The sequence below is a fragment of the Ixodes scapularis genome, unplaced genomic scaffold (assembly GCF_016920785.2).
Source record: "Ixodes scapularis isolate PalLabHiFi unplaced genomic scaffold, ASM1692078v2 PGA_scaffold10__122_contigs__length_95168666, whole genome shotgun sequence".
Taxonomy (NCBI): Eukaryota; Metazoa; Arthropoda; class Arachnida; order Ixodida; family Ixodidae; genus Ixodes; species Ixodes scapularis.
Window position 1 is genome coordinate 5740173 of NW_024609836.1, and position 72089 is coordinate 5812261.

Here is a 72089-nt window from a genome sequence, read left to right on the forward strand (position 1 = left end):
CTGATATCGGACGACTCGTGGCAGACGAACAAGCAAGTTTCTTCTTAGCGAATGGTAAGTGTCCAGCGTCAAGCACAACACATGGCTACCGACGTTGTCGAAGTTTCGAACACTTACCGCTTTCGACAAAAGTCCTGGCACCTGGGCTAAGTTTCTGGAAAGACTCGAAGTCTTCCTCGAGTCCAGCGCCATCATAAACAGTAATTGAAAACGATTCACTATCCAGTCGGTGGGTGGTGAAACGTATCCACACCTGCGGAGTCATGGGCGATGCGTACTCTAAGTGGCTGGAAGTTTACACGATGCCTGCCACGACGTCCAAACACGTCATTGACGTTCTACGGTCTCTTTTACCTACTTTTGCCCTACCGAAAATACTTTTCTCTGATGACGCGCCATATCTTGCTTCAAACAAAATAAACAAGTTTTTGAAGAAAAAAAAACCGGCATCAGGAATCACATTAGTGCATCGTACCATCCTGCAACTAAGGGGCAAGCAGAACAGATGGTGTGCGAAAAAAAAGCCCTTTTGAAGCTTACGGAAGAAGCAGTTCAGTGAAGAATCGCCAGGTTGTTGTTCCAGCAGCACGCGACGGTCTCATCTTACACGGTAAAAACACCCACCGAAGCAATATTCGGCGGACGAAGAGCCACACCCCTCGATCTCATGATACTATGGCTTACGAACGAAGATCGAGAGATTTTCAGATCGGGAGTAATTGCAGTTTATTCGGTCGAACAACTCGTCTACGTAAGGAATTTCAGCGCAACTTGGGCCTTTCATGTAAAACTTCAGTAGAAAAGGCTCAATGTTGGTTGACCAGAAGGTGTCATCTCTCTGAATACGTTGGACATCAATGCCCTTGAGTGTGAAGAAAACTAAATCACAAAACTCTCTTTGTGTATTGTGTAAATGTCCTTGTATTTGATAGTAGAAGCTATGGCGGTGATTTGGACCTTTCACACCAGGCTCCTTTTTCTTATTTTTCGCCTCATACTCCTCTGCGGTTTAAGTATCCTTCAAGAATCTTTTGGAACGGGGACACTTTACGTCAGCGAGGCCATTTGTTCCAACTAGTCAATCAGGGAATGCTGCTAGGAAACCGCCCCTCCTATTAACGAATAAGCCGCACTTCTGCACAGTCCAGTTTTCCTGTTCCACGTACAGTTGTAAAGCAGCATCCTCATTGATTCTACCATATTCTGTTGCGGGGGAAGAGAGTCTTTGGGTTTACGATACTTGAAACAAGTCTGGCACTGTACGTTGTGGTTCGACACCCACTACTGTCGTCGTCCTTATAGAGCCTCATCATTTAATCATTACCTCGTCACCTCATACTGCTCTTCATCAACAGTAAGTACAATAGGCTACCGCCATATTAAAATTAACGAATTGAAAAATTGAGTCGTTCAGTCCTTCAACAAGTTCATTATTTATATAATATTATTACGTTACATTACCTCGAGACAATCGACGTCCACCGTCGATCTTCAAATACTTATACCTGTATATAAATTAGACGCACAAGGGGGGGGGGGGGGGGTTGGTGGCCGAGTGCATGGTCTAGCGCACACCAGCTCGGAGCACTTGCACCGAAAGCTCGCGCTGCAGAAGCCACCCCGCCCCTGCCCGTTTCGGTCTGGAAGAGCATCGTACCGGCGTGCTGTCGTTTATCACTACTGCGTGGTGCACGTCAAAGACCCCAGGTTTGCGGTTGTACCGCACTGGCTAAATTGCTCATCTACAGCTGAGAGTCAGACGCCCACTAAGGCGGACTAACTTCCGGCTGCATAAACATACACACAACGATTCGCAATTAGACGCATAATAACAAAGAGCACAGCGTGCCAACTCTTTTCTTTAGATGCCTTTTTTTAAACCAGCGCAAGCTCGCGCGTTCTCTCTTTTGAGACGGTTAGAACGGTAGCACATAAAACCCGCGTTTCTCCCACCCGGCCGCTTCCTCCTCTCATTATGCGTAGTAGGTTATAACTAAATAAGCTATAATAATGGTGTATTATTCATATTTACTTTCAGTTTAAGTCAGGGAAAAGGAGTTTCGCGGGAACTAGAGCAAATAAATCAGCTGCGCTTAGAGTATCGGCACTCTCTTCCCCGACAGTGTTGTGAACGCCGCCATTCTGGTGCTGGTGCAAAGCAGGCGCAACTGCCGATCGTAATGATTCAAAAGTGCGACATCCTCAGCATTAGCTCATGTTATGTTGCATTTCTTTGTCGCACACTGTTTAAAGTGGAGGACGGAAAAGCGTTTGTTGTGATTTCAGATAAAGCTTCAAATAACTGGCAACCATGATTTTAAGCCACAATAAGGCCAAGTGTCACTACTCTGAAGCGTAGCTTATTTAATGACAGTACTCATGCTCTTGTTCAAGAAGCTTGTAATACCTGGAGGGGCCATGACGTAAGCCCCATGGATTCCACAAGCCACTACCTTTTGACACCTACCTCTTCCCCATTGTTCCCGCTTGTGTCAGTAAATTAGCTACGGTTCAGAGTAACGACACTTGGCCATATTGTGGCTTAATATCATGGTTGCCAGTTACCTGAAGCTTTATCTAAAATCACTGGAAACGCTTTTCCGTCCCCCACAAATGTTTAAACAACCCGCGACAGAGCATTGCAATATTGCATCAGCTTCTTAGCACCGTATCTAATGCTGGGGAAGTCGTACTTTTGGATCATGACGATCGGCAGTTGCGTTTGCTCTGAACAAGACCCGAAATGGCGGCGCCGAAACAATTTTGGGGAACGGAGATCCGATACTTTAAAGCTCATTTAGTGACTCTAGGCATGAAGTGAACTCGGGTGTATAATTTTCCTCCTCGCCTTTATTGTTTATTGATTTTAATCATATCGAATAATGAACAGATTATATCACGCTACACTTGTGTAATTATTTGTCTTAGATTTATTAACGTGACTTAGTACTTAAACCATTCATATATCGATAGTAAATCTTCCAATATATTTTTTTAAATGTGAAGGTAAAAAGACACGGAGATTGATGATGATACAGACGCCAACGCCGCCCTGGGAAATTTTTTGAACACTAGAAATCAGCAGTTTGTCTGCCACCCGCCAGGTAGCGCAACAAAACACCCAAACAGTTTTTAATTGTTTTTAAAATTAGCTAAGCTCTACACCTATTAAGAAACCAAAGCAAGACCATTGTGAAAATTTAATACATCGCAATGTATATCTATTCCAAACAATAAATGTTATTAGATGCCAATAAATCTGTTTGATGTCCAAAAAGATATGCGTCAAAAACAGGTAAGTTTGAAGGGCTGCTGGAGCGTTATGACTTTGAAAATAAAAAGAGCCATCGTACACCTCTTGGGCAACCATTGTAGCTCTAAATGTTTTAAAAGATTTTATCATAGTTTAATTATTTCCTCAGCGGCATTTGAAGTACCATGACTCAAAGCACAAAAAAGTGCTACGTTTGATATAAAATATATCAACAAAAAAAATTACAAAACATTAAATTTTTTCTGCATATTACCAATTATAATCACTACATCTGTAGCTAATTTCATTGCCCTAGCGCTTGTCATTAAAAACATATTTGTGCTGAAAAATGTTAATTTTAGGGCGATATTTGGAGGGATTAAAAAAACAACGTAGTGCAAATACCAAAAAAGTGTATCCTTACATTCTGCTCCAACATCATCTTAACAAAACTGCTATATTGGAACCGTGCTATCTTTAATAGATTGTTCATAAAACATGAACTAGCGGAGCAAGTGAGGGTCCGCGCCATCATATTCGCAACGCTACAAACGCGCATGAACAGTAAAAACCAGCACATACATAATATCAAATGAAAAAAGATTGCATTGCCTTTTCGAATGACATCCATCCCACAAAACAGTATTTAAAAGGAGATGACTAATGACCTGCCAAAAGGTACCTAAACTGCTACATTCAGTGGGACCGTGGCCTTAACAAGCGTCCCCTGCAAAGTCATGGAACACGTCATCTACACTCAAATAATTAAATTCCTAGACTCTATCGACTTTTTCCACCCCTCCCAGCACGGGTTTCTTAAGGACTTCTCTTGCGAAACTCAGCTTGCACTCTTCATTCATGACTTGCATTTTAATCTTGACCATAACCTTCAAACTGACACGGTTGTTTTAGATTTTGCCAAAGCATTCGACAAAGTACCGCACCAGCGCCTCCTACTAAAAGTTTCCCAATTAAACCTACACACTGCTATTGTTCAATGGGTCAAGCAATTTTTGTCTAATCGGTCTCAGTTTGTCTTTGTTAACAACCACTCATCTAACCCTCTCCCAGTAACATCAGTCGTCCCACAGGGATCTGTCCTCGGCCCCCTCCTGTTCTTAATATACATGAATGACTTACCATCGCATCTGTCATGCCACAATCGTATGTTTGTGGATGACTGCGTTATTTATCGTACAATCACTAACACCTCTGACCAGACATGCCTGCAGAATGACCTTAACCATGTGCAAGAATGGTGCGACTGTTGGCAAAAAACCCTTAATCCCAGCAAATGTAAACTTGTATCATTCCATCGTCGCCCGTAAACCCTTTCTTTTTACCTATACAATTGCTAGCGTAACCGTCGAATCTGTACAATCATTTAAATACCTATGTGTAACACTGTCGAACGATTTATCTTGGCGCGGGCATACTACCAACGTATCAGCCGCGAACAGAGTCCTTGGATTTCTTAAACCTAATCTACGCCATGCGCCGAAGCACGTACGTTTACTTGCGTACAAATCACTTGTTAGATCAAAACTCGAATACGCATCTGCCATCTGGAACCCTCACCAAGCATATATTACTAATGAACTTGAATCTGTTCAAAATCGATCCACTAAGTTCATTCATTCTGCCTACTCATACGATATCAGCGTTTCCTCCTTAAAAGCAGACTCCGGCCTGACACCTCTCTCTCTTCGCCGTCGCAATTCCACCCTCTCCCTCTTTCACAAGTTTTACTACAGCTCGCTCAACCATGCACCTTACATTGTGCCCCCCTCACGCATATCTCCGCGCATTGGTCATCCACTTCAAGTAACACTCCCCCGTGCCCGCACTACTACTTTTTTAGCCTCCTTTTTTCTCAAGCAGCAGCAGACTGGAACGGCCTTCCCCACCACATCGCCGCCATCACATGTCCATCCGTATTCATGGAGACTGTCGTCAACAACCTTCCGACTTGAATGTCTGTTAAAAATACTTTTATATGTAACCCACCCCTTATGTAATATCCCTAACCGGGTCTTTAAGGTAATAAAATGAAATGAAATGAAAGTGACGTACAGGAAAGACTTTTTTTTTTTGTAGCTCTCTCTTTTCAGTTTTCTCGGGGGGCTTTTTTAGGGGCGAAGCTCCTTAGCGTCTAGCCTTGTCCGGCGCCCGTGCTCACATCGATTGCACTGCCTCCGGAATCAGCTCACTTAAAAAAGAAAAGAAAAAGAAAAAAAGTTCGAACTCAGGACCCCTTGCTAACAAGACAGACGTCTTAACCTCTACACTACACTCAAACGTTGCATGTAGCTGCTTTTTTTGTAGTTCGCATTTGTTTTGTATTAGAAGGCTGTTGCCCTGGATGACGTTTCGGGCGCGGTTCGATGTTCGTTGTTCATCCGCAATGTTGTCTGTAACAGCGACCAGGATCGTATGAAGGCCTTTAGACACTGCCCCTGAATGTGCTTTTTAAGTGGAACGTGCCGTGCATCAAGTGAGTCGTTGCGGATTTGGAGTTCGACATTGGACTACCAAAAAAGTTTGGTTACGGGGAGACGCAAAGAGGAGGCTCGACTTGTTCTCAGTAACTTAGTTTTAGCGATTAAAGGGACCATTTATTCTAACTGCGAGACTCCGGTGTTGAAAGCGGGTCTTCTACAGACTCTTAAGTTTCATTTTGGAGAAAAAACGTGTTAGTATTTGGAGGTGTTGCATTTGGATAATACTCATTTTTAGCGCGAAGGCAAATTACATGAATAGGACTTGTGAAATGTCAACAGATCATTTTTGACGAGATAGGTGAAGTAGAGTCAACACATTCGTTAACTCGCATTCGCACAACGCGCGAAGCTCTAACCATGTAATGTCTGAAAGTTCGTTGCACATTAAACAAGTTCGCCAGTTTCGTCCGAATTCCGTCAACACTTTCAGCCGTGCTGGACTGAGTCTCGCCGATCCCCAAGACAAGTAAAATATCATCCGTCCTCCTGGCGAACATTCCGTTATCCTTCGAGAACTAAATCATACTGAAGCGCCCTGTCTGAGGGGGACTAATGGATGCTTTTGCTAATGCACGCCTATCGGTTAGTCCCAGTTGAGCACAGTGAGTCCTCAGCTTTTGCGCGCAGTACCTAGCTTGAACCAGATGGTCCTTTCAGGGAGCAACTGGGAGTTCAGAGGACCAAATGCTGCCGTTAGTCCCTTGGGGCCAACTTTTTTCTTAGAGTGTACATTCAGTGCCGCTTCAAATTCGAACGGGCACCTGATTGTTCGAACTGTCGTGCGCTCTTTCAAACGCTTCTGCTTGTCGTCTGCTCTTTTAGACGACCCCAGCCCGTAGACCAAATTTTTGTCCGATACTTGCAATAAGAAGTAAGCACTAGCTCAGCTCTCTCCCATTGCAAGAAGTAAGTGCAGGCCTCAAAAGACATAAGTTTGAAGGTTGGTAAGCAGGCTCGATATCGACCAACACATTGTTTACAAACAAGCCCGCGTCTGCCCACCAGGCGAGGGCACTGCGCGCGCGCAGAAACCAGATTCGGCCTAGGGGAATCAGCTGCGCATGCCTAATGCCGACAGCAGCGCCACCGCAGCGGCGTGACGTCAGAGAGTTGAGTTGGTCTATAGCTAAAGGAGATGTTGAAGGTGGCCATCACCAACTTGTTATGCCTGATTCACTTGGTCCGATTCTGCTTGCGGTTTTCTGTATCGACGTCTACAATCTCAGCAACGGTTCACGCTTTTGCAGCCCGAGCCACGTCGCGACTAAAAATTTGCGAGCGAAATCTAATCATACAAATCAGGCTTTAGCGTGCAGTCGGTGGCGTCCACTCGGAATGAATCGCAGCAGGTCACATTATTCACGGGAACTTTTGCGGTGTAACGAGCCTCGGTAATTTTGCTAAGGCCGTTCAAGTAGTCAGGCATTGACGCGAAGACGTAGAGTCAACAATTCGAACGCGAAATAGGGCAGGAGGACTCACACCGACTCCGACAACATCGCATTTCAATGGTTTGTTTTTGGGGAACGGCGAGCCCACACTCCATCGCGCATGCGCGGCACCGGTGGCATCTGCTAGGGTGCTCTGGTTTGTTTGTAAATATGAGTTGGTGTATATGTATTTCAAGAGCAGTGTAGTATGACGATAAAATAGCCGCCTGTGCGTTAGTCTCGTCCACATCTGCATTTATTATGTGTTGTTAAATGTAATAACAAAAAGTATCAGTCCTGTACATATTCACAATGGAGTCACAGCGAGAGCTGAGATACATGATCGGACCCTACTACCCAGGCTGCACAAAACGTCGTGGAAACGTCGAGAAAAAGTCCCGGACGTCCGTGACGTCCCGCATGACTTCCATCACGTTTTTTCGATGTTGAGGTGACGTCCTTATATAACGTACCAGTAGAGTCCCATCAGCGACGTTGTGACGACGTTGTATTTCAACTCAAACGTCGTCAACGTTCGCACGACGTCGATGCACGACGTTCTCACAACGTCCAACGCTCACGTTTCTTTGACGTTGAACTGAAGTTCATAAATGACGTCCCATTATCGTCCTGTCCGTGACGTGCTAGCGACGTCACGTTTCAACTTTAACGTCGTCATCGTCGCCACGACGTCAAGACAGGACGATTTAGCAACGTCGAACACTGACGTGTCTTCAAAGTTAAAATAAAGTCCAGGGTGACGTTACATTATTGCCCCGTCAGTGACGTTTCAGCGACGTCGCGTTCACACCTAAATGTCGTAAACGTCATACAAGACGTGCTGGCAACGTCGACCACTCACGTTTTGTTCGATGTTTTTAGATTTTCCAGCTCAATCTCCAGCCGCAGAATCACTGTGGTCAAGGTGACAGTGCTCAAGAGCCGCAAACAAAACTGAATTTTTGAGAGGTTGAGAAGTTTAATTATTTATACATTAATTTGCGTAATTCGAAATGCTATTAATTGCACATCGATGAAGGTAGAGAGGGCATTTACAAAACTCAATGTACACGGAAGAAAAAAAATAATATGAAAGCATGTTGGGAACATTTCTTTTAGATGTGCTTGTTATAATTTTCGGTTTGTTTAAAATATTGTTACGGGTTTAATTTGCGAAGCCCACGGCGTCTAGAACGGATCGAATTGTACCATTGTTGCATTTCGCACTTGCGTTGTCGTCTTCCATGGGTCCTAGGCCCTGGCACGCGCCTCAGGGGCGCGGCTACACTGGCTACACTATCCCCTCTCCAGGTGATTTCAGGCCTGCATCCTTTCCTAGGAGCATCCATACTGCTCAGCGACCACCCGAGATTGTTTTAAGGTTCGTCACTTTCTCTTCGTATTTTGTAACCCATGCTCACCTACGCACAACCGAAAAATCCGGATCAACATCACAGTTCATCCATAACACCAACTTCCAGCGCCTCAGCGCTTTCGGTAGATCGGGGCGCAAAGTCTTGTGACGTGACTGTCAGTACAGATCTGGCTTTCGTTGCCACTGGTGACGTACGCAAACGAAAATCGCATGCCAGCACACACTATATCAGAGCACAACTTCACTGCACACTTGCGCATTTTTGGAGTAGACTCAAAGAAAAATAAAATGCCCGGCAATGACGAAATCCGGTAGATACTGTCAACGGTTTGTGGAAATTGACATTCATTACGCCAACCCATGAATGGCCCAGATGACGGTCCAAAAAGCGTTCAAGCCCAGTCCACACTTACGGGCCGAAAAAAAAAAAGAACACAAAAAAAGAAACAAAAAAAGAAACAAAAAACTATCCAGCACGGCCCGAGAGAGAGGGGGAAAGGTAGACAGAGGAGATGACAGTGGCACCTCCATAGAGCCCCATGCGATGCGTCGGGAAACTCGGCAAGAAGAGGGCGAGAGAGAAAAGTGGGGGAAGATAGCGACAGACCCTTTCCGGAATTTAGTCTGGCCACATTGATCACTATCATCATCATCTGAAAACGGCATATGTGCTATACTAACGGCGGCCTTCTGTTTACAGATGAAGGAAGAAGTTGAAGATGCTCCTAAGCAGATGATTCGATGCTTTTACATTCTCGACGTTAGCGCGACGTGAAGCAGGAATTGGACGCAAGAGCTGCGTGAGCGTTCATTCCTAACTCGGTCCCAGTCAATCTGTTAGTAGCACTCACTTGGCTTCAAAACGCCTTGATGTATAGGACTCCATCAAGGCGCCTATATGGGTTGGCGCTTCGTTCCGACTGGCTGCATTTGTTTTGCCATCGACGCTAAAAGAGATTGAAAAATAATTCTAGTGAAGTGCACATTTTCGTTTACCGTTGACCTTCAAGTGACGGTGCCCCATTAAATACTGCAGACCACAGGTTCATTGCCGCCATTAGTATAGTAAAAGATAAACTGCCATTTGAGACACCACATGGCACTGAATTCCGGAAAGGGTCCATTGACAAGCCTATGTTCCGGGTGCACGTATTTTCTCAGTCTTTCCCAAGATATTTCACTGAATGTTCTGTTCTTCGAATTGGCCTAGAGAGACCAGCTCTGGGACCCGGTCCAGCTTCTTTCGAAAGCCAGTCACTAGCACCGGCCGTCACGTCTACGGGTCTACGAAGCAGGCTGCTACGTTTCCGTGATTTTTTGTTTTGTTTTTGAGTCTGCATACAGTAGAAGTGCTGCGATTGGATGAGTCGTTCAAGTCGCCCCCATGAAGAAGTCGGTGATCGTCAAAAACGCCGTCGTATTCAGTCACGGCTCGAGGACCTTTTTCAAGGCCATAACGCTTCACACGTTGACTCGTACTCGGATCAAGGTGCCTGTGAGGATATGAATGACGCCCCCCAAGAAAACAAGTGGCAGTGCACATAACGGCGCGTCAAGTGCAGTCTCCGCTCAAGATGCTTCAGACGCCTCCGACGATCCCAATCAAGAACGCCCAGTGGATGGGATCCCCCTTCTAAAACCATTCCCGTGCACGCAGAGTACCAGCTACGCGCAATTGGACGTCTCAAGCACGCGCGTCATTGCTTTAATCAGAAGCTGAACGAGGTGAGCGGTGGAACATTCCACGCCCCGTGACATCGTCTCTTGTTCATTTATTTACGTGAATTTTTTTTTTTTTTTTTATGTCTTTGAGGCTGGCACATCCAGGGACGTCTTTTGGAAGCGCTCCGTATTGCATCTCGTGTCTGAACATGCTCAAATAAACAATTCGTACCAAACCTGTGTTTTTGTTACTTCCTTCGTACTTGCTTGATAGCAACTTGCCTTCGCAACAATATTAAAATTTTTTTTTTTTTTGGGGGGGGGGGGGGGGGGGGGGAGGGGGGACACAACGTTTTCCCACGACGGCTAGGGAACGTAATTTGGAAAGGTTTCTCGACGTTCTGTGAACGTCGTTGGTAGTCGGGATGTCGTAAACACACGTATCATAAACGTCGATGGAGGACGCAACGGCCCACTGAGACGTGCATGTGACGTGCAGCAAACGTCATTTGGAACGTCCCCTCGACCTTCTGTGCACCTTTTCTCGCGGATATTTAAAGGTTTCATCGACGTCGAAGGACGGTAACGTCCGGACCTTCGACGTTTTACGACGTCATGTTACAGACGTCTTCGACGTTCTTTCGACGTTTTCTTCAGGTTTATGTGCTGCTTGGGTATATTCGTGTGTATTCTGAACTCACTGAAACGTCATGCGAAAATCCGGATGATATTTTTATTATTCGCGTTTTTGCAACGTCCGCTTGTCGACTGCCTTACAAGTGGCAACTTCAGCGCACCCACGCGTCGTCCCCGTGCTCCAAATCTCTAATAATTGAATAAATTAGGGGTTTTCGGTGACGCACGGCAGGTTTGTAATTAGAGCTGTATGTTCAATGCTACTAATTTAAACGGTTACTAAATTGTAGGCCACTATAATCTTAGTTCAAATATTTCTTGCAATTTCGTTAAAATTAGAGCAATGACCAGGGAGGAAGAATTCAGAGAGAGGCTAGACCTATTGCCTAAAACTGGTGCTTATTACTTAGTGAGAGAAAGAGAGAGAAGTACTGACTTCATGGCATCTACTATTCATCATCTGAGTTTCGCAGCCTACATCTCCAGAAGCTATCTTATTTTTCCAATTGCCTTGATCCTCCCCTTGAAGGACACATGCACAGAAAAAAAACATTTTTTTAAACACTTCAGATGGAAAAAGGATGTGATACAAAGATTTTACAATGAAGAAAGAAAGTTTTTAGAGCTATATTCACGGCGCTATATGAATTTGTCTTTGGTGCCCGCGGGAGCCGCCGGTGGTCACGTGGTACGCCTGTGCGCCGCCGCGCTGCGTCGCCGCCGGCGCCGCAAAGTCACGCGGCCGCCGCAAGTTGAGCACTGTAGCCGCTTCAACGCATTTCTTTACGCCGCCGTCGCCGCCGCCGCACAAGTTTGTCTGCTTCGGGGCGCCGCCACTGTCATCTGACCGGCGCACAGGTCTATCACGTCTGCTCGCGCTTTTTCAGAGGTTTCCTTTAAGCTATAAAAGTTACTTATTAATCTTAGTTTTTGTTATACTTCAAACAAAGATGAATAAGTTACTTTTGAGGCCATAGGAAGCTTCCGAAAGAGCGCAAGCACCACGTGAAAAATATGAGCCGTCACGTGATAAATAAGGGCAACTTTTCCGCGGCTCCCGCGGCGCCAACTACAAATTCGTATAGCGCCGTGATTTCGTTCCTTCGTTGCAAAATCGTTTTACGATATCCCTTTTCCATCTAAGCTGTTTAAAAAAAAAATGTTTTTTTTTTCTTTTCTATGTGTTTTTTGAAGTTCAGCGTCCCTTCTCCAGTATTAGCAAATTTTCAAGATCTGTTTTTTTCTTGCCCATAGCGATTCGAACTCACTGCCCACGTACATTGTCCACCAAACTGTAAAAAAAAAAAAAAAAGAAAAAGAAAACAAAACAAAAAAAAAACATGAAATTTGTCAAATATTTTTGTGAAGTGCGTTCATTGTTATTTTATGAGTTTTGATTTTCTTTTTACTAGTCGTGTAATTCATTGCATATTCCCCTCTCCCCCCTATATAAAGTGCTCTCTTGAGTACCTCTGAGTTAATAAAACTGAAGTGAACTGAATTGAAATTGGAGTGGCGTTAGAGATCTAGAAGTAACGATAAAAAAGAAAGAGAAGGAAAAGTGGGGGTATAGGTCTAAGCTTAATGACTGGATTACACATCTCCGTCTCCCGCATATACACTAACCGAAGCGACTGCAAAATCCAGGACAACGAAACAGCCGTGGTTCATTTTCTGAATTGCGAACGCGTTTTTTTGGTGACCATGCAGCAGCAAAATGGATAGTTGGACTAGTTGGTTCATAGTTCTGAAATGTAAAGCCCAGAAAACAGAGAAACTTCGCAGCCAAGAAACACGTCCATTGGCTGGTGGAGAACAACTAATCTAAGAACATATGATACACAGATGCCGCGAGGGATGACGGGTCTGCCGCAGCAGCCTTTGTTGACCCTGCGAGAGAGAGGACCTGGTCAGAGAAGCTCCCAACGCAGACGTCGGTCCGCGTTGGGAGCATCAGAGATCCTAGCAAAAATATACCCAGTTAACAGAGCATGGATCTTCACAGGTTCTCAGACGGCACTGAAAGCTTGCAGGAGCTGCAGAACGAGAAGCAGACCGGTAAAGAAGAACAAGAATATTGCGGAGGAGCTCAGGAAGCTAGATTCCAACATAACGATCGAGTAGCTAACCGGACACAACGATATTCCGGAGAACGAGAGGGCTCTCCAGGCCGCAGCGGAGGCAGCTAGCAGCACTAGCTAAGCGCCAGGACAGTCTTCTCGAGCAGAAATGACGAGCAAAATGTCAACATACTTTGATGAAATGGACAAGGAATCCAAGGAAGGAAAGAAACTGTTCGGGAAGGGTCTTCTACTAACAGAGAAAGACCCGATACAACATGGGTAGACGAGATGGGAGACGGCTCGGTTATGACGAATCAGGTCTTGAACGGAACTAACTCGGGCGAAAAAAGCCTTTTACGGACTGAAGGACCACGAGGACCCAACGTGCAAGACATGCAAAGAGGGAACCGTGGTAACAACCAAACATATGCTCTGGAAACGCAAGGGCCGGGACGACTTTAGCGTGGAGGCATGGAACTCCATACCCAGCACGAAAAGGCCCCAGAGGTTGAAGACTGGACCCACTCCTAGGGACAGGCGTTATAGAGAAAATAAATTCTTAACTCTCTAATTCGCTACATCCGGGACTCAGGGGTCCATCACTTCATCTAGATTTACACATGGTCACTTACCTTTTCCCATCAATTCCTACAATGCTTTCCTCTTAACTCAGGGACACCAGCCCTAAGGCGAGTGAGCCTTTCAATAAATAAATGCATGTTTCCTCTCTCTCTTTCTCACTTAGTAATAAACGCCAGTTGTAAGCAACCCCTGTCTTCACGTTATTTCTTCTTTGTATCAAAATATTCTGGCGGGTTTGTTGGTTGTACGTACCGAATTAATTGTGGGAAAGTGTGTATAGGACAGACTGGACACTTCATAAATACTCGACTGAGAGAACATGCTCTGACTTTGAAGTCAACGCCCTCTGGACCTTTAGCAATGCATTTCTGAGATTGCTCCTGCCCACCTTTGCTCTCGGACACAAAAGTGATCAGACGTTTCCAAGACAAGAGGACCAGGGAAAATGTTAAAGCGAAGACCGTAGAAGCCAATGCGTCTCCGCACTATCTTTGACGTTGACAAAGAAAGAGTTCACTACTTGAACCATTATACAATACAATCTTCGGAATTTCGGTTGCACGAGAGTCCGTGTGGCGGAGCACCGGGTAGGTCCTCGCGCTCACGCCAGTGTAGCTTTGGCTATGGTGCTTATTGGTTGTAAAAGGGATTGTAGGCCGTACGAGGCCCTGATCGGTAGGGTGCCGACATCTCTGTCGGTCTTAGGGTGAAGACATCCATTCTTGTCCTGAATGTGTCAGCGGGTGACACTCTCCCGCTCTCGGTGCGTGACTCGGGCGGCAAAAATGACGTCTATGCATTTGCCAAAGCTACGTGCTCGAGCTGAGTGACACCAGATTGCGCGCACTTTAAAGGAATAAAAAACGATTGGGCCAAAAAATGGCTGAGATACCACCACTCAAGCAAAAGCGCGCGTGTATACGAAGGCACTCTACTATTCTGTGATGATGAGCGAACATGTATAATTTTTGTATTCGTCTTTTCGCCTTTTATGGTCTAGTCGTCATTTTCTAACCCTCCAAAAACTATTATCGCATATAGTTCAAATTCATTACCTTCGTTTAATTTTAGTTTTATATTTTCGTTTTAGTCTACTGTGTTTTAGCCTTATTATTCTAACAAGCTGCTTTCTTAGAACGCTCCGCCTAGAAATATAATTATTCCTTATTTTTTTACCACCAGCCACTTCCTTCACCATGTTCTTTCTCGTTGTATATAAAACCGTCAGTTGTGAGTTAGGGCCTGTCCTGTTCACTTCTTCGAGTGTCCTTGTCTTAGCGCCATTTGTAATTTAGTATCCTCCCTTGTTTTTGTGCTAAATTTAACTAGATGCATTCTCAACTAGACCACCAGATGATTTTATTACAATTTTTTGCATTCCCTGACGCCTTCCATGGCTGGCAGTTTGCTCCCGAAAAAAATTCTTCCTTTCCTTGAAACAACATATTTCTAGGGACGTTTGAAAGTCTTCGCTAAAACACCCGGTATAATAAGAAAAAGCTGGAATTAATCCTAGGAACAAGGCTCCGAATATGCCGCTAGAACTCCAAAAGTATCGGATGTTTGGCATTTTGTTATTTCTGGAATGAAATATAAAAAAAAGTGAAGTAATTCAGACAAAAAATGGGACGTGCAACAGTCATTTCTAAGAAATGTTACTGCGAGGGTTATCGTTTGTGGTTATTCCTTACAACCGACAGATCTTTGTACATTAATCCTTGATCGGCCTCATAATGTTTGTGAAGATGATAAAAACAACACGTTTAAGCTTTTGTATAGCTCGTCTGGCGCCATACCAAGCGTTGCAATACTCCGGACATGTATAAGCGAACAACTAAACTACATACACCGACACCTGTTTTCGATTTCAAGCGAAACGGCCTCATGCCCTACTTATGCAGGGTATCACCGAAGGACGGCGAACGTGCAAGCCTCATCCGTTTGTTCACATGTGGCTACCGAGCCTCCTGGAAACAAGCATCTGGTCTGATGTTGCATGACTTATTTTTTTGTAGAGTTACAACCCATGATCCCATCTAGCGTTCAGTTAATTTCAGACCCACTGGCAGTAACACAGCCATTAAGCATCTCTCGTCATTTCTGCCTTGAGCCTGTCACGATGGAAAACACCGAACCCACAAAAAAGACGCTGATGCCAGAGTTGTACACTAACACAACTACTGCGAAATGGTTTTCTGTATCAGCCGATATACTGCGCTCCGTTCAAGGGTCGTTTCCGAGAGGCCCCACCGAGGACCAGCAGTTCCTAGACGTGGGTTGCGGCCCCGGGAACATCACACGCGACGTGCTCCTGCCCCAGTGCCCACCTTGCCGAAGGCTCGTCGCCGTCGACTCGTCGGAAGACATGCTGAGGTATGCGAGGGAGCATTTTTACCACCCAAAGATCTGCTACGACACCCTCGACATTATGTCGGACGACCCATCTGACTTTGTGGGGCGGTACGGGCTCTTCGACCGCGTCTACGCGCTCCACCTCCTGAACTGGCTGAAGGACCAGGAGCAGGCGCTCAAGAACATCGCCAAGCTGATGAAGCCGGGAGGAGAGGCACTCCTTACTTTCAGCGCCAGCACCCCGCAGATGAGATTTCGTAAGAAGTTGGCCGGAATGCCGCACTGGAGCAAGTACGCAAAGGTAAGCTCTGATAAAAAAAAAATATAGGACTGTATCGGCTGTGGTGATTCACTCACGACTACTTCATATGTGAAACGTCAAAATACTATCGCACTTCGACGTTTGAACTATGAAGTCCGTATTCAGCTTATTAATGCGAAAGCGATTAATGCCCCATGGTGGAAGCCGGCGAAAAACGGCACCTGAATTCCCATTGGCTGAGCGTAACGGCACGTAAATTCCCATTGGCGGCGATTTGTCGTATGGCCCCATAACAACGACGTCATAGTTGCTAAGGAGACAGCCGAACTGCTGGCGGCGCGGCGGGAGAGGGGGGAGGATGGGTGCGCGGGTATGCGCTGGGGCCAACGTTACTAAAACACTCAGTTGGGAAACTCCCATAGAGACAGCTTTGAAAAAGTGGCCCCAATCTGTCTCCGAGCACCGAGCTAATGACGAACACAACGCCACCATTTCTCCCGCAGCGGCCTCTCGAAGAACTGCACGTGACTTCTATTTTGGCTTAAGAACAGATACAGCGGTAGAGGTGACAGGGGTGCCACCCCCGTCTCCCCGGCGGACGCGCCGCGGTCAACTATTGACGTTAAAATGCACCTAGGTCAGGACGTGCTACCTGAAAGGCCCGCTGAGGCATGGTTGTATGAAAACAATATTAATTGTTCCGCAAAACCTTGCGAACTAAAGATGCTATAAACATCACGCGCCCATCATTTGGTATTAAACTTGAATAAATTCCATACAAAAAGAGTCTTTTCCGTTTGTTTTTACGCAAAAACAGGCTTTCAAAAAGCTCAAGGGGACCATAATACAGACAAACGATAAAGAGTGGCGCTGTTGTCGCATTTAGCTCGGTCTCGGTGGACGCCAGCGGCCCAGGTTTCGACGGCGAGTTTCCCAACTGAGTGTTTTAGTAACGTTGGCTGGGGCCTTGCATTAGTCCTAAAGTTACGCCTAAAGTTACACTTTGAGGTCTTACGTCGTCAACCGGTGCGCGCAGCTGTTTGACGTGAGGAGGGACGCGAGTACGCGCTGACCTGACGTTAGGCCTAACGTTTCGCTTTGAGGTCTAACATCGTCAACCGGTGCCCGCAGCTTTGGCGGTGATGATGATGAGAGGGCACGTGATTGCAGCACGTGCCGCGCCGGGCTTAGCACTCTCGCCGCTTTTCACGCTGCGGTGCAGCAGTCACCAGCGAGCCAGGGATGCTTTTGCATTCGCAACTCATAAGGAGTGCTTAGGTTTCCTCAGATATTTTTTTTTTTTATCTTGGGATGAACATCAACAACTCCCTCAGCGCTTGGTCATAGGAGTACGGACCCACCTACCATCTAGGGCCTTAGCCAAACGCTGCTCTCTCTCTATCCCGGAGTTTCATTAGCCGGCTCTTAAGCTGAGTCTTCGTGGGCCGCCACTTCTGTTCAGCGATACCCTCTTCCGCCGGGGCGTCTTGCTGGAGAGGCATTGTGAACAAGGCCAGAGCACAGCATAAAACGTGAGGGCATCTTTCAGATGTATTTCCGAAAGCAGATCCATCAGATTCAATTAGGTGTGGTACTAACAAAGCGTAGCGGCGTCAGCCTGGCTGTTTTTACCGTTTTCCTACCTTTGCCAAGAAAAACAAAAGGCCCCCTTGTGGAATGGTTTAATTCACTTCGTTTATTGGTTTATTTATATGAATTTGTTAGGACACCGCCAGATATGTGGTAGTTGATTGAGACGCTTGTCAGCACGTTCGCGGTTATTATTGACGGCGATGTGGAGTGAGATGAGCAAGCGCCATCGAGGCGATTGACTCCGTTTAAGCGAAGTATAAACGACTGAGAGAGGGTATTCACTTGAGCAGAAACAATTAAAACCTTTCTGTTAACAATATCAATATATGTTTATTACAAAATTCCCAGTCGGAAAACGGCTAAGACTTTGTGCGAAATTCGGGGAGTATTTATTTATTTATATATTTGTGTACGGACTATATATCTATAGATCAGTTTTCCCGCTCAATTTAGCGGAAGCAATGACGTGAGATGACTTATGCACTATTTCAGTTTCCCCGCTAAATCTAGTGGGAAATCGTATGCCACGTGACTTACGTCACAGGACATACAAACCAAATAGTTGCCTCCGCAAAATGTAGCAAAAAAAATTTGACGTCACACGACCTCTACACCAGTTATGTCCCCGCTGGCAGAAAACTGACACTCACATGACCTATACACAAATATAGTTTCCCCGCTAACTTTAGCGAAAAATTGACGTCGCATGACCTGTACACCAATTCAGTTCCCCCGCTAAATTTAGTGGAAATATTCATGTCACCTGACCTATCTATGAACTAAACATAATAGACCGCGCAAAAATAGACAGAACAGACGAGGTCAGAAGAGGACGGAAGAGAAGCGCGTACTCGCTGAAATGTATTGCGTGAAGAAAAGGAAGATGAAGCAAGCTGACTGAGACGCCAGCACGTGGGCATACAATTCAGTCACACCCAAAAGACCGCAACAAAGCTACTTTTTTTTTGCTAAGTGCCACTTACGGCTGACTGACGCAGTTATCGCCTAAAGACATAAAGGTATAGGCCTCAAGCACCTCGCGTGTTTTGTTTTCTTTGTACCATCCAATAATTGAGTTTTTTTTTTAAACAATGGAGAACACGTACACCTCTTACAATGCACAGAAATGTGGTTTCCTACAGTTGAAGTTAAGGGGAGATTGTGCTCACGTAGCCTCCCATTAAGACACCGGCCAGTTTGTCCCAGATAGCGCCGTCCACAGGGAAGAGGGATACTGAACACAACAGCAGATGTACAAGGAACAAGAGGGCGCACATGTTTTTTGTTGCACGTATGACGAGGTATGTCATTCAATTTCGCCAGATTCCTAGGACAACTTTGTCACAATTGTTTAGGGGCTGAACGTGCTAGGGGCACGCTATACCTATTTGCAAATTCTTTTAGATTCTGTGAAATCTTGTGTAGATATGGTACAACCGCCGCCCGCTGTCTGTCAACATTCCGCTTATTTTGGCACACCCTTTTACTTTTTTTACCGATTTTTTAATTATTTCTGTTATGACTTGAATCGAGAACCCTGAAGTTTTAAGTCGCTCAATTTCGGCCAAGAAGCTGCCAGGTATTGCATGGTGACATGACTTTTTTTAGGGCTAAAGGGAGGCAGGAGATTGCCATGCCCCTCTTCACAACCTTGAAATGCGAGGCAAAAAGCACCGCTTGGTTCTGCGAGCTGGTTTCCAGATGGTTCACTTTGATGTCGGCAAGACATTGTGTCGTGGCCCTCAGTCACCTTGACCTCCAGCAACATGAGACTGCCATTTGCACGTGTGATCTGTCTGCACAGACATTCAGGCAAATCAAGATGTGTGTCACGGCCCACTGAAAGCCTTTGCAAGCAGGGGTCAAATCTTCAACAGTTGTCTATCAACTCCAAAAAGATCTGCTCAATGAGCATGGCTACGCGTACCTACTCACGGGTCGGCTGACTCAGGACTGCCTTGAGAACGTGTTTTTTGTCCTTTGCTGAAGAAACCTGTGCCAAGTGAATTAGAATTCAAGTGCGCTCTTCACATGATCTATGGTAGTCAGTTCGTCCACACGCCCAAAACGTCTAACTACACAGTAGATGTAGGGTGACCACCCGTTCCGCGACTCGCGGGACTGTCCGGCATTGAGGGCTCGTGTCCCGCGTTCCGCGTCCCGTGAGAAGTTTCCGAATCTTCAAAATGTCCCGCATTTCATACTGCCGTAAAATTCGCTCTATAACTCATGGTGCTTCCGAACAACGGGGCAGGGAAGCGCGGAGTTCACTGGTAACCGTGTGAGTCGCAGTGGTACGCCATTTTCTGTCCACAGATTGCGGGAAGCGACCGTCGTTCTTGCAGGAACCCAACCCGCATGCTCCGTTGTGCCCCTCCCTTTAGTGGCAAAATATTGTAAGAGAAAAGTACTCGTTTATTGTTATTATTTTCATATTGCTGTATCAACGCGAAAGGGTTGCTGTGGATATTTTTTTAAGAGAGTCACACAAGGCAAAACGAGAAAGAGCATAATATTAAAAATTTATGTAGGACCATGTTGATGAAAGTAAGCGTTGGCAGGAAACAATAATTCGAAAAGAATTTGCTGTTTCTTGAGTTCATTTGATGCATTGAGTTCTGCTGCAGTTGCTTTTTATGATTTAAACTTCGACACATTTAATAACATATTTGGCATAAAAAATATATCACTGGGAGTGAAAACTATTTTAGCTTAATTGCTGCAATACAATTGGCTGGTGTATAAACATCAGAGAATATTAAATATGTTAACAGGGCCTCGGTTTGTGGTGTGCGTGTTCATAAATTTTTTCTACCCCACTCGATCCCTCCCCCCTCCCTCAACCCCAGACCCCCCCCCCCCTCCCCCTTGCCCTGCGTGTCCCGCATTTCGCTAGCAGGAAGGTGATCACCCTAAGTAGATGACGGGGAATATCTTGCAGACCTGTTTTCAACAAGTGGAAGAGCTCCACTGCAAGAACCTGCACCTGCGGAGGAGGGCACCATGGACAAGTTCCTTGTCATGACGACAAAGTAGGAAGGGCACATTTTGGCATATGTAGGCAGATTTCTCGTCCGTGCGCTGATGAGAACTATGAACTGCAACACTTGCAAGGGAGAGCCCTCATGTCAGACTCCAACGGTGAATACAGTACCCTCATCAAACTGAAAGAGTATGTGCGAGGAAGTGAGAACTTTACCTACCCTAGCCTTGAAGTCATGCAGTTTTTCACTACATGTGAAGAGCAGTTCAAGGGCCTCACGTACACGACGGAAATCATGAGCCTTGCTTCACCATTCAAGACCATTGCGGCTGTTCTTAAGAAAAAGAGCTCACTCGTGTCCAAAGCGTGCTCCACACACAAAGGGAACGTGGAGAGTCTGCTTCTTGACAAGTACCTGAACTTCCGTCTGAAAATTCACCTAAAACAAGCTCGCCTCAAGAAAACCTGCAACTGGCCACTCTAGCAATACCTGCGCTGCAGTCAACCTGTTGTAAAGCTCACTGCTGAGCAGAGTATTTGCTGAAAGGCAACTCGGTTAACCCCATATGAGCTTATGTTACCAGATACATTGTAAATGATTAAAGATACGCTTTTTGTTTGAACATTGTCATGTTGGCAGATAAGACTCTGTAGCAGATGCAAGCTACTTAAAGGGACACTGACAGGGTATTTATGCTCGCCGAGGTTTTGATTTGTACGTGACATATGAGAGCTCAACTACCCAGAACAGAATTTGCGGCTCGAAATTCGGTTTCTTTCCGCCCGAAAACCGCCGATCAAGAATTGGCCGGTTCGAGTCTCGCTCACTCTCTTTTCCGCGGTCACGGGCCGTTTTCTAAGGTATCGATGCGGCCACCAAATTTAATCAAAGTCGTAGGTCATTGAAGGCACACACTCAATATTAAAAGTAGAAAAAAATATGAAACCAATTTTTTGTGGCTTCTAAAAAGCTGCAAATACGTTGATTGAAAAAAAAGTTCCACAGACAACCGGAAGCATTCTGTGCGTTCGTCTTTTCGCGTATCGTGGGACTCGCGGGGACGGCGGTGGCAGCACGGGCGTGGGACCTCTATTTCAGAACTGTCGTTCGCGGTACCGGCGAATTCTGTCTACCTTTAAAAGAGAAATTTGGGACTGATCAAAAGAGTTGGCATTCATTCCGTACGACACGCCCGACCACCAAGCCGATTTGCACGAAGACGTCGCCGAGCAGTCGCTCCTTTCTCGTGGCTGAAGACATCGCTCGCGCAAACGTCAATCACGACGTGTCTACTTCGAGTTGAATATGCACGCGTACGATATCTTTACAAGGTGCGAATGTCGCCAATGCGTGGTGCTTCCCGGCTTCGACCCGGGAGTGCTTTTGCTAACGGAAAATCGGCAGCAAACTTTCACACTTACAGTTTACCGGCTGAATTATTACTAAGAAAAAAGATCCCCCAGTGACGAGATGCCCCAGTAGCTGGGGAGAAAGAAGAACACGCCGCTGAGAACGGTCGTGTTTTCGATGTTCTCCAAGGAAAATATACCGGCCACCGGCCGGGGAACCGCTGAGGCTTCGGCCAGTACTACTGAAATGTCGACCAATGAATACCGGACCGTGCTACCTCGTCTACCCACAGGTAACTTGAGCCTGAACTCCGTGTTTCTTCATGGCGATCTCGCCGCACGACCTTACCGAGCCCCAGACTTCCGTGACGCCTTACGAGGTGTTGTCGACGCCCAAGATATCATCGGAATAGGCCAATTTCAGATGAGCCATGTCTGGATGGTAACGTGCTCAAACGCCTTAAGTAAAACTAAGCTTGTAAACAAAATGGAGCTTACCGTGAAGGGATGCAATTATGAGGCAGATGCCTCATAATCGATCCCGACACCAGAGATGTGAAGCTGAAACTTCTCTGGTTACCTGTACACATGGAAAACCAGAGAATCGAAGAGGCACTGGCGCCTTTTGGCACGGTGCGTTCCATTGTACGAGAAAAATAGAAGTGCTCTGGAATGGAGCAAATGGAAACGCTCAACAAAGAGGTGACCCTGACACTTAGAGAAGGAATGAATGCAACGAATATTCCACATCAGCTCACGGTCTTCGGCTGTCGAAGCCTGGTGCTCGTCCCTGGTCGGCCACCGCTGTGTCTTCGGTGTAACAGAATTGGTCATATCCGTCGTGAGTGCAGAGTCCCGAGATGCGGCGAGTGCCGACGCTACGGACACGACGCGAGTGAGTGCGTCACCATCTACGCAGACAAGCTGAGGCAGTCCAGAAGCCTAACAGACGATGTTGTCCACGATCATCTTATGGACATCAGCGAAGTCGTTGATGCCACCGGGGACATCGCCTCTTCCCTTATCAAGACACAAAGAACCGAGTCGGAAACGTCTACACAGCGACCAGAAGAACTTAGTTCTGACCCCGAGTCTGCCAGCACCTTGCCAGGACTGTCAACACCAGCCGAGTGTGTCACGGAAACGATGAGAGATTGGTCGGATAGCGAGTTTCCATCCCTTAACGCACCACCTGAGTTACCGTGCCAGCAAGCAATTGCCCGACGCGAACGCGCCACGACGTCCACTGGCACATCGGTGAAACGACCTGCTCCTACGACGACAAGTAATGCACAGCCCTCCGCCACAGGTATTATTGCCGAGAGCAAGAACGACGAGGGAAGTGAGTTGAAATGCAAGCCATCTGCGGTGCGAGAGTTCCTCTGCAACAAGACGTCGCAATCTGAAGCTCTGGACGTGAGAAACGATGACGATGTGCTACCACCCTAACTAAAAACCTTCCTGACATCTCCCCTCAGCTTCGCTACCATTAGAGAGTTTTAGTAGATCGTTCCCATGACTCTGATAACGATACCCGATACTCCGCCACCGCCTCCCTTGCGCATGCATAGTATCGTTCGGGGCTATCGGAGGTATCGGAACGATCTACTAAAACTCTCTATTAACGTGAGAGGACTGTGTTCACGTGCACGGCAATCTCAATTGTACAAGCTCCTTTTAAAGGAACATCTTGACTTTGTTGCTGTTCAAGAGACAAAGATATCGTCTGACGAGGATACTGCTCGTGCACTGGACCCCTTCCTCTCACATTACGAGGTATGCGTCAGTCATGCTGATGGCTTGTCGGGAGGGTGTTTTTTGTTTTTGAACAAGAACTTAGGGTATTCTTCACTTTCTCACATTGTCGACGATAAGGGAAGGTTCATATGTTGCGATTTTCTTTTATACGGTACCTACTGGCGATTAATTTGCATATATGCTTATAATGACGTTAGACAGCGTCGTTTTTTTTTTGAAAGCCTGATCCCATTTCTCAGCACCGACAAACATATTGTTTTATTTGGAGATTTCAACTGTGTGTGTAGCATAAAAGACAGGTCAGTGCCTTCTGCAAGGCCCGATAGAAGTTCCGACATACTAAACACTCTTGCATTCGACTATCACCTTTTTGACGTCGGAGCTTCCCAAAATACTACTCTCCGATTCACTCACCTTCATGTTACAAGTAATGCGAGACTCGATCGTATTTACGTCTCAAGCTCGCTTATTTCACACGTGACTGCTTATGACGTCAAACCAGTTTCTTTTTCGGACCACTGCCTTGTAAAGATCCGTTTTGGAACAGACGCACCGCGAAAGGCACAACCAAATTGGGCTTTATGGAAACTAAATACAAGACTGCTAGACAACCAAGACTTTCAGAAATGTGTCCGCGAATGTTTTAATCACGTGTCAACGAATCAGAAATTTGGCATATTTGCTCAGTGGGACTCCTTCAAACAGGAAGTTAAGAATGAAGCAATCGAATGCGCGTGCATTGCATCCTTTCATGCAAAGAAGGAAGAAGCTACACTTTTGAAAAATCTATGTATGCTTCACGAGTTGGAGTGCGAAACACCTGGTATGTTCCAAGAAGACATTCTTCGCGTAAACTGTCAGCTACAGCAATACGAGCACATTCGTTTACACGGGGCACTAGTACGGCCCCGGTGTAGGCGTTTCTTGTCCTCAGAGACACCCACGCGTCGTGCACTCGATGATGAGAGGCGTAACGGCCTTTCAAAGAAAATTAGAGTTTTAGAATGTAATGGGACACACTCAGACAACGAAGAACTCATCATGAAGGCATTTGAGTTGCATTACAAAAGTCTCTTTGGAAAAACGCAATATTTAGACATCCAGTTGGCAAAAAACTTAGTTTCTTTAATGCCCGAGGTAAAGCAGCTTCAGCAAGATCTCCTCAGTGGACCAGTAACATTGGAAGAAGTTCGATGCGCGGTAGACGAGTTGCCAAATTCTAAAACACCAGGACCTGATGGGCTCCCTGCAGAGTTTTACAAGACATACAAGGACTTGCTATGTCCTTTCCTACTTGAGGTGTTTTTGGAGGCGTATGAGATGGGAACTTTACCGCCGTCATTTTATGAGAGCCATACCGTGTTGATCCCTAAAAGTCAAGACCCAGACAAATTACAACGCATTGAAGGCTATCGACCAATTAGTTTATGCAACGTAGATTACAAAATTTTTGCTAAAATTTTGACAAAACGATTACAGTGTGTCACGTCATCTGTTGTTGGAGACCACCAAACCTGTGGGATTAGGGGGAGACGTATACAAACTAACATCCACGTTGCGCGTTCAGTGATAGAAAGCTGCGTTCTTCATGCCGGTCAGGTCGCCATGGTTCAAGTAGACTTGGCTAAGGCATTCGATCGCGTGTCCCATGCTTTCCTGTTTGCTATTTTACGTCATGTAAACCCAGGACTAACACTTTTAAAGGGTGTTAAGTTATGTTACCGTAACTGTGCCACCAGGCTCATAGTTAACGGTTCACTTTCAAATCGAATTAGTCTGGAATCGTCCGTCAAACAAGGATGTCCGCTATCACCGCTTTTATTTTCGCTTTATTTAGAACCCCTCTGTTTAAGTGTACTTAACAGTCCTATCGTGGAAGGTTTCCGTCTCTACTCTTCTGAAGTTAAAGTATTGGCATATGCAGACGATATAGCTTTCTTTTGTGCCGATAAACGCAGCGTCGACAATGTCCTTACAATAACAAAAAACTTCTGTGACGCAACCGGCGCACTCGTTAATAAGGAGAAAAGCGTAGGTTTCTGGTGCGGGCAATGGGCCACAACACGTTCAGAGTATGCTGAAATATCGTGGAGCTGCATTGCCCCTGTGTACTTAGGAGTTCCTCTTAACAGTATCCGTAACAATAGTCATTACTGGACTGAACGGGTGTCAAAAATCAAATGTCAAGCTGACAAGATGAAATCCAACCAGTGGTCAGTTTTCGGGCGAGCTAAGGCCTGTAATATGTTTCTCGCCGCCAAACTTTGGTATATACTTCAAGTGATTTGCTGTACCAGAAGCCATATTCAAAGTGTTTGCTACTTTTATATGGAGTTCCAATTGGGAACCTACAAGACGTGATAACCTCTTTCGCCCCATCGATGTCGGCGGTCTCGGACTCATACACATCTTTCTAACGCAAGTAATATCTCGATTTTTATTCTTCAAAACTGCATCTCATCATTTCCTTCGCACTTACTTACAGACGGAACTCGCGAGTGCACTACCTTATTTGGTGGTTACGACGATACCCGCAAGCAGATCACGTCCTGTGGGGTACCTCAAAGAAGTAGTGAGCGCGATTGAGTTTCTAACAGCTCGTTTTTCTTTGGAGCATTTATTTACGGTTTCACGCAAAGTCTTATATGCTGATCTGATTGACATAACGTTCCCTGAACCTTTGTACCGAAGTATATATAGTGAAGGCCCTGGAAAAGATGTCCTCAGACGTGTCCGAAAACTACATGTCTCGCCTACAGCAAAGTAATTCTTCTTTAAGCTCCATACTTCTACGTTACCTGTAAAACCCTGGCTTCGCGAACGTGGAATTTTTGTGCCGTGGTCAATCAATTGCCGCCTTTGTAACCAACCGGAAACTATAGAGCATTGTTTTATTTTCTGCACTGATGCTTACCTTTTCTGGGATGTCCTACAAAGGACACTGAAAAAAGACTTGAATATCAATGCTTACACAATACGTTTTTTGCCCTTAAAATTGAATAATAGTTTTCCTTACGATCTGTTTACCTTAATGGCGTTGCATAGCCTCTGGAAAACAAGAATGATTGACAGGAATGCGGACCCTCCCCGATCTACCAAATCAAATTTTATTGAAACCGTAACGCATGTACGAAATGTATTTAACTACCTTGACGAGCGGCCAGATTGGTATGTTCTCTTTGATCGATGCATTAATCTACCTGACTTTTAGCACGTGCATTTTGTATTTATTTAATATTCCTTTCTGTTCCTTCTGTCTATTCACGACAATGAGCCTATGAAAGTATAAGCTAGAGAATTATATGTAATGGAAATTGGGATGTAATAACCTTACCATGTTTTTGTCTTACTGTTGTCTAATATTTCCATGTAACAAAGAAAAAATGCCCCAGTAGCTCAGTGGCAAAGACGTGTAACCGACGGGTGTAAAGGCCCTCTTCCTGGATACACGCACTGGCAAGGCGATTGTCACGCACGACTAGACCGGGTATATATGTCCAGTGAGCTTGCAAGTTCGGTCACTGCATACAAGGTGTCCCCAGTAGCCTTTTCTGACCACGCAATGGTCACGATGCGAATAGGAAAGGCGGACCGGCGAACGGGAAAGCCGCTCTGGTGGAGCTCTTGGAAACTTAACGAAAGTCTTCTTGACGACGAGAATCTGTCCTCTCAGATAAGAAATATTTTATCAGAAGCAACTGCGGAAGGGAAAGTTGACGCGGTAGTGTGGGAAGAGGTCAAGGAAAGAATTAAACTGCTCTGTCTCGAACACGGACAAACACAGGCAAAAAAAGGGCGCGAAACAAAGTATGTGCTAGTACAAGCCCTTGAAATGCTAATTGCTGAAGAAAACAAAACCCCTGGAGTCTTCAGGGAAGATATACGTGATTGCAAAGAGCGTTTGCTTCACCTAATGGAAAGCGAATACAAAGGCGCAATGATCAGATGCCGACTCCGAGCACAAGAAAGGGAGGAAGATCCTTGCAAAATTTTTAAAACCATAGAAAGAACGCGAGCGCAGCGTAGCAGGATAGACGCACTCAGTGTCGACGACAAAGTGCTAACAGAACAAGAAGACATTGAGAAGGAACTCGTAAGAGTTTTCCAACAACTATTTACTAGGAAAGACGAGGCGGCAGACAACCCGCTGGATGAGTGGTTCAAAGAGCTCCCAAAGATCCCCTCAAGTGTAAGGAAACGCATAAACAAAAAGATCACGAAAGCTGAAATCGAGAGGGCTATAAAAGAGCTTCCAACGCGAAAATCCCCCGGGGTGGATGGTCTAGGCTCAGCCTTCTATAAAAAGTTCGCTGATATTTTAGCTCCTATGCTATGTGACGTGTTTGCTGACATCCTTCAAAGAAATTTACTTCCACCTTCTATGCGACAGGCACTAACGGTCCTTATTAAAAAGAAAAACACGAACTCCGACTCTCTCACATCGAGCAATTTAAGGCCAATCAGTCTCCTCACCACTGATTACAAACTACTGGCGAGAATACTAGCAAAACGCTTGGAGATGGGTCTTAAGTTTGTTGTAGGTGACCACCAGGCCTATGGCTTTAAAGGGAGGTCCATCACCTCCAACGTTCACACTATGCGTATACTTACCGAAACCGCTGAAGCGACAGGCTTATCCGCAGCAGTGCTACAAATTGATTTAAGTAAAGCCTTTGACAGGGTTTCGCATTCTTTTCTGTTCAGTGTACTCGAGGCCTCTGGTGTCGGGAGAACTATAGCCAAATATATTAAGCTGTGCTATAAAGATATATCCACGCGATTATTGATCAATGGAATAGTAACTGAAAAGATAGCAGTGCAAGCCTCTGTTAGACAAGGCTGCCCGCTCTCGCCAATACTTTTCTCACTTTATCTTGAGCCTGTGTGTAGAAAGATTATTAACGATAATAGAATTCAGGGAGTCTCCCTTGCCAGAAATGCAACGAAAATATTAGCATACGCAGATGACGTTACTGTTGTTGCTGCATCTAGACATGAGGTTGTCCTCGCCGTACAACACCTCCTTGATTTTTGTGAAGTGTCTGGGGCTGAAATGAATCACGAGAAATCTACAGGCGCGTGGCTAGGAAATTTTGACGTAAAGCCAGAGCGTTTTATAAATATTACCTGGAGCTTAAGTATCCAAAACTACCTTGGTGTTAGTCTAGAACCTCACTGCTTAAGTACTGGCAAGGGAGGAATTCATCTCAACAGTTTGAGGGCCAAAGTGCTGGACTGGCGCGGCCGAAACCTTTCTATGCTAAACCGTGCCTTTGTTTGCAACTCCGTTTTTTTCCCTACCGTATGGTATGCGGCTCAGGTTGTGCCGTGTCATGTAAGCGAAGTCCATAAGATGCATCGTTTTTGTGCTACCTTCGTCTGGAATTCTAGTTTTGAACGCATGAGACGCGCAAACATTTTTATCAGTCAAGCCAAAGGAGGTTTCGGAGTCGTGAATCTTGAGATCAAGCTAAAAGTTCAAAGGTTTTTATTTTTTCGTGACCAGCGTAACTCGGTCATAGTAAGATCATTCGTAAAACTTGGCGGACGTTTTTTAGCCCCCTGGCTTGTTGTAACCCTGGAAGGAGCGACGTCAAGTGCAGTACTGAGGTTCTATAAAGAAATCGCTGATGCCATTAAATTTTTTGAAGCGCGCTTCTCTAGGCAATACCTGAGCAAAGTGAAAAGAAAAGCGCTATATTGGGACACCATAGACACTGTCTTTCCACCGCCACTTTATCGCTCCTTCCAAGGGACCAGTGAGAAATCCGCAGTCTTTAAGCGCCTCCGAAATTATCCCGTCCGAAAAGCTGCAATGGACTTCTTTATTTGCTTTCACACCGAAGTACTGCCAGTGAAGACGTGGCAGGAGAAAAAAGGATTTTTTGTTCCGTGGAATTTGAACTGCGCACTGTGTCCAACGCCAGAGACTCTGCAGCATGTCTTCATATTTTGCCCAAATGCAGAACTGTTCTGGGCGGACTTACGCTCTAAACTGAAAGTTGATTTGTACATGGACTGGCACAGTGCAAAATACCTCGAATTCGGCACTGGCCCCGACAGTAAATGTTATGAAGTACTTGCTTTGCTCGGGTTGCATGCAATATGGAAATCCCGCACAGATCACCTCTTGATTCTTGAAGGAGGCAAGCCGGCGTGGCGCCACTTTGAAGAAAGCTTCATGATTACGACCAGCCTCGTTGAGGCAGCGAAAAGCTGTGAATTAGATGGATGGTCTGATTTGGCAGCGCGTCTCAAAGCGCCAAGGTCACTTCGAAGCCAGAGGTGATGGGTGCTGTTTTGTCAAACTGGAACGCTGAGCACTCCCTACGTCAATATGCGTTTTTAACCATGTACATAGTGCCCATTTTATGTAAATAATAAAAAAAAAAGCTCAAAAAAAAAAAAAAGGCATAGGGAAAAAAAAAAAAAAAAAAAAAAAAAAAGCTCAGTGGCAAAGACGTCCGCTTCACACGCGGTAGGACCGGGCTCGATACCCCGCGAAACCTTTTTTTTTTTTTTTTTTAGTCATTTTTCGAAGTTTTCATATTTTTTTTTTTTTACAATTATCACTGAAGAAACAAACAAAAAAATAACAAACACATGTGGTGGACAACACTTCGCTGAATTAAATGGTATGGGAATTTCTTTTTGACACCTGCGAACAAAATGTAATCACTTTCCACAAAATGCAAGGAGCATATAAATCAGGTAACGGCCGCTTTCCGAGGTGTCCGTATATGTTCTACAGGAATTGCAGCCAGCCATTGGTCCCGATCCCGTTGATCTTTCGGAAACTCTGTCGCACAATGCCCCTTTTTTTTCGGACGCAGGACATGTGAGCCAGCTCTTCACGCAACATCTTGGGTGTATTCTTTTCGGAGCTGATCAAAATTCACCGCGGGCACTCACTACTCATCTCCAACTTCTGAATGTACAAAGCAACTCACCTAGCAGTACAGAACAACGAGCGGAACAAACATAACTCCAAAAGAATCGCATGGCGAACAGTTCCCGCACGCCGCATCGCACGCCGCATGTCGTGTCGTCTGCTACCAGAGAGGAGAAAAAAAAAAAACAAAAAAAAAACATACGGTCGGGTGTAGCCACGTGACTTCCGCCACTCCACTCTCTTCTCTCCACTTCTCCGACCTCCGTCGGGTTTCGGTTTCGATTTCGAGCAGTTGCGTCTTTTGGCTTTATTAAAAAAATACGCTACGCTGTTGCAAAATATTAATTGGGTAGTCCTCCGACACCATAATGAAGCGCCTGGCAAAATATGAAAAAAAAAAATTTTGGGGGGTGTCAGTGTCCCTTTAAGAGGCAGTAAGCAACTAGATTTTCAGTGCTTCTGACAATGTAAGGGTTTGTCACATAGAAAATAACGAAAAAGATCAGAAAGAAACATGGCTGTGCATCTTTACTTAGAGGACTGAGGGCACGAGTTTGTTTGGAGAGCCTGTTCTCGATTACCTGCATCAAGAAACCATTGCCGAACACGTGATTTTGAGCGGGCTCTCCGCAGTCATCTGCGTAGACCAGCTCCTCCACAGTGCTAAAACGTTTGGCTATGTCGATGACACGCAGCCCTTTCACCAGACAATAAACTTTTGTAGGCACATTTTTTAACAGGAATGAAGGATGAGGAGCACCAGGAACCTCGGAAACTATAAAAAATTGAAGTAACCAAATGTAACAAAAAATCTTGACACGCACGAATAAACACACAGTGCAAAAATACCCCTAAAACCGGAAGACGTCATAATAAAAATAAAAGGACTGACATGGCACAAAAAAAAAAAATTCATTAGGCGCTTTGCTTCCAATGCGGGAGGCATCTTCAGTTGTTACAAAGGAAACGCAAGGTTCAACCTCACACTCTAAGAAAAAAGGGAGCGTGACTAGCTCACTCAAGGGAGAAAATGCGCTGACACAACCATTGGTCCCCTCTGGGAGCAACGGTGACGGGAGCAACCCTTGCACCCCTACCGTTAGTCCCTCAAAGTTGAACCACCAGGGCCCGTTTTCTCGAACGCGAACCGTGGTTTCAAGTTAACTATTGTCCCTAGAAGGGGGAATTCCAGGTCACGTGACTGGGAGAGCAGGGGCGCCGAGGGAGCAGCAGTACCTAGAAGCAAAATGGCCGCGGCGTCGCTTAATGAGGGCTAATAGTTCTGCTTGGTTCTGCTGAACATTCATTTCGATCTGGCTGTTATGTTAATGACTCACCATCAACCTATTAGCACGTCAAGAAAAGCGATAGTTAAGAAGGACTACTAAACTAACCGACGGCAGTATTCCGCGAACGCATCACTCTTCAGCAGTCCGAGATCCAAGACATATGATGGTATACATAAGCCTTGCAAGTGTTTTTATGGTGAGTAAAAAAATGTTTTGCAAACGAGTGTTGGTACATATTTATACTAAGACGTTTAATTTGTTACACTATGCACACCAACTCGTGAGCAGCGATTACTTTGCGGAGAAAGGGGGTTATCCTCAATAAAGTCTTCGTTCCGGATGAACAGCTGAGACATTGTACTGTTTTTTGTTTTTGTTCACAGTGCACCGACAATATGCCGACAGCATTGAGGTTTCTACATATCCCCGGTGGCCAGCAATTCAACGGTGACGAGAAGCTTAGGTTCTCGTCACTGGTGAATCGGTTGGGCAAACGGAAGAGAAGGCAAACAGTTGAGATCAGCAGGAATCGCAGAAACGTGCGTCGCAAGGAACGAAAACGAGACTACAGCACCGGCGTTGCCAGACTGGAAGAAACACGGGAAAATTATGCGTTGTTTATGGCGAAACATATTGAAGGAAATGTTTCTTATATTTTCGGATGTTCGTCGACAAACTCTAGCATAGTAGCTAAAATTTATTCGTACCATCGGAATCGAATAAATTGGTCTTCAAGTACAACATTACTATATTTTGACTTAAAATACCATACTAGATCGATGACAACCAGCGGAAAAACAGGATAAACAAAATGACTGGCTTGTTTCACCGATAGATGACGCATCTTATTGCCCAATCAAAAATAATTATTGTTGTTCTATATCCAGCCGTTTATTACAGTAGCTAGGTACTTTTCCCTTCCTAGGCACCGTGGTTTACCAAAATGGGTTTGCCATCGCTTTGAGAAAACCGGCCCAAAAGAGTAACTTTTGCACCCTTGCATTTATGACCCTGGGACTAAATGTTGCGCCCTTACCTTATTTCGTACCAAATTGCGCGCTTACACACCCAGGTGGCGCTAGTCAACGTCCAATTCGAAGTTGGTAAAAAAATATAGTATCGCTGGGATACGTCTTTTCCGCGCTAATTACGTTCACATACAAACAACGCTTATTTTACATTTGCACAAGTTATACACATTTTAACATAGACAAGAAATAGAACACAGATGACATACAACAACACACTCAAAACACACACACGCGACGACCCGCTATGTCAATCGTCAGCCCAAAGCCTACCCATGCGCCTTTTATACTGATCATATGAGAGGAGTCGTTTTGTCAGTGACCATCTCAACCGTGAACGACGTTACAAACATGGCTCTGCTTTCGCACCAATATTGTTCTCTAATATTGTTGCTCAACCTTCCAAGGAGTGTATCTCTTACTAAGAAGTAACCGTACACACAGTAATTATTTGTGACAGTCTATAAAACAGCGTCCCCATAGGCTCCCAGGAGCCATGTTCTCGCTCCCCGCATAGCTTCCCCAGTGTGCGCATGCGCGTCTCCGTGGCAACCCCATCGTCTCTTGCGAAAAAAAAAAGAAAAAAGGGTAGTAAAGAATACAAAAAGAAAAGAAACCAGAATTTATCTTTTTTGTCTTTGAAAACGTTTTTACCACGTGCTAAGTGATTAAAACATTTTATACGTTCCAGTTAACGCTTTCAAAGCACGTTCAAAAGTATGCAAAGGGGAAGGACGCCTGGACAATGCTCAAAAGCGGCATGGCCAGTGCATCAACAATAGCTGCACTTAAGTCAGCGGCGGCTTCCACGACGTGCTGATACGGAGGCTGCGATCGTAATAAAGTCAGCTTCAACCCTTAAACATGCCCGCTCTTGCAATATTTGATGCTACGATTGTCTGTGGATACCTCCCCCTGCGTTCCCGAACAGCAAGTGCGTCGCTAACGCTGGCCATCGGCGATGAAGCAGACGCCGCCATCTTGTCCGCTCGTCTTTTGCTCTCGCGCTCTTGCTCCCCCGCGCCTTTCGCCGTTTTTGCTCCTGCGCTTTTGCACCCGGGGCTGCTTTCGCTCCCGCGTGCCTTTCGGTTAGTCCTGGTCGAGTACAGTTAAAGGCCTGTTCACACATGCAGCGGAGCGCTACAAGCATAGCGCTGATCTCGCGCTAAGCACGTGCCGACGGTAGCGGTCACCAGCTTTGTATCGCACCATCAAAACTGTTGCTCATGGCAAAAGATAAGTAGCTGACGGCACGTGAGCAGCGCTACATCAGCGCTTCGCTGCATGTGAGAACCGGCCTTTAGTCCCCGGCATTTGCGCACGGTACCTAGCTCGAACCAGATGGTCTCTTCGGGGAGCAAATGGGAGTTCAGGGGACCAAATGCTGCAGTTAGTCCTTTGAGACCATCTTTTTTCTTAGAGTGCAAGTAAACGCGATTTCTCACGAATGTCCAATAAGCTTCGTGATGAGGGCCGCGTTTTTCATTACACACGGACGTGTCCCTGCAGACAAACCACAATTCTAGGAGTTTCCGGTGCCCCCGTCTGTCCTTCCTCGCCAAGGTCATCGCGGCTGCAAAGCTTCCAACCCAAAGGACCCAACCCCGGCGAACGTCCAGAGAGGCGTTATCTACAATATCCTCTGAACTGACTGCCCAGCGTCCTATATTGGTTAAACCCGACGGAGGAGAGAAACCAGACTCAAAGAACATAAGCGTGACGTGACGTACGCATCCCACGGGACGCGACTGAAGAATGAACTTGTGGACCATGCGTGGACAACGGGGCATTCTTTTTACTTTGCGGCCGCGACGACCTTGGCCAGGGAGGGTAGATGGGGGCACCAGAAACTCATAGAATCGTGGTTCGTCCACAAGGACATATCCGTGTGTAACAAAAACCGCGACCCTCTCCACGAAGCTTATACGGACATTCCTGATAAATAGCATTTGACATGAGGTGGACCCTTGCATTTGCTTTGTAACTACTGAAGAAGCCTCCGGCATGGGAGTCATCTTGTCTTAGAGGAAAAAAGAAGCAAACATATGACTCCCTGAAAAGCTCGAAACCAACGACTAGAGAAGCACTCTCTGTGCGTTTTCTTGTGAGCTTATAATTAATATTAGAGCACCGACTTGACACAACAGAAAAAACTAATTCATTAAACGTTTGGTCTAATAAAATTGTTTTTTCTGACTTGGTGCTCTACCGTCCGAGGCTTCCGGCAGTTAATAAGCACTGAAAATAAATGAAGAAATAAAGCACATCACTCCGGCCAGAACAGATATTGGACACGCACCGAATACGCACCCAGGCATATCTTGGAAGACATGCCGAATACAAACTAAGCACTGAGCACAGTTAGAAACAAAAACAAACAAAAACGCAAAGAAAGGCGGCACAGTGGGATGACGGATAAACATTGACACGCAGGTTGGTGCACGAACGGAACTACACGAAGAACTCGTGCTCAAAAAGCATACAGGAAACGTAATTATACGCGCTGTGTGTGCTCGACTTACCAGTCTCAATGGTTCTAAATACATCACAATAAAAATGCGTTTCCTGACGCAGGTGCGAGGTATCACTACTCTTTTTGAGTAAAGCTATGTGTGCTACGTCGTGCGCCTCAACCGGAAATGGCTATGTGGACTACGCGAAACTCGTATAAAACGAATGGTTGCGAGTTTCCGAAGCGGTGACGTAGCATAGTGGTAGTGTAACTGCCTCATACGCAACGGGCCCCGGTTCATTCCCCCGCAAGGGCGTACTTTTATTTCTTTTATCAAACATCTTTATGGACATTTGGCGATATTTACGATGTTTCTTGCGATTGACATTGAAAATAGAAAAACAAAAAAAACCGAATGTTCTCAATGAAATTTCGCAGAACTAAGTGGTATGGGACTCCCTTTCCGCAGGTGCAATTGGGGACAACGGGGCATGGGTTGCCAGCTTAACGCCGCGAAGGGGCATGTGCGGGTTAGAGGAGCTGTGCAGCGATTTTAAAGTTGAAAGAATTGGCATCTTTTACTTTTGACATTGTTTATCTTATAACAAAAGACAAAACACACCTCGTTCCTTCGAAATATTGCGATTCTACCGCGTAATCGCGAAGCAAAAATTAGAATATTCCCCAACCAGCAGCCAGAAGCGGCGGCCATGAGAACCACGCGGCATGACGTCAATGGGGACAGGTGTTGAATGTACGCCCTACGGTCCCAAAAGGAACGCTTGCCGTATGATTCTAGATACTCTAATGTGATAAAAAGAGGTATCGCTATGTTATGGCTAGAGTCGTCTTTTAGAAGGTGTGCTCACACTGGATGGAGACATGTTCTAAGAACCAGGTGACCAGACTATTGTCAGCGGGCTACCCTGAAGATGTTATGACGAATGTGGTAGAAGGCATTTTTTTAAAAAGGAAAAGGCCATACCACTACTGCAAGGGCGAAAACGGCCCGGTGCAAATTGAGACCTGAGCTGGTACCGTATGTGCATAAAATTTCGCACAACCTCGAGGAGGTGGCTAACCGCTTTGGAGTACCGCTCGTGTTCTGAGCGCCGAGTAAGCTCAGCCAACTCTGCTCTCGTATTACCGGTGGCAGCGGTAAGAGGCGAGCCTGCACCACAAAAAATGCCAAGCCATAGGTTGATTGTTTCACGGGGGGTGGTTTATGAAATCCTTCTAACGTGTGGTAAGTCCTACGTAGGACAGACGGGCAGATGTGCAACCGATCGACTAAGGAAGCACGCGCAAAATCTAACCAGGAATGATGATGCCCATTTGCCTGAACGCTGCAGCAAATGTGGGTGTGAGCCTCGTGTTTCTGAGGCAGATTCTGGGCGAAGGCAAGTGCCGAAAATCCGCCTGGTCTGGGTATCGAACCCAGGACCTCTCCATTACACGCGGAGCGCTCTACCAACTGAGCTAACCAGGGGTTAGACGTCAGTAGAGCAAACGGGTTTTGCGGCGGCTGATAAAACCCGCTTTCTTTACTGACGTCTAACCCCTGGTTAGCTCAGTTGGTAGAGCGCTCCACGTGCAAGTGACAAAAAGCGTGGGAGTTATTGGATGCGTATTTTATCAGAAAAAGGGGTACACAATGCCTAAGTGACACACCGATTGCACTCTATAATGCTGAGATTTGAATATTTGATAATTTTTTGTGAATGGGTGATGAGGCGTATATCACATGGCTAAGCGCATTCGTGGACGTGAGGACAATGACGACATATGTATTCCTTTCCTTCTGCACTTTTCAAATATAGTTGTGAGTGGAACCTGTATGTCTGATTTCTCTTTTGTGTACGTTATTCTTTGCGTCTTAGGCCAAGATTTCTAACGTTCACCAACTAGCCCAAGGGTGAGCCTGGGGTGACTTATTACAGAAAAGAAAGGCATTCTGAGGTATCTACAACACACTCTGTCGATGTAACGTCGTTAAATGAACTGACTGCCACCACCAATGAGAGGCATCTGCTGGTAGAATTTAGAGGGAATCATTTTCTCGGCAGCCGAGCGAATAATCACTATCCAAGAATTGCCCCGGTTCTTGTTTGCCTTGCAATCTTTTCAGTTTTATAAAAGCTTAGTAATACTCTTCACGATTCCTATATCGCTTCCACGCTTGTGCTTGTCTACGGTATAAGCTTTATGTAATATATACTTCTAGGAAATTTGAAAACAATCCTTTTATGTATTTTTTCCTGTCCATTGGCAACTATTTGCAATAGAAATGTTTTAGCTAATCACAGTAAAAGAAAAGTGGCGTGTGAAAAACCAACTGTCGAGCCGTAAATGTATTTCGATAGAGCCATAGGATCGACTATAGAAAAAGCTAAATACAGTTATATAGAAAACTAAAGAGAATTGGGCGAAATTGCCTGAGCCGACCATAGAAAGGATATTCTAAAGTCTACCATATGACATTTGTTTATGGGTGCGGATGCACAAATAAACGGCGTGCCAGGTCCCCCATGGCCCACCGCTGAGCCGCCCAACCCGCCTCCACGAAATCACACTTTACGAATCGGACTGCCATCCTCCCCAGTACCAACAATCCATGTCGTCGTCATCTTGCATGTATATTGTCGCGCGCAGGGTCACGGACTTCTATAAGGCCCTCGTGTATTCTTGCTCCGGACATAACTTCTATCGTTTATCTCTGCTTTTGTTGTTCTAGAAAGTGCATGTTCATTCTCGCCCCGAACGCGCTACGCTCGAAGGTTCTCCGCCGAATCTTCGAGATAGTGACGCACTCTAGATAAGAGGCTGCCCGCAACCTTGTCGAGTCAGTTTCCGCCCCAGCGTTCGACTCTGCTGTCACGCCGACTTCGACGCCCGCGACGCTCTGCTTTACTCTGTTCCCTTTTTATTTTTGGGCACAAGTTCGGCCCCATTAAACGTTTAGTTTCTGCAGTTATTGTAGCCTCATCACTTGTCATTCATGACAATATACTCATCACATTGTCATGTTCACTAGGCGGGGCACCGCGGGCCTCCGTGGTACGGGCTGCTGCCTCTCCGCGGCGCCGCGTGTCTCTCGAACCAATTTAATAAAGGCTAAACACTATAGTCGGTTGCAAGCTAAGAAAAAACCGGAAATGCCTCTCAGAGGAAAATGTAATCCTACGCCGAGAAACGCCAGCCAATCGTTTTCATGACGTCACGATTCCGTAAACCAATCGCGATCCTTTTGAAAAAAAAAAAAAGAAAAGCCCAACATGGCTGCTGGCCTTAGCAACGCGACGCTAGTTTCTCGTGACAATTATTCTGCTTTTTTGCACCGTGTTTTACGTGCCCGAGGTTACGCCACGAAATCTTAATGGTATCGGCTTGCGTTTGCAGCACTTTTTGCGCGACAACGTGAGAATCCAGCGACGCTATCGCCAACGAAAATTTCGAAGCGGGCGCGAGGCTTAGCACTGCTGAGAGGTATGTTAGACGGTATGTTAGACAGTATCTTGGACATAAAATGAATTGGGAAAACGGTACATTGGACATGACTTTCCTTCTTTACTAAACAGCTATCTCGTTGACAAAAACGTATTCTAAATTATTTAAATGTCCTGAATGAATTAAATAAATATTGTAGTAGTTTAAGACACGTTTCCTGGAGGAAGAAAAAGCAACGTTGCTAGCGAACTACTTTCTCGACGGCGGACGCACTTCAGATGGGCGCAATGCGCTTGTGGGTGGAGCTAAAAGATTGTTCTTAGGTTGCATCCGACTATGAAGACAAAATGCTCTGCTGAGCGAGAGCCAGTAGCGCCTTAAAAGAAAGAACAATAGTGTTTCCTCGTTTATACGATATACAATTCAAAACTACACCATACTATAGGGAGTATTCCCTAGACTCCATATTTGTGGGTGCTGTTTAGAGCGCATGCTCAGAACGAGCTCACATCAATAGGCTGCCAAGACCGGCACTTTTGATGCTGCGGAATGCACGTTGCAAAAGAACTGTGGAAGCTCACCATCAGCACGCGCTCAGCATTCGCGCACACAGCTTTAGCGGCGAGATGTTTCGGTGGCGCCCTCCTATGGTTCCCCCTTGTGACGTCATTACCTTGCGAACAACAAGTTCGATGGTGTTTGTAAACAGCATGGTGGAAGCCTGAAATCATTGCGCTCTCGAAGTAACACTGCCAACACCGTCGAAATTAAAGTTCTTTCATGCCTCTTATTTCTGTCGATGGTATACCCTTTCCGACGTCATAGTCAGCTTTAGGGCCAATCGTGGAAGGCCGACCACAGCGACGCTTTCGGGCGCGCACGTCGCCAATGGCCGCCAGTGAATACTCCCTGTACTCTGTATCACCTTATGATGTACCGCAGAAGGCTACAAGCACGAGCTCCTTTCTCTCAGGCCGATCTCGGCGGCACAAGCTCTCGTGCAGTAAGGGCAGCTGCCAACGCTATGAGCTCGCGCTTCTAGTATTCGCTGCGGTACAACATAAAGTAAAACTGAGTATAGTGGCGCACATTACTGAATTAACATACGGAATACAGAAATACTAGATTGTCTCTTGAACGCAAAACGGAAAAATACACATAACTGGGGAGTTTTTTTCTTTTTTTGTTTCTAAAAGCAAAGTTTAGAAACCGAAACTAAACTAACGTTTTGCTGAAGCTCGGGGTGTATCGTGTGCATCGTTTCGAAAAAGTTTCAAACGAAAACACCACGCAACACATTTGCCGTTGTTTGAGAACTCGAGACACTGTCTTGCCCTGGCGCACTGACCGCCGGCGTAGCGTAGCGCGTAGTCGTGGAATGTCTGCAACTGATAATGATGATAGCTTATTTGCTAAAAAGAAAAAGACTCGACGCTGCGCGCCGAGTCTTTTTCTTTTCGTGCCATCCGAGCAGGTGACATAAAAATCGCACCTATTTTACGAAATTATTTAAAAAAGAACAACAGCTGTTTTTTTGGCTACCCAAACTCAGTATTTTTTTAATATCCGGATTTTACTTTTCCTAGCATATGCTATTTATTACCCCTAAATTGGGAATGGCAGTTAACGAAATTGAAAATAAGGTGATGCCAAAATCAGCATTAAAATTTCTTCGAGCTGTCTAGTGGGTTGACGTCACTTGCAAAACTTGCAGGACAAGCGGAAAATTTAAAATTAAATTGAGTGTGACACGGAATGTTTAGCTACTGCTGGAGTGAGTGTCTACAGTATTGTTTTCAAAAATTCAATATCACTGTAATCCTACGAGAAAAAAGTTCTACCATTCAAAATACATCATCTCTCGTCACATTGTGACTGGTGATGAATGCGTTCAGCTTGAAAAAAAAAAGGTAAAATGAAAACATTTTGATATAGTACATATTAGCGAAAAAAAGCCATTTCCTCCTATTAGTACCGCAGCTACACGTCTTTAAGCTGGAAGTAAAAATATGAATTCATTGCGGAAAAACGCTCTCTCAAGTCCGGGTCCTCTAAAAAAATGGAATCCGGAAGAAAAAAAAAAAAAAAACGACATTCAAAAATTATTTGTAATTGTAAGTAATGTCATTAATTCTATCGGCAACTGATCATAGACAACTTCTATGAAAACATACTACGTGCAATATTTATATTGCATTTTGACAGACACGTACCAAAGAGGGTGAACAAAACTGTTATTAACTTGAATTAAAAACTTAACAAACTAGACAACAGATTTGCGTACCTAATTACCCGAAAACTAACTGCTCTTTTGGACGCAATTGTTTACTCAACTTTAGTGCATGGTAAGAAGTTACCGTGAGCAAAAATGTGACAAACGGTAGTTCCAAATTAAAGAGAAGCTAGAAGTACCTACTTTTTTAAATTCGCATTTTTTTCTTTCTTCTTTTTTTTTTTTTTTTTTCAGATTTGCAAAAGTTGCATTCCTCCAACCGTGGACCTTGCTGGTAAAGAGGCCCTCGTCTCTTACGTAAGAGGCATTCTGAAAAACGCCAACTTAACCCCGTCCATGTGCCAATTCAGGAGTACCGTCTACGACACCCGTGCAGACCTGGAATACTTAATTCGTAAGCAATACTGAGATACCTAACTAAAAAAAAAAAAGAACTAAAAGTCTATGTCTTTCGACAGTTTTCTTCTGTGTTCTCCGTTTGTGATTCTGTAATGGCAACTTTGAAATATTATTTGTTCTTCCTTAGACATGCACATGCTTTCAATCATGTCTGTGAATATGAGTCGAGGGGTTTTGCGTCTAGTTTTTGTCCAAAAGTTACGAATATAAATAAACGACTTTTATTTACTAGCTGGGCTTCAAGTATGATAAAAATACACTTGCTGTTTGCTTAAAACAAAATGTACTTCTAAGCTTAGAAACAAACAAATGTAAACCAAACTTTTTTCCTTTAACTCACACAAAAGTCAGGACTCAGACATTTAATTTACATTTTTATTTGGAGGCTTTATAAGTGGAAACTGTCTTAAAATTGACGACTGATGTCTTCGCTGACAAAATACATTTGCTGGGTTCAATTTACTTACACCTTCTGCAGCGGTGGTGAAAATTGTATATGGTGGCGTACTTCCGGTTGCATCTGAATACACATACCAGAAGTACAGAGCCCTCCCAAGCAGCACAGAGTTGGCCAGTCATCGGCCAATGGCTGGCAATGGTCCTTGGCCAAGTGGCCACACAGTGGCCAGAGACTGGCCGGTGACTGGCCTTTATCTGGCCACTGGCCATCAGCCATCGGCCAAGCATTGGCCAATGAATGGCCACTCTCTGGCCACTGGCCAAAAGACCATCGCCGGACATTGGCCATTGCTTGGCCAAAATTCGTGCTGCTTGGGCTGCTATTTTCTCCACCGGTGCAGGAGGTGCAGCTAAATCAAACGCAGCTAGTGTGTCTTTCATGGGGTGCTGCAGCCTACCTAGGGTATTTAACGTGTATCGTGTAGTAATCACGCAATTACAGAGAAGTACAATTATTATCTAGATCGTAAACGGCAAGAGACGGAGACTGACCCCGGGATTCCGGAGGTCTAACAGAGGGCGAGCGATAGCTCGCCCTCTGTTGGAAGCCTCGAGGGCTGTTGTATAGTGATGGGCGAAACTTTGTTCCTCCAAACCGAAAGAGCAGTTTTTTTAAAGTTTCGGAAGAGCGGCAAACCCACGGTGCGTTTCGGATAGTTTCGGAGAGTTGCCAGAGTGGCCAGACCTCAATATTGAGTGTTGCAAATCTCTTTAACAAACCAAGCTTATAAAACACTTCAGACAATTCAAACTTAAAATATAAAGATTTAACTTAACTAAATAGACTTGTCCAAATAAAATGCAAGATAGGACGAAATAAAATAACTGGCGACACGACAGACAATGTTGAGATTTTGTGCCGTTGGACAAAATGGGTTTGATTTCACAACTTCCACAGTTTTTTCACGTAGTTACGTGAACGAAAACAAAAAGGGCAGATAGGTGAAATTGATTATCACAAATCGCAACGCTAGCTTTTCTTGCATCAATAGGTCGTCGACGTCTGTGGAGTTCGTTCCGAATGCCGGGAACGTTGCGGTTAACGTAAACACAACACAGGCGGCATGTGCAAGTGATTATGCTGGAGTATCTCCGACATCACTTTTATGCAATCGAGAATATACGCACGTGATACCCGAAACCTCCATTAATGTGTGGGTCTATCATATTTTTAAGGAATTAAGATTGTAGATTGAGGTACAGTTGGCTTTAGAGAACTTAGTAAGTCTACGATCAAAGCCGGTACTTACGTACGTTTCGAAAGTGACGCAAAGAGCGACAATTTTTCACAGCAGCACAGGCTTCAAATGACGGTTACAGACTTTCACGAAGCTACAGCTTCTTGCGCAGTACAAAGTAACAAGGTTAGTTTCAATTCCCGCCACTGTCTGCCGCCCTGGTTCTGTACCTTGTTCGTCGTTCTTCAGAAAGATACTATTTCATTGCTTACCCAAAGACGTTTATTGCTCGTGCATCACAGTTCGGCGCCCTTCACATAGAATGCTCAGTTGAAGACCGGTGGCAGCGTGTTTTCAGAGTGGAAATGAAATCACTGATCAGTCAACCGTGATTCGTGACCGAAATGTTCGGGAGGCGTGCACCATGCACCCAGAGCTCTGGACACGCAAAAGAGGTGATAGAGATTTCACTATTGAAACCGTCAGTTCATCCGTCACTTCGAGCACGGATTAGGAAAGCTCTCGATGAGTCGACGCGCCGGCAAGCCTCAGCATGGGATTGCACGAGGATCCCCCTCACAACACTGGCGACCTGATACGTACTGCGATAACGCAGAAAATAAGCCAAAAAACAACCGCATCTCCACGTGGTGAATGCTGTTGATTGGGACGAAGCTCTGGTGGTGCTTGTCTGCGTAGACGCTAAGCAGCAGCATGCCGAGCCTTTCGTTCGTTTTCATCCATGTCACGCTTCGGTCAAATGCTCAAATCCGTATATATAAACACGTTCCATACCACGCATTTTCTTTCTGACATGGATGAAAACGAACGAAAGGCTCGGCATGCTGCGGCAAACCGTCTACGCAGACAAGCATCACCACAGCTTCGCCCCAATCAACATCATTCACCACGTGGATACGCGGTTGTTTTTTTTTTTTGTTTGCCCTACACGACCACGGGAGCACGTGCTCACGTGCTCGTGAGCACGAGCACCCGACGCCGGACATCGGACGGACATACGGACATGGCTAGCCCCTAAGGAGCTTCGCCCCTAAAACTGGTCGAATTTTCGTCTGCATTAAAGGTTTAGTCTTTCAATATTTGCAACGCCCACAAAATTAAAAGAAACAACACCATGTCAACTAGATAGCGACGAAAGTGCCGAACCTTCGAAACAACCGAAATATCGTTCAAAAAGTATAAGCATCTCCCAAAACAGTCCGAAACCGAACCTCCAGAGTTTCACCCTATCACTAGTTCTGTATAGTACCCCTTACCAAACTTTTTTCTTTTCTGTTTTAATTCTCCGTTTTCTTTAGAGGACTTGATGGTCACAAACCCCATAAGGGTGTTTCTGACAAAGGAAGAAGAGCAGCTCCTTCTCCAAGACGCCACCGAAGAAGCAAAGCGGCTGTGGGCCGGCAAAGAGGCCGACGCTTCTCTTATGGCGATAACCACCTTTGTGGTACGAGCATCCAAACCAGAACTCTGAACGCGGACACAAGTCGAATACTGGTGGAACAATTCCTAGGGGCTCCGGGTTGTTTTAAGTTCCCAGAGTCGGAAGTTTCAATACTTCTTGGCTTCTTGCAAATCTCCGTTCAGATTCAGAGTTTTTGACATAAATACAGTACTTTTCAAATAACGTTGTCGAATTCAATCATTTATACCTATTTAAGTCTTCATCAAAAGAGAAATAAGTACGGGTCCCGTTTAAATCCATGCACAATGGTCATCTACATCTTTGACGATGAGAGCTCTGTAGGACTAAGTCTTAGTAAATTGCTTAATGCGATTCAGCTTACAGCGTCCCGTGACTTGGCGAGGAAGCCCGTTTCCCTGACGTAGTGCCCCCGGAGTGGCTCGCTAGCCGCCCTCCCCGAACGCGATCAAATGATTGGTTTTGCATGGAGTGGACTAGGAGACCTAACTGGGCTCGCAGCCTCCGTTTCTATCCCTGCCAATAGATGGATGAGGCTAAACCCTTCGAAACCGGCGGCGTCTTGCACCCCCTAGTCAGTGTTTTTTTTTTGTTTTTTTACATTTATTTAACACCGGAGCACATACCTTGTGACTGATTCTTAAAACATATATACGATCTGTACGACGGAGGCGCCTGTATGCAAGCAGGGGCAAACACCCTCCTATATGTCACCCGGAAGGGAATAAGAAAATATTCATACTTCCCTTTACCTCTGCCATCAGCCGGATGATCTCTTCTTAGATATCTGTTCTCCACCTTTCACATGTTTATTATCCTTTATTATTCCTAAATCCCAGTGCATTTGTTAAAATAGTCGCCTCTCCAGTTACCGCTGGGTGAAGCCCCTTAGAGTAAAGTATCAAATGCTCAGCCTTCCCGACCTGTTCTCCACAAGCTCGACGCACCGCATCTACTTCCTGATATCTAGTCGTAGATGTCTTAGCACGCAACACTCCCGTCCTCGTCTCGAACAACGAGGAGCTCCCCCTAGGATTGTTGAAGATGGCTCTTTAGAAACACCCGTCTAAAACGATCCCTAAATTTCAAAGGCGGATTTAGACCACATGCCTGCTTCCCATGTATCCTTCTCAGTTTCCTTAAGTCTCTTTTTAGGAAGAAATACCCTATGAGTTTTGAATGGCAAATTTATGATCCGACTGCTCAGAAACCACCGGCATATTTTAAAGCGAAGTTCTTAGGCACCCGCTTAAAGGAGCGATGCAACAATTTTTGTACTTTGCGCAAATACCGCTTAAAACGGATCCCTAACGTTAATGACCTATGAAACACGCGTTCGTTTTTCACCCCACGCAACAGAAGTCCCAGAAAAAAATCAAAGAAAAACGGGCAGCGTTCACCCCCTCAACTCGCAGCCGGAACAAGCGGCCACGTGATCTGGAGCCGATTATATGCCGCCAGTGTTGATCATAGCCACGCGCTGGGGTTGCCAAAGCGCAGGACACGCGCTGAGTTCCAGACATTGTTATGGCTCGGCTGTTGTCGTCGTTGCAGCGATTGGACACGGGTCACTACCCGGATGCTTCTCGAGCTAGCAATTATCACGAGCCCAAGTCGAGTGCCCAGGCAATGCTCGGGTCCAATCTATGAACCGCATTCAAATATCGTCACTTGGGTGTACTCCGATCCCCGAGTTACGTCATCCAATTTTGCAAAGGAGAGGTTGAATGAAAATGATCGCTTTTGTCCTTGAAATTACACCGCAACAAAGGAGTTTCTTGGCCAGTGCCGTTGCGTGTGAGTATCCTTGAGTCCCAGGTGTGCCAGTAAGCTCGTGTCAAGTGAAAAACATTCCAATTGAATATCGTTGCACCGCTCCTTTAAGCGTTTCGCAGCGTCACCGTCATCGTCGCGTCGGCGTCGGCGTAACCGCCCCGCTGAATTAAGCGGGAAATCGAATCGTTGTTGAGATCACGTCACATCAATCTTCCCACTAAATCAAGCGGAGACCCTGAATGTGGTCATGGGTGACATGAAACGAAGTCATGTCACGTCATTTTCCCCGCTAAATTTAGCGAGGAAACTGAATTAATGTTGAGGTCACGGGACGTGAATTCACTGGCTATATTTAGCGGTGAGACGTAACCCGCTAAATTCGTAAACGTCTTTAATTTTTATAAAAAGCAAATAAAACATTCGCAGCCCGGGCGCACATTTCTTAGTTTTAGGGCTTGAGATTTTCTACAGGAGCTTGAATTCTTTCCAACTACCCCCTTCTTAAAATTGTCATTTATGACCACGCCTGGAATAAACATAGACAGTTATACAATTTCTAACACGGCATTGCGGTCGGTAATATCTTTTTTCTTAACATATCTCCGATAAGATCTTCGTTTCATCGTTTTCAGTGAGGAAATAGGAGGACCAAGTTTTCTCTCGGTTGAAAACTTGAAAATTACCTTCACCGATGGATGTTATTATCTATCTCGTGACGTCATATGTGAGCAACCGTACATAGTTATTTCAGAATCATTGTAATCTTCTCTTAGTGCGCAGCGACGGACTACTCACATGACACCGTATCTTTCAGTCGTGTTTAAGGTTGCGGAGTACGCGCTTTGCGGACTCCGAAATCTGTAGGGGTATGGGCAGAGCTGCGAGTAAAATACGCTGTCGTGTTTGTCGCAAGCGCCGTGTAGGGCGATGTATTCTGTTTTTAGTCCTGCGTATTTCTCGCTCGAGTCAGTTGCGTAGATACTGTCTTTAAAGGACACATGCAAAGGAAAAAAACATTTTTTTTAGACAGCTTAGATGGAAAAAGGATGTCATAAAACGATTTTACAACGAAGAAAAAAAATTTTTAGAGCTGTATTTACGGCGCTATACGAATTTGTTGTTGGCGCTCGCGGGAACCGCCGCTGGTCACGTGGTAGGCCCGCGCGCCGCCGCGCTGCGTCGCCGCCGCACGCTGAGCGTTGTGCGAACGCCGCTTCAACGCGTTTCTCCACGCCGCCGTCGCCGCCGCCGCACAAGTCCGTCTGCTTCGGGGCGCCGCCGCCGTCGTCTGACCGGCGCACAGGTCTATCGCGTCTGCTTGCGCTTTTTCAGGAGTTTCCTTTGGGCTCTAAAAGTTACTTATTCATCTTAGTTTTTTGTTATACTTCAAACAAAGATGAATAAGTTACTTTTAGAGGCCATAGGAAGCTTCCGAAAGAACGCAAGCACCACGTGATAAACAAAGACCAGTCACGTGATAAATACAGACCACTTTTCCGCGGTGCCCGCGGGCGCCAACTACAAATTCCTATAGCGCCGTAAATATAGCTCTAAAATTTTTTTTTCTTCGTTGTAAAATCGTTTTATGGCGTCCTTTTTCCATCTAAGCCGTTTAAAAAAAATATTTTTTTTTCCTTTGCATGTGTCTTTTAAGGGGGCCTGGGAGGGGGTCGGGAAAAGGCTCGAACTACATGTGTATGTGGTTAATTGGTGGTGTGCGCGAACTACAAGCCGTTTCTCTAGCTATCTTTATCATCCTTTGTGACGTCGCGGGTAGAACAGACGGGACATACCACGCAGAACTCAGATCCCTTGGGTCGTCAGTTGGTTTTATGCGTTATTTGAGGAACGCGCAGCAAAGCCTGTTTCATGGTTTGTGTTTATTTGAGTAAGTAATATATTTAGGTAGGACATTTTACTAAAGCTTGAAAACGTGGTACACGTAGTCGTGCTAACAAGTACTTTTTGCTCTGAGGTGTCGAAGCGCTTGGATAGTCGTGTGCTCTTCTCTATACCAGTACACAAAGCTGGATAAGGAAAACGTAATATCCAGCGTGTGAAGCAAGGAGCACATGAGCGACAAAAGGAGACTCCGCGCCGCCGTTTCCATAGCAACTGGCGCTGGCTTTGTGACATGGAAACCTCGCACAGGTCCACGGCACACGTCCTCGACTGTTGCTCTTGAAATTTCCGCGCTGTGTCCGTTTTTGTTCTTCATGTGTTTTGTGCTTCTCCCCACTACAACGTCTGCCATGACAAAAACTATGTATTTTGAATATATTTTCAGTACAAAATAAAACTGAGAAAGGAATGTCTCATTAAATTGAAATTATTTGAGAACTTCTCAGGTGTGTATTCTTTTTCTTTTACGCTTCAGTGAAAGCTACTCCGTGTACCCTGTTATGGCCGCGTCACGTCGAACCACGTGGTCTTGCTACGTTCGGGGGGGAGCGAGGGACAGGACAAGCGACGCGGGCAGGTCGCTTCGCATGGCGTGGACGGTGATGGTCCGGGGGAGAGGGGGAAGGTGAGAAGACGAAAGAGGAGAGGGGGAGCGGAGAAACAGACCGATAAGCGCGCAGGGCAGCGCAAACTAGCGCATCCTTGTTACGGTGATCACGTGGACGCCCGGTCAGCCAACACCGGGAGGAGAAACTCATGACGTCATCGTTCAATTTCGCTCTGAGAAGTAAAAACAAACAAAACGTGAGAATGACGTAGTCATGCCTCTGACGTAGTCCCTCAATGTCGGCTGCTCCAACTCCGTGGCATTGACTGCGCTGACAATTGCACCTCACGTCGCACGCTACAGTTGGCAGATTTCGGCGACTTGGCTCACTTGAAGGTTTGCTGGCCAGTTTATTAAATATATACACGGAATTAGATCGTAATATTTGACATGGGGTCTTCCTATATGATACTGCAGAGGGCTACATAGTTTTTTAAATATCAAACATGAAGCGGAGTTGCCCTTAAAGACCTTATTCTGGAATATACTACTATTAATGTTTGCGAAGCGCAGGAATATTTTGTAACTCCCGAATGTCGAACATCGGCAAATACAGTATGTAATTTTTTTTTTTGCGGAAGTAGTTTGACAGATTAATATTGAATGTATGTTTTATTTAGACATACGAAGAGCAGCACACAAGGAAGAGAACACTAAAAAGAACACCGAAAAAGGCACACTCAAGCGCCTTGTTTGTGTTACCCTAATTTATTTACTCGCAGTATACCATCAATGTTTTCTCCTAAATGAACAAACAACAAAAAATCACAAAATAAACATGAAAGATCAAGAGCCTAAGTTTAAGTGCAGAAATGGGAACAAGAAAATTAAAATAAAATATCGGACTACGCTTACCTACAGCAAACAGGTGCTAAGAACTGTAACGATACGCGTTCAAGGTAGCAGGCATCCAGTACCCTCGACGGAATCACCCTACAACGTTGCCGCAGGACGAAAGAAATATATTCAATCAATTTCAAGTAATGCAAACCTGAGCCATATCTAACTCGCTTACTGATTGATCAGACTTTTAGAAATGCCTGATCACACGCAAAAAAAAAAAAAAAAATGTCTAGACAATATAATTGCCAGTCTCGCTGCCGGTAACAACTTCAGGACCTTATTCCGTAATAAACTACTATTATTGTTTGGAAAGCGCACGAATAATTAGCTCAGACATTTATATTCGGTATCTCAAGGCAACGTGACATTTTACCAAATTATCTATTAAACCTTGTTAAATAAAAAAAAATAAAAAAACGTTGATAATAAAAATCAGCGTTTAATACTGACATTTCAAAATATCAGCGACGTTGAGAATTAATCGTGCCGGTTGGCCGGTGCCGCCAATGAATGCCTAATCGACTACTGCTCTGCGACAAAAAAGACAACAACCACCTTATGAGATTTTCAAATATTTGATAAAATCCTCAATTTAAGATCCGACGCAACACACCAACAGCCCCAAAAACAGAAAACCTCCGACCCCCTCAGGCCTTGAACGTAGGCGACCCCGCAATCGAAACGCCCGGTCGCTCGGCTCCAGGCTCGCCAGGCCGCCGCTCTCCCCCTTCCTCCTCCAGCACACACATACACTGAGAAAATCTCCTGGCTATACGCCACTGGTTAGCGCACGTCTACATTCTAAGTGTGCGCTAGTGAAAGCGACAGTCATTCCTATTCTTGCTCTTTATGAACTTCGATGGTCTAAACCGTGCCTGCGTTCGTGCCACACACTAATTTTATCGAACGCTCGACGCCTTCAAACGTGCAAACATGTCCGCCAACCCTTCGTCTAAGGAAGACGGGTGTCGCCTTCCCGGGGCGGTAATAACCGTCGCCAACTTCCGCCCCGCGCAGAACATTTCCTTACCTGCATACGGTGCACACGACTTGGATCTTCGACTGAAGTCAATGCAGCGCTCTCGGTGACTTTGTAAGAAGAGACTGAGCCGAACAGAACAATAAAGAACGTTCCTGCTTTGGGACGCCTCCTCAGAACGTTCCAGATGAAAGACGGTTATGACCGGAGGGGAGCGTTGGCGGGGAACGCACTCAGCACCAGGAAGGCGCTATCCCAGGAATGCGCGAAGAATGACGTGTCATACGAGGAGACCAGTTAGCGAACTCGTTTGCCCCTTTTTACAGCCAATCGCAGGGCCGAGACTCTGGCAGCGCCCAAACAGGTGCACCCCTGGCAGGTAATATTTACTTCGTTGCTGCCCCTTCGCGGCGAACTTCACCTTGTAGCAACGCATTCTTAGTGTCTGCTGCGCCTGAGGAGGTAACAAGCGGAGCGCTTTCCCCCCTGGCCGGGAGGAGGGTAAAGGCGGTCTGTTACCTTCTTCTGGTCTCCTATTTTCTAAGAGTATTCCCACGTGTTCTGTGAGTGTTGGTATCTTATTAGTTCCAAGTTGATTCCTTTCAACGTAGTGAAAACCATTGGAGAAATATTTTTTCAAAATAACTTGCCGGAAGAAGCAGTGTTTGACTTCCAGAGTCGGGTGTTGTGTTGGCGCATACGTTTATACAGCCGGAAATTTGTTTTGCTTAACGGCCAACTTGTCTCTCAGCTCTAGATACACGACCGCATTCCGGTGCGATGCTCATACAGATCAAAACGGGCATGGCCGGGGATTGAACCAAGAATCTCTGGGATCCGCAGTGCGAGCTTTCAGTTCACGTGCTTTCAGCTGGGGCCCCAATCTGGACACTTGGCGAAAACATCGGCAAGAAATCTGGTGGCAGTGATTGGCGAACGCCGCGTTTGACCTTGGCTCCGGCCAATCTGAGCCGCTGGATTTCTCGCCGCCTTTTCTGCCAAGTGTCCAGATTAATGGCTCGTTCACACTTGCGAAATACGCACTCGCCGCCGACTGCATTCGCTCGTCGCAAAAAGATCGGGCCGTTCACATTTGTTGCCGTCCCCGGAGTGCGCGGCGCAAGCGTCTCGCAGTTCCCCGAACAGACGAGAGTTGACGAGAGCTCCCAAACCTCCTCCTCGCCCGCGCGCGTCTCGTCGCTATCGCCACCAGCTCGTCAGCGGGGATCTGACGTCAGCAAGCGCCACTCCTCCCGTGCGTTCTGATTGGCTTGCGGCGAGAAACATCTTCTTTCCAACGTTCGAAATTGGTCCCAGAGCGATCTTGATCTCCGCCGGAAATTCTGTCTGCTTCCGTCGGCGGGCGTCACAATTCTCGCGGATCCGGCCGCCGGTTCCGAAGTGTGAACGAGGCATAAGGCTCCTTGTGTGCGCTAGCCTACTTGATCACCGATCCCCCCTTTCCGAAGTGGTTTTAACGAAATTCCGGCTTATTCACCCGCGCGACGCAAAACGAGCAAAGTCCCTAAGAATAATGTATACACCTGCTATGAATTACTACTGTGTTTTTTTTTAATTTTGCGCTCTTCAGCGAGCAATTTTGGATGTGTTAGCAATTCTTAGTAAAATTTGGATAGTCCATATGAATCATTATAATGCAATAAATGCAGAGGTTCAAGCGAGCTGAACAAAAATGACAATAATAATCTCTGAAGACGGGGAACATGGTCCAAACACAAATCTCCAAAAAGAGCTAGGTGGCTGGTGCGCGAACAAAAAAATCCGCCTGGTCCTGGCATGAAACGAAGGACCTCTCCTTTTCAAGTGCAGCGCTCTACCAACTGAGCCAACTATGAGTTAGACGTCAGTGGAGCAAACAGGTTTTATCAGCTGCCACTGGTCTAACATCAACAAGGATGAACGGGCTGCTTTTTCAGGTTATCTTTATAATGCAGTTAATGCAAAGGTGCCAGCGAACAGGACAAGAATGACAATAATGATCCCTGGAGAAGGGAAACAAAGGAGACAAAGGACAAAATATATCTCCGAACACAGCTAGGTGACTGGTACGCGACCGGAAAGGTTCCTGGTTCGATACCAGGACCAGATGCATTTCTTCGGTTGCGCACCAGTCACCTAGTTGTGTTAGGAGTTTCGTGTTTTTACTTTGTTCCCCTTCTCAAGGGATTATTTTCGTGAAGCTTGTTCAACTCGCTTTCACCTTTGCATTGATTGCATTACAATCATAACCTTAAAATGCAGGCCGTTCATCTTTGTTGATATTAAACTGGTAGCAGCTGATAAAACCTGTTTGCTCTACTGACGTCTAACTTCTGGTTAGCTCTGTTCCTAGAGTGCTCGACTGGAAATGGAGAGGTTCTTGGTCGATACCAGGACCGGGCGGATTTTTGCGGTCGCGCACCAGCCACCTAGTTGTGTTCGGAGAAATGAATGGAGATGGGATACTCTGTAATGCATGGTAAACATTTAATTAAAACAGCGCAAACGAACCCAAGGAGTAGTAGAAGAAGAGACACAGATACAACGCTGACTCATGACTTACCCTTTTTTTTGTCGTCTTAAAACACATGAACATAAGCAGACACAAAAAGGAAAAGAAAGAAGGAATCCAACATGTAGGGCATCTTCACTGTGCTCTGCCATTCGAAAAAGTTCTACCAGAACGAAACCACCATAAACAAAAAAGGAAAAAAAGGAAATGAAATGGTAGAGAAATATGTAACTATATATCTTCCCACCTCGGGTCTGAGATAAGCCAAACTACGGCTTGAGCGTTAATGCTCTGTACTTACCTGTCTCGTACACGGCCTCGTGGTGTGTGGGCACCGTTTTTTAGGCTGCATGTATGCGCTTGTAGGCCACTTATGTATACATGTATTACTGTCATTCTTGTCCAGCTCACTTGCACCTTGGAAATAATTGCATTATAATCATAACCTTAAAATGCAAGCCGTTCATCTTTGTTGATGTTAGACTGGAGGCAGCTGATAAAAGCCATTTACTCTCCTGACGTCTAACTCTTAGTTAGCTCAGTTGGTAGAGCGCTCCAGTGGAAAAGGAGAGGTTCCCGTTTCGATACCAGGACCAGGCGGATTTGTTTGGTCGAGCACCAGTCACCTAGCTCTGTTCGGAGATTTATGTCTGTCCTCTGTCCCCATTTGTTCCCCTTCTCCAGGGATTATTATTGACACAAATTAATCAATTATCTGATTTTGCCCGCAGATAGCCGAGGATTTAGAAGCCATAAAAAATTCTGCTTTTCCTTCGAGTCGCGAACTGACAAGCACCTTTGCCAAGTATTCGATAGAGAAGGAGCTACGCGTCGGGTGCTGACGAGCATTTGCTCGGCAGCAACTGTCGAGTCACACTTGTATACAAACGTCGGTATCGGCAGGCCCAGTGTACCTAACAAATGTGTGCCGCGTTTCACCACAGTCAGGCTAGCGCGTTCCCTAAGAATCGACTCCGTAAGCGTGACGTCATGGGTCCAAACAAACCGTTGCTAGGGTCGTTGTTACGGACAAGTATATGTGTCTAGGTTTTGCTACAAAAAACCCGACCTTTCGAAAATCGGGAGTAGGGATTAAACTTCTAAAAATCACAGATAGAGAAAGCTTGAATGTCATATATGTTGCGACAGAAGTGTGCCGCTAATCGCTTGTTTATTGAAATAGTTACGACTTCAACTTCCGGTCCTCAAGATGCCTGCAGCAGACGACGAATGCCAGAAGTATGCCGTCTGCAACATGCCGGCAGGCCAAGCCGTGCCGTCGTTTGAATCGTGTGAATAAGGACGATATTCTGATATCGCATTTGTTTTAAACATAATGATTTTCAGTAACTTAAAAGAATTCATAGTGCGGTGCGATGCAAAATATGGTTTATCGAAAGTTCGGGAGTCGATCGAGATGATCGTCTGCTAAAAGATCGCATTGGACTCGTGAGAAAAGCACTTCAGGCGATCGGTCGAGATCCCAAATTTTGTTTGTGGACTCGCGCTATGTGAGGGTGCGTCGTACTTGATTGTAACCATCGCTGCGATGGTTACTGAAAAATCGCTACACTCTAAAACCGGTCTCTCATAAAAAACGCTGTCCCTCTGATTTTAGAGGGGACAACAATGCTTTCAGGGGGACAGCTCTTTTTAAGAGGGAAATTGAAAAATAAAATAGCAACATCTAGAGGGACACCAACATATTAAGAGAGACCAAGGAAACCGTTTCGTTAGTCCCTCTGAACAGGAAAGACCGACAGAAAGATTCACGCGCCTCCCTTCATATTAAGAGGGGACTGGTCCCTCTTAACTGGAACAATGTAGTTCGGTCAGGAGGAGAGGGGCAGGCGCACTAATCCACTGCAAAGAGTTCGGACGGTGCTAAGGCTTCGCGCCAATTCACGGAGAGCTGGAAACGGTCGTTGCCGGAGGGTCGCAAGCGTCATGCTGCTCGTTTGACTTCCTTCGGGTGAGTAATCCTGTCATATTGACGCTTTTGTTTTGGGTGCATTGCGGGTGGGAATAACGAGCCATCAATATTTTCACGCTGGCTGTGAGATGTACGAGCTGCGCATGTAGAGTAAGAGTGTTCAGCTGTAGTCCGCGGACGCGGTCGCTTCCTGGATCTGCTCGTTCAGCTACGACACAGCGTCGATAATCGTTTGCCCTGCCGTGAGCCGCAGGGCTGTCTTTCGCACAAAACACTTTTAGCGGGTTAGGGTGCCCCAATGTGTACGCGTCTGCCTTAGGCTGGTGATATCAGACAATTTTCTGCCCGACGCTTTTGTCGACTTTTTAATTTCGGACGCGCGTTCGTTCTTCTCCCAGCTCGAGCTGCTAGCTTTGGCACTGCTACGCCGGCATTTCATTACCGGCAATTTCCTTGTATTTTATCCGTGAGCGTACACTGTCGGCATCGAGTACTACAAAGGATGGCATCACACTCCCTAAGGCAAAGCCAGCATAAAGGCACCCTAGCTGGGGCAGTCAGTGTTTGTAAGCTTGGCTCGCCGATTTCTTTCTCGGTGTGCACTCTTAATGCTTGAGGTTGACCGCCCGAGAGCGTTGATTGACGGAAACAATGTTGGCGATTTTGCGTTTGTTTGCCTTCAGAGTTCATTACAGCAATTTACGCTGCAACGTTATGTTGTAGACATCGTTAGCGTTACAGTGATTATGAACTTTCTCAAGTGGGAGGCGAGCAAAAACCCATAATGTGTGTGTATGTATGTGAAAAGGGGAAGAGGAAGTGGACAAACCCCACAAAAAAAAAAGTTTTTTTTCTTTTGCGCGTTGCGTCGGCGTCGCGGCGTCTGCGGAAAGAGGGGAAGGGTGCCGCATGGCCCTGGAGTACATTTTTTTATATTTTCTTGCCGTACTTTTTTGTTTGTTATATTTTGACGGTCGCGCCAGCAAAGCTACCGGCTTTTTTTTTTTTTTTCGGCGCCGATCATGTTTTGTTTTTTTTAGATTTTTTTATGATGTTTATTATGCTCTTTGTTTTCTGCAGCTGGTTGAATATCTTTTTTTTTTTCTGTGTGGTACATCTGCGAAATATATATAAACAGAAGCTGCTTTTTTTTTTTTTTTTTTTTTAGGCGCTTTGGCGCTAGGTTGAGTATGGGCGTTAAATGACTGACCGTTAAAAATATTGTTTTCAGAGTGAGGCAATGGCAACAAACGTCGACATGAAGGGAATCAGACGGGGGTTCTGCTCGGATTTCTCGCGCACAGAGCTCTACCGGGACCCTCTGCACGGTGGAACGCACCACCCTGAGTGATGAGTCTACTGCGGCCACTCGCACACGGCCCACAATGAACTCGGTAATTATGAACTTTTTGTATTCTGGTATCTAGGTAGGCTCTATTTACGTTCTGTTGGCATATGCGTTGCTTCTGAAAAAAAGCATAAATGAATGACTTGCGCCGAAATGTCTACAGAAATATATATTTTTTTTTATTTGATTATGTTGCTTTTTAAAGCATGCATTAGATCTCTTCTGCAGCTTCGAGCCGCAAATGCAATCCCTGCTTTCCAAAGCGCATGGGACTTCTAATGTTCATCTACTTCTAAATGCGTCTTCGTTTTGCCTTGGTAATACAAAAACGATTCGCGTAAATTACTTAAAACAACAGTCTATTCTCGTACCAAATATTAATAGTAGCAGAAGTTACGTCATAAGCTAATGTCACTCGCTATTTCATCGTATACAGATTGGGCTCCGAATCTTTGAACTGTTTGCACTTTAATTTCGCATTTGTTTCCTACTGCCTGCTTGGAAACAGGTGAAAGCGCTTCATTACCTTCATTCTAATTCCAACTCTCTGTATATAAAAAAACACAATGTGGTCTTTCATTCAACTAAAGGTGGACGCACAGCTTCGGTTCCATAAAACGATCGTCACCATGCTGAAGAAACTGGAGGTGGTAAAAGGGGCCTTCTGCGGAGACAACCCAACAACATTCTTGAACATGAAGACCATTCTCCGGTCTCGATTGGCCAGAAGTACTCTCATCGCCTATGGTATGTGAAAAAGCGAATGCAAAAATAGAAATGTAAGTTTGCCCTGTTGGAAAATCTCGATGATGGAAAGATGGCGGAAAAGGCTCATACAAGCGTTACCGTAATATGGGACATCCTATACAAGCGAAAAGGGCGGCTCAAGTATAGTGGAATAATGCGGAACAATACAGGTGGGCGGAGCCATACAAGCGTGTCGTATTATGGGACATCCTATACCAGCGTAGTGGACTACGGCGGAACCATGTAGTCGGAAGGAACCATACATGCATAACGTAATATGGGACATCCTATACCAGCAAAAAGGCGATACCAGCATGGTGGAGCCATATGGCTCCAGCATGTTGGTTTCGCGTTTTCACTGTTGTACAGGGCGATTTAGTTTTAAGCTTTACATATATGTTTAGAAAGGTCGAGAAAGCTAAATTAATGCGGTTTGTGCAGGCGAGTTATACGGCCAGGCGTACGTAGTATAGGGACCTAGTCGTAACAATCAGTCAGATAATTAAATACAATTTGTTAATCAACTTTTTAATTAGTGAAAATGAAAATATGGTTTCACTTAGAAACTTGCTGAGTCATTGAAAACCACAAAATCAAGTTTTTTTAGAAGGATATAATGCAGGGGTAGCGTTTTATGCGTTCTGTAAAAAGCTTTATTTGGACGAGTTTCTAGGTTTCAGTTTCTTATCAGAGCTCATCTCTGCGCCCACGGTCCTGTTCCCCAGGGGCTTAGACACGCAACACATGTGCGCCTTGCTTCCCTTCATCCTACGAGGGAGGCGAGGGGGCGGCTTCGCACTGCGGCCACCGGGCAGCTGGACCGCAGGGGCAAAGATGCGCTCTGGTAAGAAACCGAAGTCTGGAAACGCGTCCAAATTGACCATGTTTTTTAGAACGCCATAAAATGCTACTCTTGTCTTATATCTTTACTAAGAAAATTGAATTAGTTTGTTTTGATGATGCTTAGCAAGTTTCTGATTGGAACCATGGGTCTATTTTCACTGATTAAAAATTTCACGAACATACTATACTTAGAGAGAGGCTGAAGCAGTTTTGTATTTGAGAAAACACTTTTAAATCTTCTTCATTCGACCTCCAGGATCTCAAATATCAAAATTATTTGCTAATTTAATTAATCGAGGCTGCATAGTCATTTTTAAAGCGCTGTGAAAGCACTTCCCTAGAGAGCGACGTCACAAGAGCAGCTTTCAAAATCTTTGTTCACGCATCTTCAGCGCTATCAAAGCTATGCACGCACATGCTATTTTTTAAAAGGGCAGAAAATGTGTCACGACTGGTGCCAATGCCGGAGAATATTGCCGCGCGCAGGGCTGAGAAAGCAACGCTCGGTCACGGACCCCCAGAAAGTTCTCGTCTATTCATGTACCGCACGTAACTTCTATCATTTATTCCTGCTTTTGTTTTCTAGAAAGTGCGTGTTCATTCTCGCCCGATCACGCGACGCTCGAGCCGCTTTCGCCGAATCTTCGAGATAGTGACACACTCTAGATAAGAGGCCGCCCACTACCTTGTCGAGTCAGTTTTTCGCCCCAGCGCTCGACTCTGCTGTCTCGCCGACCTCGACGCTCGCGACGCTTTGTTGTTATTTTCTATTCTCTTTTTGTTTTGGCACAAGTTCGCCACATTAAACGTTTAGTTCTTCCTGTTTATTTATTGTTATTCTGGTCACCACTCGTGACATTTTGGTGGAGGTGCGGGGTACCGCATGCCCGTGCAGCGTTCCCCTCCAAGAACCCGCAGTGCAAGTCCAGTTCCAAACCCGGTGAGGAGACCAGTCCCCGCGGAACCCGAAACCCGGACCAGCCGGCGCATCAAGGGAGAGGATCCGGAATACGGTTCGTTACTGGACAAGCCCAAGCCGAAGACGACGACGATGGCCAACCAGTCGCAGAGCCCCGCCGCCCCTGCCGTCGTCTACCTACCCGTCGCTCCTCGGACACCGGCTCCCTTCCACGGTGAAAGCCACGAAGACATCGACGACTGGGTACAACAGTACGAACGAGTGGCTCGCCATAATGGGTGGACACCGGAACAGTGCCTCCAGAATGTTTACTTTGCCTTGGAAGCAACCGCGCGGAACTGGTTCGAGAACCATGAAGCATCAATCACCACCTGGGAGCAATGCAAGGCTGAGTTGGGAAGAACATTTACCAACCAACACCGATGAGAACGCGCCGAAGACCTCCTTCAAGCGAAAGTTCAGGGCCCTAATGAGAGCGTCGTTAGCTTTGTCGAAGATGTTCTTCGACTGAGCAGCCGCGCGGATCCTGACGCCCCAGAAGAAAAGAAGCTGAAGATCCTAATGCGGGGCGTGAAAGAAAACATCTTCGGGGGCCTCGTGCGGAGCCCGCCTACCACTGTCCAAGGTTTCATCACTGAAGCCACCAACATCGAACGTGCCCTTCACGCGCGGGCCTCGCACTACCAGAGACTTCCCGGCTTCGCTGCCCTCTCGACGTCCAGCTGCAGCATCCCGGACATCCGCGACATCATCCGGGACGTCGTGCGGGAGGAAATCAGGAAGCTGCTACCTGCTGCCACAAGCCCGGCTACGGCCTCAGTCGCCGAGATTGTCCGGGACGAAATTCATCAGGCGCTGCAGCCAGAAGTTCTCGTCGGCGCCACTCCCGAACCGCCCACGCTGAGTTACGCCGCAGTTACCCGACGACCACCGCCCCCAGCTCACCAGTATACGGCGCCACCCCGACGTGAGCCTCCAGCGCCGGAGTATTCCCGACGCCAACAAGATCGGGCGCACGTCCACCCAGAACAAGCTGCGCCGCGAAAGACCGACGTGTGGAGGACGGCTGATCGACGCCCGCTCTGCTACCACTGCGGGGAAGCCGACCACATCTACCGCAGCTGCCCCTACCGTCGACTTGGGCTGCGCGGTTTCCACCCGAACGACCCACGCCCGAGGTACGGCGAACGCCCTCGCGACATTGAGGAGTACCTCCGACGCTCGCCCTCCCCAGTGTCGTCTCTCCGCCGTGGAGCCCGCTCCCCATCGCCACGACGTTCAGCGTCCCCAGTGTCACGACCCCGCCGAGAAAGCGTGTCTCCCCTGCGTCGCCGGGAAAACTAAGTGCGGCAACGCCTGGAGGTGGCGTTGCCGAAGACGAACGTAGTAAAGAGCCTCCAAGAACGACGGAGCGCTCCCACTCTCTCGGCGCTACGGATCACAACGACGTCCCTGCATCGGTGTCGAACAACCTAAACGTTATAATCGACGGCCACGACGCATCGGCACTTGTGGACACCGGGGCAGACTACTCAGTCTTGAGTGGGAGGCTCTCCCGCCGCCTTCGAAAAGTCATGACGCCGTGGGAAGGACCCCAAATACGAACCGCCGGAGGACATCTCATCACACCAGTCGGGAGATGCACTGCTCGCGTCGAGATCCACGGTGAGACGTGCCCTCTCAAGTTCGTCGTTCTGCAAGACTGTTCGAGGGACGTTATCCTCGGAATGGACTTTCTCTGCGAGTATGGCGCCGTCATCGACCTCGGGGCAAACCAGTTGACGCTACGAAAACCAGCTCCACCAGCGGAGGAACCCCAAGCGACGTCACCCACGGTCCGAGTCCTCGCAAACCACGTAAACCTACCACCGCGGTCGAGTGTTTTCGTACTTGTCGGGATCGATGAAGCTTCCTGTGGCGAAGTTCTTCTCGAGGGAAGCCTCCAATTGCTCCTGGGAAGAGGCATAGGCGTCGCAAGGGGAGTAGCTGAACTTCAGGATGGGCGGACTGTGGCCCTCGTGACGAACTTCCGATACGAAACGCAACACCTCACGAAAGGTGCAGCCGTGGGCCACGTCGAGAAACTCCGAAACCCCGCCGAAATCACCGCGATTGCTGACGAATCCTCGCCGCCCCAGCAAGACAGTACGTCGCCAGCGCAGCTCGACATTGACCCTAAGCTTCCGGACCCTAAACGGCGTCAGCTGGGTAACCTCCTCGCCGAATACCGCGACTGCTTTGCGACGTCATCGAAGGTGCGCCAGACCGCGGTTGCCAAGCACCGCATCGTTACCGAGGACGACGCGCGCCCTGTGCATCGATCGCCGTACAGAGTCTCCGCTAAGGAAAGGGAGGTGATCCATCAGCAAGTTCAAGAGATGCTGAATGACGACATAATTCAACCGTCAAGCAGTCCATGGGCCTCTCCAGTCGTGCTGGTTAAGAAAAAGGACGGAACTCTTCGGTTCTGCGTGGACTACCGGCAGCTCAACACGGTTACGAAGAAAGACGTCTACCCACTCCCCCGCATCGACGACACTCTAGACCGGCTGCGCCACTCTCGATACTTTTCATCGATGGACCTGAAGAGCGGCTACTGGCAAATCGAGGTCGACGAACGAGACCGAGAGAAGACAGCCTTCGTCACGCCGGATGGACTGTACGAGTTCAAGGTGATGCCCTTCGGACTATGCACGGCGCCAGCAACTTTCCAGCGTGTCATGGACACCGTACTGGCAGGGCTGAAGTGGCAGAGTTGTCTCGTCTACCTTGACGACGTCGTAGTATTTTCAGCTGACTTCGACGAGCACTTGAGACGACTCCGAGCTGTTCTTCAAGCCATTCAGACCGCCGGACTCACACTCAAGCCGTCAAAATGCCGGTTCGCCTATGACGAACTGAAGTTCCTTGGCCACGTCGTTAGTAACGAAGGCGTCCGCCCAGACCCCGAAAAGACTCGCGCCGTCGCGGCATTTCCAGTGCCGACAGATAAGAAGGCCGTGCGAAGATTCCTTGGACTTTGTGCCTATTATCGACGCTTCGTTCGGGATTTCGCAAAGATTTCCGCACCACTTACGAATCTCACGAAAGACGCCGAGAGGTTCGAATGGGCCGAGGAGCAACAGCCGGCATTCGACGAACTGAAACGACGACTCCAGACTCCTCCTGTACTTGGACATTTCGACCAGGATGCGGAAACAGAAATTCACACGGACGCAAGTAACGTGGGACTGGGCGCAGTACTAGTCCAAGTGCAAGAAGGCATCGAGCGAGTCATCGCCTACGCAAGTCGGACATTGTCAAAGGCGGAGAAAAATTACTCCACGACTGAGAAAGAATGCCTTGCGGTCGTCTGGGCAATAACGAAGTTTCGTCCGTACTTGTACGGGAGCCCGTTCCGCGTAGTCACGGACCACCACTCGCTCTGCTGGCTTGCGAACCTGAAGGACCCGTCAGGACGCCTCGCTCGATGGAGTCTTCGACTACAGGAGTTCAACATGACAGTGGTCTATAAGTCAGGCCGCAAGCACAGCGACGCCGACTGCCTGTCCAGAGCCCCCGTCGAAACACCTTCCGGCTGCAGCGACGACAATGACGACGAGTGCTTCCTAGGAGCAGTGAACACCGACGATATGGCACGACGTCAACGGGACGATCCTGAGCTGCGCGCATTAATCGAGCACCTGGAAGGGGGCAGGAGTACCGTGCCACGTGTCTTCTCACGAGTACTGCCGACCTTCGTCATCCGACAAGGTGTACTCTACAAAGAGAACTTCGGCGACAACAACACACCGTGGTTGCTGGTAATCCCGAATGACCTTCGAGAGGAGATCTTCCAAGCCTGCCACGACGACCCGACATCCGGACACCTTGGTTACAGCCGGACACTGGCCCGTATTCGTGAAAAGTATTACTGGCCGAAGCTCCCCAAGACCGTCCACCTATACACACGATCATGCCACGAGTGCCAGCGACGCAAGAAACCACCGACGAGGCCGGCCGGACTCCTGCAGCCTATTTCTCCTCCAACTGCACCCTTCCAGCAGATCGGAATGGATCTACTTGGTCCTTTTCCGCCTTCGACGTCGGGGAACCGCTGGATCATCGTCGCCACAGATTATCTCACACGGTACGCCGAAACGAAAGCTCTTCCTTCGGGGACTGCTGTGGAAGTTGCCAAGTTTTTCATCGAGTCCATCGTCCTCCGGCACGGCGCTCCAGAAGTTGTGATTACAGATCGCGGATCATCGTTCATGGCACAACTGACCCAAGAAATCCTCCGACTCAGTCACACCAGCCATCGTCGTACAACTGCGTACCACCCGCAGACCAACGGGCTGACGGAGCGACTCAACAAGACAATCGCCGATATGATCTCTATGTACGTCGACGTAGAGCACAAGACGTGGGACGAGGTGCTGCCCTACGTCACGTTCGCCTACAATACGGCGGTTCAAGAGACCACTGGATTCACCCCTTTCCAGCTGGTACATGGTCGGAAGGTAACGACCATGCTGGACGCCATGCTGCCCCATGAGCCATCTGACAACGAGAGCGACGACGCCCAGGCGGTTGCTCAACGCGCCGAAGAAGTTCGCCAGCTCGCCCGACTCCTGATTCAAGACCAGCAACGCGTCGACGCCGGCCGCTACAACCTTCGTCGCAGGGACGTCCACTTCCAGCCCGGAGATAGGGTGTGGGTATGGACGCCCATCCGTCGCCGCGGCCTCAGTGAGAAATTGCTGAAGCGCTACTTTGGGCCCTACAAGATCATCCGACGCCTCGGCGATCTGAACTACGAAGTTCTACCCGACGGAACGCGCCCATCTGCGAGACGTCAGCCGCGACCCGAGGTGGTGCATGTCGTCCAGCTGAAGCCGTATTACGAACGATAGGACTCTCCACTCTCGTCGACGAGTGAACTGTGGACTGTGAACTCCGGCTAGCAATTCTGCTGTCCTTTTGTTTTTTTGTTTTCCGTTTTTGTGCTGCATCGGGACGATGCACTTTTAAAGGGGGGGATAATGCCGCGCGCAGGGCTGAGAAAGCAACGCTCGGTCACGGACCCCCAGAAAGTTCTCGTCTATTCATGTACCGCACGTAACTTCTATCATTTATTCCTGCTTTTGTTTTCTAGAAAGTGCGTGTTCATTCTCGCCCGATCACGCGACGCTCGAGCCGCTTTCGCCGAATTTTCGAGATAGTGACACACTCTAGATAAGAGGCCGCCCACTACCTTGTCGAGTCAGTTTTTCGCCCCAGCGCTCGACTCTGCTGTCTCGCCGGCCTCGACGTTCGCGACGCTTTGTTGTTATTTTCTATTCTCTTTTTGTTTTGGCACAAGTTCGCCACATTAAACGTTTAGTTCTTCCTGTTTATTTATTGTTATTCTGGTCACCACTCGTGACAATATACCTAGAAAACTTGCGATTGGACGCGCGGCCCTTAAGCGACACACGCTTGGCGGCCGAAAGGTCTTCTTACGATGTCACTGTTGGTAGGATGTTTTTTTGTGTTTTCTCATGTTTAGTTATATCTTTGAGGAAAACGAACGGGATATTCAGATTCGCGGGATAAAACTACGCTAGAATGAACCTCCATCTAGTTTTCTGAAAGAAGTCTGGCACATCTCTGTAATAAGCCGACGGATCATTACAAATTAGCCTTTTATACTATGCCGCCCTGGCCATATAACTCACGTGCACAGACTGCGTAAATGTAGCTTTTAGGGCTTTTTTTTTTAAAAAATCTGTAAAACATAGAAAAAACACTCTGTAGAATGTCCCCCAATACGATACCATTGTATGGTTCCTTCCCCGCTTGCATTGTTCAAGAAAGACTTGTGGACATCCAGCGTTTCATTGGAATGCTGGATGTCAGCGAGTCTCTACATCAGTGAGTGGTTTCAAACAAGCATGATGTTTGCACACCAGTAAGCTCTTATCCGAGGCTCACCAGGACCACTAAGAGCAGAGGCGAAATGTCGTGACCTGGTAAATTTGGTCGCAGGTATTTATTTTTACAAGAACTGCATGCAGCAAAGCTTAACTTTGCTCAAAAGAAGATTATTAAAAATTCAATACTGAACAATGGTGTCCCTTGAGCTGTCAGACCAAACTCCCACTCTTGCCACTCAGGAGTTCCTAACTTGTGCGTAGAGGATCAGCACAACCCAGATTTGTGCTGCGAGCGCACCTGCAATATAAAAGTTGAATAAACATGAGATGAAATATCAGACGTTTACAATTCTCTGTAACGTGAAATTAGAGCACAGATCTTGAAGAGGAGGATGGGAGGGTATGCCCCTCCTCCCCCTCCCCTCCTCCTCTTCTGCTCCCTCCCATTTAGGAGGAATTTTCCCTGAATTTAGCGGGGAAATTTCCCCACTAAATTTAGCTGGTTAAGTTTCCCACTAAATTTAGCGCAGAAATTGATGTCACATGACCTCAACACAAATGCAGTTTTTCCGCTAAAAGTAGCGGGGAAAATGACGTCGCATGACCGTGTCACGTCATCGATAAAAAAATTCAGCTTCTCAGCTAGACTTAGCGGAAATATTAACGTCACATGACCACAACATTAATTCAATTTCCTGCCAAGTTTAGTTGGGCGGTTATGCCGACAGCGACGCCGCGAAACGCGGAAACGGGTGCTAAGAGCTGCGCTAAAAAAAACTAAATGCATCAGGTGAAGTAAAGTGAAAATTAGAGATAAGAAAAAAAAAGAGAATCTAGGACACCGTTCTCAGATCCTTCCTTTTGTCCGTTCTCAAATGTTTTGATTTCAAGAAATGTTTATCTCTTTATTCATACCCAAGAACCCCTCCCAGTTTCAGCATGAATGCAATAAATCAATGCAGACTAGACCTTGTAAACTATAATCCACATGAAAATGAATGTTTGCCACATAGTCATGTATGAGTCAGTGGCTCAGATCTCTAAATACATTTGTATTGAGGAACATTCTTGAATAAAACTTCTGGGCTTCGAATTCAACAGTTTGTACTTCCATAAGGAACACTGTATGGCACAGATTTTTTTTTGTGACACATCAGAAACAGCACAGCACTGTCATCCTCGCATACCTAACAAGAATTTGTATTTTTTTTAGCATGGCATGTGCTATTCTAATGCCCATACAGCATCCTTTAACAAAATTTCCTTTGTAGAGCTTTTTATTGGTTCTTATTTAGCTCGCACGACAGATTCGGTACCTTGAATTCTCACTCGACATCAACAGTTTTATATATTAATGTAATAGCGAAAGACAAGATGTATGGACTTGAGTACGGCTCAGCAAGCACAGATGTTGAGAAAAGTACTGAAGAAAACTCAAATGTCAAAATAAAAATAAGCTGGAATGTGGATACAATTATGGACATGGTCATGAATACAGTTAGCAGATTCAATATGAAAAATATGTGTTAGACGCACGCTCAAAGAAACCTGTTGCATCTATATTCATTCAAATTACTTTGCAGAACCCAGCGCTGCAGTCTCAGGTGGGAGTTCGCTGAATGAGTCTACTGAAAATGAGTGTAGACGGAAAAAGCAGTTTAATCTGCGATAATGAGCATTACATAAGTGACATGTCATTATTACTGTTACAGTGCCGAATGTTCCAAACTATCAGTCGCATCTTTCTGTGAGTTCCCTCCGTACATTACAGGGTGTGGCTCTCTCGAATGCCTTGCGAGAAAAATGATGAACTGGAAATGTCTAGCGTAGTTCTAGAAAAACTACTTCCAGAATCCTATCTCAGCATCGTAAAGAATATAAAAAGTTTCTAAAGACAAGGTTAGTGCAGGAGTTGAATAAACTAAATACTTTGTTTTTCGAAACCATCTTGCCGTAGTAAACGTATGACGTTCCCCTAGGTAGAGCTAGTCATTACGGATCATTGTGCCCATTGCGTACCATAAAAATTTAATTTGCGACCTACAATATTCACAAACCCAATTAACTCTGAATAAGTGGACCACTTGGCATTAAAGATTGGCCTCACCATGACTGTCTGCCAACATCTACATAATAAGTTCCACGAACCTATGTATTTCAAGAAAATATTTGGTGCGAGCTGCTTAAGACACAATAGCACTTTTTAACAAGTGCTGATTGTTGGGCAAGTTGGTACGGTACGTTAGAAAACATGATTGTGCTTTGAAGACGGGGACATAGGAAGGACAGACACCACAGAGTGCTAACTTTCAACTGATTTAATTCAAGAACCTCAGCGTAGAAACACACTGCTTCACCGCACCACATCTCAACCAATCCGTGGCCCTGCCACGAACCGCAAGTATGCCAACTCCTTATCCGCCAAGTCAATTGACGCCACACTGACACAACACGTGCCGGAACTATTTATAGCATCAGCCTCCATAATCCATAAAAGCGGGGAAATTCCCCGCTTTTATGGATTATGTCATATCTTTGTGCCTAGCAAGAACAGTAGACTGAGCAAATAATGGTTTGCACTCGCAGTCATGATCTGTCGTGTCACTGTCATGACTGCGGGTGCAAACCATTATTTGCTTCGTCTACTGTTCTTGAGAGGCACAAAGATAGGACTGTTAGGGAGATTATGGAGGCTGACACTATAGACCAACACGCGGCCCTGACGTCACGCAGCTGCGGTGGCGCTGTCGACGGCACTGCGCGTGCGCAGACGCTTCACTCCTCCCGAGTTCGGTTTGTGCGCACGCGCAGTGCCCACACCTGGTGTGGGCAAACGCGGGCTTGTTTGTAAACAGAGTGTCGGTCTATAAATAGTTCCGACACAAGTTGTGTCAGTGTGGCGTCAATTGACTTGGCGGATAAGGAGTTGGCGTACTTGCGGTCCGTGGCAGGGCCACGGATTGGTTGAGATGTGGTGCGGTGACACAGTCCGTTTCTACGCTGAGGTTCTTGAATTAAACCAGTTGAAAGTTAGCGCTCTGTTGTGTCTGTCCTTCCTATGTCCCCGTCTTCCAAGCGCAATCATGTTTTCTACCGCACTTTTTAACACTAATAGAAAGCCTCTAGTGGGCCACAGCTTAAGCAGTTTTCACTTAATTATAAAGAGCAATTACACATATGTGAACCATGAATATAGGCCTGCACTAAATTTTTTTTCTTAAGCTGAACGTGCTATGCTCTGTTTACTATATAAATCTTTGCAGAGCTGACAATGTGCAAGTTCCTATTTTTTTATATTTCACATGTCCCGACTGGTGGGTGTGGTAGGGACATAAGATTGATGACACCAACGAAACACTATGATTATTTTAAGAATTTGTTTGGGTATAGCACGAGCAAGGCGATCTGCGGGAAGTTATTTCTGTGACACCGTCGAACCTACATCCGCGGGCTTTAAGTTCACATGTTAATCATGTCTGCAGACTCCTTTTTGTAATTGGAATTTCATCCAACCCAAGATTTGAATATGTTTTTTTTGCATTTTAGGCTTAGTAGTGCTTTTGCTGTTCTATTAATAGGTAAGAAAAATGCTTATTTCAAGTGGCATACCTAACACCTGGTGGCACCAGGACTCCCTTGTCGTGACGCTGATCGAAAGTCACAGGCAGGGAGATAATGCGATGCTCTTGTTGCTCGGATTACCTCCCCCGTGGTCCTGGCTAGACCACAGAAAAAGATTGAGTCCAAGCTTGTGGCCACTAGGATCTCCAGATCTTGAGGCACCCAAGTAGCTGAAAATAAAAACAAATCACAATCAAGTACTTGGCAGATCTACATTAGAATGGCTAGCATATTCTTTCGTGATCAGCACATAGATACTCTTATTTTAGTCATAGTCACCCCCCAGGACAAGGCTACGTGGGCGTTAAAATGATGGGTACCGAATTTAGGCGAATGATCAAATGCATTCATTTAACCCCCTTTCGCCCCAACCTGAGAGACTTCTGTCAAATATTCACATTCAACTGTAAAGACTACAAATAAAACTACTACTGCAATGCAAAGCTGTATAGTGGGAGAGTTTAGCCAGCGGGTGTGGCAACGAAGGCGCCGGAGAGGAGGAAAGGGAGGAGAACGCCGAAGGAGGGATAGAGAAGGCAGCAAAGAGGCAAAGAGATGACCGCCATTTTGACGCAAAGCTGTCGGCACGGAGCACTGTTGAGGCTATGAGTCGTCTGCTACGGGCTTATTTATTTTTTTTGCCTAAATAAAAGTGCGTTCAAACATGGTTTTTCTTTCTTTAGGTTTTTAAGCCACCGAGGAATAACACTATATCATTTTATTGCCAGAGCCTGCCAAATAAAAGGAAAAAACCGAAATTTGAATATCGATCCCATGCCGGGCGAATGAATGAAAATGGCGGCCCTCCCCGCTCAGCTGGGAGCAGCCTAGAGTTCACGTGCATGCGCTCACGCCTCTTGCTCTGTGCCGCGGGCTGATCAGCTCACTCGGAAGGGAGACGTTACGGCAGCGAAATCATAGACTGCCAGACTCTCCCCATATATGGCTCTGCTGCAATGGAAAGATTTTCCTACCCTCGTGCTCAGCGAGTGTCGACTGTGGATACAACTCCAGTTCGTACACTCGCTGAACATGAGGGTAGAGTGTACCAGCAGAGGGCAGGTGTCTGTATACGAAGAGTTTAGTTGGTACACCAAGAGGCTAACGAATAAGAATGGGTACTACCCTACCGAAAAATCCGGTATAACTTTTCACTGTCCGGATTATGGAACCGGAAATTTGTTTCTGGAAAACCGAAATCCAGATTGCAGACAAAGGAATAATTTATGAAAATCTAAAATCCAGTTAGAGTCCAGATAGAATCCAAATAAAATTCCGGTTCCATAATCCGGATAGCGAAAAGTTATACCGGACTTTTCGGTAGGGTACTCTGAGCAAAATGCCAAAAAAGCGTGGATCTCGGCTTGACACTAACAGCGGCACACAGTATCTATTTTACTGACAAAGGGGCACTAAATCATTATTTTCAGCTACTTAACTAAACTAAATATTCTTCCCGGCTTGCTTTTTAGGAAAATCTCTAAATTTACAAGAACTACTAAGACAACGGCTACAAAAAAAAAAGCAATGGCAAAACCAGCAATCGAATTCGCCTGCTCTCCAGTAGAACGACATCTATGGCAGGCAGACCTGCAGAATGAGCAAGCAGTTTAAAAAACAGAGTATGCCTTATGTATATTTTTTTTTGTGCTGCAAAGCAAGCGCTGAAAGGAGGTTTCAGAACATTAACGAAATTTCTTGCAATCAGTTGAGAACAAATTACAGCAGTGAACTTGTCCTTGCTTCTGGCATAACGTTTTAGTGTTGCCCATGGAAACTCACATAAATTTGTAAATAAAAACAAAAAAGACTAACCTTTATAAAAAAAATCTGTAACTTTGGCAAAGAAACGTTACCTTGAACAAAATATGTACAATACAGTTGTACAGCGTCCATTTGTGTGCTTAACCAATTTTGAGGCAAATCGGCGACAATGAAAAGAAGACGTTTGAGTACAATTAAGGGAAAGACAGAAAGGATGCATACCTACAACAAAAAAAAATTTAGAACGACCACGGGCAGGAAACTCTGGTGAGGCTCTCGGAGCGACTCCCTGATATGGGCCTGCGCAGACCACAGAACAAGATCGGTCAGAGCTTGCAGCCATAAGGTGCTTCATACCATGAAGTTACAGAAGCGGGTGCAATTGGAAGCAAAGTGCATTTCACTTCTCTGAAAAACGAAGAGTTTAATAGCCCGTATGCATTCATAAGGTGATACAGTCATGAATGCACAGACTTTTCAATGCAGCGCTATATCACCAACTTGTTAACCATGCCGGGCAACACTAAAAACTGAGAGCATTATTTTAAACTATCTCAGCTTAAAGTTAACCACGACAGAAGCTTCAAGCCATCCTTGCAAATTCAGTGCACAAAGCAAGCCATGTGACCTTCTAGTTGGACGCCATGGTACGTCCAGCTTATAATCATGTGTCATGCTGTTTTAGCTGCAATGGCTTGTAGTGTCAAAAGTGGTCCAGCTTAAAGAGACTAAAAGTATAGAAGTTTATGAGTGGGGCCCTCACCCAGTCTGCAGCAGGGTTGTAAAGTACCTAGGTACAAGTAACTGGAAATCGGTATCTAGGTACTTTTGTTGCACCTGAGGTACAAACCTAGGTACTTCAATTTCTCGGTATCTGTATTTGTATCTTAGGTACATTTTTCAGTAACTTGTAACTAAGTGAAGCTACTTTTTACAGGTACTTTTCTATTCACTTCATCAAAATGGTAGAAACCATAAATCTTGAAGTATTAACCCACTACCTTGTGCTGCGATTAACATTGAGTTGGGTACGGCATTGGAGGCACTGACTTGATCGAACGACGTTTTAGTGAACGAATCCCCGCCTATGATGTTTCAGTGAACGACACACTTTAGTGAATGTAGGTGTGCATCTGAGCAAACGGTGAATTAGCGATGCCGTTCTAGCGACACCAATTTATTTAAACGGTTCGGAACTCCGTTCAGGAAAAATAGCGATCTGCTTCCTTCACCTCAAACTGAAATTGACTTCATTGCGTGTTTGAAGTTCCTCTAAAGCTATACAAGGAAGGAGATAACTTGAACGATGTGCGCAGTTTCTGTTTCCCGTATCTTGTCCTGGTGGTGGCACTGTTCTTCCATAAATACAATATAAAATATAATTACAAATAAATTATAATTACAATCATAAAGCAATGTAACATCGCATATATAATACAGTTTCCACTCAATTGATCGGACTTAAATTTTGCAGTTATCAAAACTGAAAAAGTTCCGAAAGAAGAAAAAAAAAAAAAAGACATTTTTCTACTGACTAACGAAAGAAAAAATAAAACGAGGAAGCTTGAAGCCTTTCGCTCGCCGTCGCAAAGGTTAGGTGCATATGCACTCGACTCATGCGTTTCTTCTTGCGGCCGACGTCTTCTGGGCCCGTCGGCGTCAGCACCGGCTTTGAGGGCAAGAACGTCAATAAGCGAGTTTCGGCGGTTTCGGTGTGACACGGTAAACAGTGGAAGCCGTGGCCCGGGTGAACCAATTGGAGCGTGGGGACAAGGCACGT

At 46.1% G+C, this 72089-nt stretch overlaps 1 pseudogene; it reads left to right on the forward strand.

Moving 5' to 3' along the window:
- Positions 1 to 15621: 15621 nt before the first annotated feature.
- Positions 15622 to 41549, forward strand: LOC115314194 (annotated as a pseudogene).
- Positions 41550 to 72089: the final 30540 nt, after the last annotated feature.